Below are 72,089 nucleotides of genomic sequence, written 5' to 3' on the forward strand. Positions count from 1 at the left end.
TTAGGCCAATGGGAGGGCATCTGGCCGATGACAAGGTAATTCACGATATCTGCGAACCAATGTGCAGGAGTCTGGGAGACGTGCATCAGTTGTTCATCAGGGAATGTCTCAGCAATTGGCACAGCATCTTCATTGAAGTCCACAGTTAGGCTAGATAAGTGGTCTGCTACCACATTCTCAGAACCCTTCTTATTCCGAATCTCAATGTCAAATTCTTGCAACAACGGGATCCACCAGATGAGACAAGATTTAGCATCTTTCTTGGACAGCAGATACTTTAAAGCAGTATGATCCAAGTAAACCAATACTTTAAACCCGAGCAAATAAGATCTAAACTTGTCTTGAGCAAAAACGACAGCTAACAACTCCTTTTCAGTGGTAGAGTAGTTCAGCTGTGCGTCATTCAAGGTCTTGTTGGCATAGTAGATGACATGAGGAAACTTCTTCACTCTTTGCCCCAACACGGCTCCCACAGCATAATCAAAAGCATCACACATTATCTCAAATGGCACAGTCCAATTAGGTGGCTGAATGATTGGTGTGGAAGTTAAGGTCTTCTTTAGGCTTTCAAAGGCTGCATGGCACTCTTCATTGAAATAAAAGGCAGCATCTTTTGCAAGCAAGTTGCATAGAGGTCTTGCTATCTTACTGAAGTCCTTGATGAATCTTCTGTAGAACCTTGCAAATCTCTTTCACTGTCCGCGGGGGCAGAAGGTCGGAGATTAGATCTACTTTGGCTTTGTCAACCTCAATACCTTTGTGAGAAACAACATGCCCCAAAACAATCCCTTGTTTTACCATAAACTGGCATTTTTCCCAATTTAGAACCAAGTTCTTCTCCTTACATCGTACCAACACCAAGGAAAGATGTTGCAGGCACTCCTCAAATGAAGATCCAAAAACAGAGAAGTCATCCATAAATACCTCAAGGTGACGTTCAACCATATCTGAGAAAATGCTGGTCATACATCGCTGAAAAGTAGCAGGTGTATTGCACAAACCAAAAGGCATACGGCAATAGGCAAACGTACTGAAAGGACAAGTAAAAGTGGTCTTCTTTTGATCTATTGGGTCCACTGGAACTTGATTGTAGCCAGAGTAGCCATCAAGGAAATAGTAATAACCATGGCCAGCTAGAATCTCCACCATCTGATCTATGAAAGGCAAAGGAACGTGGTCTTTCCTTGTGGCAGAATTCAGCTATCTATAGTCGATGCACACCCGCCATCCCAACTGAACACGAGTTGGGACCAACTCATTCTCCTTATTCTTGGTTACTATAATTCCAGCCTTCTTAGGCACCACATGAATAGGACTCACCCATTTACTGTCAGAGATTGGGTATATGATACCTGCATTCAGAAGCTTGATTACCTCAGCTCGAACTACCTCTTGCATGGCTGGGTTCAACCATCTATGTGGCTCACGAGAGGGTTTAGCATTTTCTTCCAGGTGAATCTTATGCATCACCACTGCAAGGCTGATGCGTTTTATGTCTCCAATTGACCACCCTATGGCTTCTTTATGTTCTTTCAACACATCTAGCCATTTCTGTTCTTGAGCCTCATTTAGGTCAGCAGCAATGATCACCAGTAGAGATTTAGACGGGTCAAGATATTTGTACTTCAGAGTGTTCGGTAGAGGCTTTGGTTCCCGCTTGGCAGGCTCAGCTGCTGATGGACATGGATCAGGGGATGATGTCTCAATGGTTTCCCTAGTGTTAGTTTCTATCTCAGGAGTTGAGTCTAACAAGGCATCAGCTTGCTCAAGTAATGTTTCCAGGTCCATGTCGCCTCCAAATGCAGTGAGGCACGTTCCCAACTGGTCTTCAACACTTGGTTCGTTGACAATCTCTTCTATTGCAGATGCACTTCTGGCCCCTTCATAATCAAATGGCTACCTGCTGATATAAAAAATATTCAGCTCCATTGTCATGTTCCCAAAAGATAATTTCATGACTCCAGTCCTACAGTTGATTAGGGCATTAGCCATAGCTAAAAAGCAACGCCCTAGTATTACTGGAATCTGAATCTCCACATTTACAACTGGTTCTATGTCTAAGATGATGAAGTCCACAGGGTAGTAGAACTTATCAACTTTGATCAGAACATCTTCAATGATTCCTGTTGGGACTTTCATAGATCTGTCGGCCACCTGAAGTGTCGCTGAAGTGGGTTTCAGCTCTCTTAATCCCAACTGAGCATATACTAAATATGGCAAGAGATTCACACTGGCCCCCAAATCCAAGAGATCTCTTTCAACCTTGGTATCACCTATCATGCACACAATTGTCGGACAACCAGGTTCCTTATACTTGACAGGAATCTTGCACTGCAGAATAGAGCTGACCTGCTCAGTTAGAAAAGCTTTCTTGGGAATAGTTGTCCTTCTCTTGATGGTCACTAAATCCTTTAGAAATTTGGCATACGAAGGTACTTGCTGAATGGCATCGAGGAATGGAATGTTGATCTACACACGTTTAAACACTTCTAAAATATCATCGAACTTTGAGCCTTTCGTGGGAGCCTTAAGTCTTTCTAGAAACGGAGCTTTGGGAACAAACTTCTGGGGACTCTCCTTAGCAATTGGAATGATAACGTTTGTTCCAAGGTCTCTTTCAGGCTTTTCGTAATTTTTCCTCATATTTAACCGCCTCAGTGGCTTCTTCAGGCATAGCCACTTGATTATCCACTCGCCTTCCTGACCTCAAAGTTGTGATGGCTTGCACATGCTCCTGCCCATGAGAAGGGGGGGATGTACTCCCAATAACAAATTGCCCTTTTGGGTTGGGCACTGGTTGACTTGGGACTCCTCTCTTTCTCTTTCCCCCACTTGATTGGCTAATTGGCCAATTTGCCCTTCCATCTTAGCAATAGCTTGATGTGTGAACTGCTTAAGCTCTTGTAGATTTTGGCTATGGCTCATAGTGGCATTCTTAAGCTCTTGTATATTATGGTTAAACCCTTGTATAGTCTGACTGTTGTTCATGGTGGCATTCTTAAGCTCTTGAATATTTTGGCTACTTGCCTGTATGAATGATTTGACTGTATCTTCAAATGATGACTGTGGTTCCGGTTGTGGCACTTGAGTGGTAGACTGAAAAGCAAGAGGTTAGGCTTGGTGAGATGACCGGAACTGATTCTGAGCCTGTGAAGGGAATTCAAAAGGATATTGATTATGAGCTTGATTAGAGGTTCCTCCTTGATTTTGTGGTTGATTTTGCTTCCAAGAGAAATTGGGATGGTTGCGCCATCCTGGATTGTAAGTCTCAGCAAAAGGTCCACTTGTTGGTTTCCTATAATCATTGAAGGCATTGACCTGCTCCGGCGGATATTCAGCCACTGTTTATAGAGATGGACAGTTTTGAGTAAAGTGCATCGGGCTGGCACATAAAGAATATACGTCAGCTTGGTAAATATTTGCTGCAGTTACTGGCTTGTTTAGAGCAATGGCTTCAACTGTACGCATGATATCCTTGAGTTGCCCCCTAATATCTTCATTTCCTTCACCTCATAGAGTCCTTCCTTCTTGGTGGTAGTGGAACATTTACCCTGACGACTTGAAAAATCCCACCGTTGTGAATTATCGGACAGTTCATCCTGAATCTTATGGGTTTCTTCCCCTGTAAGATTCAAGAAAACGCCACCATTCATGGACTCCATCATGTAACGCTCCGGTTGAGTTAACCCATTGTAGAAAAATTGAATGAGCCTCCAAGTCTCAAAACCATGGAGCAAACACTTCATAGTCAGCTCTTTAAACCTCTCTCAGTTATCACAGAATTTTTCGTCCTCCTCCTAGCTGAAAATGTTGATTTTTCGACGAAATTCACTAATCATTGAGATTGGGAAGAATTTGTTGTAGAACTTGGTCAGTAGAATTTCCCAGGAGGTGATGGACTCAGGCAGGTTGGAATGTAATCAGGCCTTCACCTTACCATTTTGGAAAAAAGGAAATAGCCTTAGACGCACCGACTCATCTGAGAAATTTTGACGCCAATAATTGTGAGTTTTGCTGACATATGTGGAGTGAACGCCGGGATAAGTTGGAGCTTTCTTGACATTTGTTGAGGTAACGCTGGGATAAGTTGGAGCAAAACGCTGTTAGAAGATTCATCAAAAAAAAAAACGCAGTTAGAAGTATTGGGATAACATTTCTGGGTTGATGGAATCTTAGTTAAACGTCCCCACCCTCCTGAAATTTCAAAACTACCTGATTTTGTTCTGATTACGTTCTATGAGAAATTGAATCTCAATCTCCTGAAATTTCTCAATCGATCTCCTGAAACATGCTGTGTACAAAGACTATTCTCTCTATATATACCAAATGTATCACCGATAATGATTAAGCAATAAGGCTGCAAAATTATCTTAACTTTCAAATTCTTTCACATATAATACACATCAGAAGCCAAGATTAACGCTACCTCAATCACAAGCCAAGATCAAAGTTCTTGATCAGTCGTCTCGCGTAGCCGCCACCTTAATCTATCTCATTCTTCAGATTTCAAACTAATACCAGTTGCCAACGTCGACTTAAGAAGACAATCTGTAAGCAATTTTTTTCACAGTTTCTTACTCATGATTTATGTCTTTCTTCCTTGATTTTATCTTTACTGATGAAAGAAGTGCGGAACCATACAAATGGGGCTCTTTCTCGAGCTTCTTTCCTTGATTTAGGGAAGTAGAGGATTCAATAAAGAAGATGGCTCTTTCTGTCTCTAATGAATTCTTGTAGTACTGAACTTCCTATTTTATGTTTTATTTGAATATGCATATCAGATAAAGCGATAGACTTTCAGAAATAGCTTAGCTAGGTGGCTGATAGGCGTGTTGATTGTGCTTCCTCGAGACTGATTGCTGCTTTAGTTGAGAAATAGTCCTATCTATATGAACTACTGGGAAGATCACGTGGTTCAAACTTCACCACAAATTGTCATTGGCAATTTGTGTATTTGAAAGACTTGAAGAGACACACTTGAAATAAACCATTTGGAATAAACCTTTGCCATTAATATTCGTACCCTCAACATGTTCTGTGAATCATATATATAAAAAAAAAAAAAAAAGAATAAAAAAGAAAAGAAAGTTAGTGGGTATTTATACCTCAAGTTTTTTGGGACACTTTTATTTTAATTTTTTGCTTTGTTGTTTTGTTCTGACTACAAGTGTTATTTTTGTTGCTTTGTTTTGCAAAGCACACACGAATTCAAACTTCAGCTAGAACAATAATGATAAAAAAATGTCCATGGAAGTTTTTATACTAATTTGTTTTTAAGTTTATAATTAAATAATAAAAAATGTTTATGTAAGTTTTTTATATTTAAATATATGTTATTTGTTATGAAATATTTATTTATACGTGTATTAACGGTGGCAAAGCTAAAATTTTAAATGGGGGAGTCTAGAATTTTTTTTTTTTTTTTTTATGAATAAATAAAAACAGTTCAACAAAAATTAATTAAAAACGATGGCATGTTTTTCAAATTTGTATTTGTAAAAAACTATGATCAAATGTTTGACAAGGTTTTTTTTATAGATATGCTTTTTAAATGTTGTTTAGAATTTGATTGTAGTTCAATTGAATCATTATTCTTCATAATCTCAAGCAACTACAATTATATATTTTATATAATTAAAAATATGAAACAAAAATGATATGTTTATAAACAATTAAATAGAAAAATAATTATAAAAAAATGAAGCAATCTAAACAAAAATAAAATAAAATAATTTTAATAGAAAAATTTTAATTTTAATCCATATAAAAGTATATTACATACCTGAAGGCTAAATTCTGTTCAGAAATTATTTTGAACGGATTGAATGCTTTCAGTCGGAAGAAATACCTAATAACAGTAGTGTTTATTTTTCAAGCCACAACTCACAAGATCTGAAGAGTGAAGGCCAAAGCTATAGAAAAACAAACGTATTTTATGATTTGACATTCAATCTATGACACCATTGACACGCATAGTCACGCACTGGCACACGGCTCCATACAGCTTTGAGAATCCGAATAACAATTTTTTTTTAGACTTCAAGCGGTAGCTGTAGTCTGTGCCCCACTCCACTGCTTGTTACTTGTTTGTTATGGTTAATTAGATCTCAGTCCAAGGTCTTTAAGCTACAGTAAATTACTTTTTACATTAATTTTTTTTTTTTAAGTGACTACTTTTTACTTTTGATTTTAGAGAAATAATCCTTACACATTTTCTTCACAACACCCTCACAACAGGCTGATGTGTAAAGGTGTTTTTCTTTTATTTTATTTTTTTCTATTTTCATTTTGTTTTGGTTGAAAACCGGTTGGAGGGAAAATTAAATTTCATTTTCCCTCCAACGCAGCCCCTCTCTCTCTCTCTCTGTGGCCGGATCTGCCTCCTCCGTCCGTCGTCCCGGTCATCCCCTTCATGGTGCCGTTTCACCGAAGTTTTGCCTCCTCCGTTAGGAACCGCCGCCCCCCTCTCTCTCTCTCTCTCTCTCCCCCGTCGCTCCGGTGCCGATCGTCCTTGTCCCCGTCCCTCTCGGCGGCTTCTCTCTCGGCGGTCAACCACCCTCCTTCACTGGAGTTCTGCCTCCGGCGGATTTGGCGGCCAGATTTGAGTTCTCCTCCTCCGTCGAAACTGCCGCCCTCTCTCAACCTCTTTTCCCCTCGCTCACAGCCGGTTGTCCCCGTCCCTCTCAGCAGCTTCTCTCTCGGCGGTCGGCCACCCACCATTGGGCATCCTTCACCGGCGTTCCGTCTCCGGCCGGTTTTGTCTTCGGCAACGCTAAAGAAAAAGGTTTTCTCTCTCTCTCTGGCTGGATCTGTTGGTACAAACATGGGTTTGGTTTGTTGCTTCACACAGGTGGAGGCAACCAACCCATAATGGTACACCATGCTTTGTTGGTAGGATTATCCTTTGATAAATTTATCATGTCAGAAATTTGAAACAAACAGACCCCATTTTCACGTCTATTTATGAACTAAAAATCAATTCCATGTAACTTCTTGAACTTTGAAAAATCAATTCCAGACCCCATTTGTTGTATGAAATACGGCTCTCGCATGGGACTAAAAGCCTAAAAGACATTTTGGACATGCTCCCATGTTTCACTATTTGTAGCCTTACTGCAATTAAACATCACTATGTCATTGAAGGGATCATTCACTTTTAATAATCTATCACAGTTCGGGTTATTTGAGTATTAACATAGCAACACACTGGTATGAGAGACAAGCAATTTTCATTTATTCTTTCAACCAGTCATTCGTTGTTTCCTATATCAACTTGAACTTACATGAATGATAATTGGTGATTTAATATAAATTAAGCTCATTGCTCATACAGTTGCTGATTTATTAATCATATGGAGGTGTTAGCAGTGTTGCCGTTTGGGGATATCATGTATTTCAAATTAGTTTAAATTGTTTGCAGTAGGGTTGTCTTGCTTCTTGGTAGATAATCCATCATTTTTAACTAGTCATTCAGTTAATTAAATTTCAGTTTCTTCGAAATTGACACTCAGTTAGCTTCAAAAAAAAATATTAATAAATCTTTCTCTGCTTAAAGCATACATATACAGATGGGGACAATGTACCTCATTAAACGAGATCAAATTCGTGAAATCCTGACGACATCTAGTATCATTTTTTTTTTTGAAACATGTAGAGAATTATTATTTACATGAATTCAGAGTTTTTCATTGCTTGATTGTGAGAGCACTATTAGTTTTTCATCTGCTTTGTTGTTTTGAGTGTATAGCTTAACAGTTTTGCCTTTATTTTGTTGAGGTTGTAGTTTTGGTTTCATGTTGGAACCGAGATTCTGGTGTTTACCAGAGAGTTGTATTGACTTTGTTTGGTTAATATAGCTTTAATTCATTCAAAAAAAAAAAAAATCCTTCTGCTGGATCATTTTTCTCATGCTTGCTGTTTAGTTGTTTCTTTTGTAGTTTTGTTTGGTTGTTTGCCTAGAGACAATCTCTGGTTGTAAGGTGTTCCGTTTGAGGTTGTTTCCCTTTGTATGTAAGTTGATTCTTTTGTCAATATATAGATCTACTTGTTCTTTCAAAAAAAAAAATGTTTTAACATTTTCATCAATAGGTTCTAGAACAATATGGGTAATTAAAGTAATTGTCTATGAAATTAAATTGTGAGAAATAACTTTAATAATGGCTCACTTTTTTGGGGATTTTGTCCTTGCTTGTCTATATTATGTTCCTAATATATGCATGTAGTGTGTGGACCTTTATCTTCATCAATCATCTAGCTTGTATTATCTGTAGCTCATAGGAATACACTAGAATCGTTAGTGCAACACCAAAGACCCATGATTACAATTATAAAGAGGGTGGAATATTTAATTGGAAAATTAGCCAAATTTGGAGCCACGCATGAGAGTATTACTAGGGCCACAACTTTTTAGACACCCATAAATGGATAGTTGCCTTTTGTTATTTGTGCCAAAATTAGGGAGTAAAGTACCAAAATTTAAAGTTTAATGAAAGGATTGCAAACAATGAGTAGTCATATGAGGTGATAAAATATAATTTTACCTAATTGTTAATATGAAAAAGACTAATATAATATGCCCGAAAGGTTTAATTAATTCATTATGAGATTACATTTTTTGGTTATTCAAATATTTTTTTTAGGATCATACATATATGAACCTGGAATGGATTGTGATTTTTTTTGTTAGTAGTTTATGACATTTATTCTTATGTTTTCATGCAGGAAGCTGGGGATTTTGATTTTTTTTTATTAGTAGTTTATGACATTTATTCTTATGTTTTCATGCAGGAAGCTAGGGATTGTGATTTTTTTTAGTGGGTTGATAACCAGATGACTTTTTATGAGAAGAGATTGGAGGAACATACGAGAGACATGAAAGGATGCTAGAAGTTGATGCTAGAATGAAAGGATGGAAACAAAAAGGTTAAAAATGTACTGCAACATGTATTGGTTTCTAAACTTTTAATGGTCTGTAATTTTGGGAAAGCATCTTAATTACTTGACTAGGGCATGCACTAGCTTTACTAACTGTAGCTAGTGCATCTTAAACTGGAGCATGTAACGCAAATTGACATATTGTCTTCACTGTAAAAGAACAGACAAAAGCAGTTATGTGAGAAGCAATTGATCACATTCACATAATACTTTACGAGAACTGGTCTTCCATACCAGGAAGGGAACATGGTTCGAGATAAACACCATGATTATAAATGGAATGCCTATTAATTTCAGTGCCATTTATAAGACCACTTGGCTCTTACTAACAATTGGGAATTGAAGTTCTAATCTAAACTGTGCTTAGACAGACACATGGGCTGAGAGAGTGATGTGGATAAAGGACAAAGACAACCATTGTGCAAAAGTTATTGAAAAAGGGAAATGATCTATACACAAAAGCCTCACAACTCTCGCACAACAGTCTTACGTGGCAAGAATATTTTATTGTTTTTTTTTGTTTTTTGGTTCATGCGGCTAGAAAACACTGGAGAGGGGGAAAATCAAATTTCCCCGCACCACTGCCACTGCCCAGTCCCTATCTCTCTCTCAAATTTCTGTCCGTACAGCTCGCCCATCGCCCGTCGCCGGTCGCCCGTCGTCCGTCGTCCGTGTCTTCCCCCTCCGGCAGGCAGATCCTCTCCAGCTCTCTCTCTCTCTTCGGCGTATTTCCTCTCTCCGGCGCTTCCCACTCCGCCAGAGACGGTCGTCCGTCGTCTTCCCCCTCCGGCAGATCCTCTCCAGCTCTCTCTCTCTCCGGCGCTTCCCGCTCCGCCAGATTCGGTCGTCCGTCGTCTTCCCCCTCCGGCAGATCCTCTCCAGCTCTCTCTCTCTCTCTCCGGCGGTTTTCCTCTCTTCGCCGTTCTCTCTCGGCGTCCGGCGTCCTCTGTCGTCCGGCAGATCTCGTCCCAGTCCAGCTCTGTCTCCGGCAGATCTTCTCTCCGGCGGGCAGGTATTTTTTTTTCTTCTTCTTTTTTGCTGCTACATTCTGTTTGTGCTGCTTTAAAGTTTTGGGATGTGATTGTGATTTTAGCTTATCTTGTTATGCTCTCAGTCCTTATTGATTGTGACTACCAAGAAGATTGTTCTGAGGTTGCAGTGCTAAGTTAGAGATTGCATTTGTTCTTTGCCTTGTTTCTTGCTTTTTGCTGATGCTTGGCTGTTGACTTGTATTTGCAGAGGTGCAAGCATTTTGAAATTGGTGGAGATAGGAAGGGTCCTTACAACCCAAGCTTGCTGGAGTGGATTTGGAAGCAGAGAAAAAGTAGCATGTTGGGAAGACAGTCAAAAGATAGCCTCGCAGTGATCTTGTTGTGGGGCATGTGCAGAATCCGTGAATTTTGAAATTTATTACAACCAATGTTATCATTCAGCATTTTTTTTTTTTTTTTTTGGGGTACCACGGGGGCATGAGCTCAATTACATACAAATGGTTTGGTGAATATGTTGCAGTTTATAGGTGCTTTATATTCATTTGTGAGTATAGTAGGAAATTATGTAAATCCTTTTGAGAAAGTACTTGTAAAAACGTTCACATGTGAATTCCTATAAAAGAAACTATAGTTTTACAGTATATTGTTGATATTGAGAACACACCATTAGAATGGCACACTATATCTGTTTTGGTGCATTTCCATGTGAACTAGGTTTCGGTGAGGATAAAAGGCTACATTTATGCTTGCAGACTAGTTAGTTTTCACAATTGAAGTTGCAAAAGTCTCCATTGGTTCTTTCTTTCTTGTTTGCTTTAGCTTATTTCATCAGAAATTATTTTACAATCTAAAATTGTTTACTTTTTTATCCATTTAATTGAATATGGGATTTTGTTTTTTGGATTCGAAATGGCCAGACCAGTCCATCATGTTTCAGTAGGTGTGGAGCAGGCCACCAATCATTTTTTGCTAGGATCCAACATGCCAATCAAACATGTAAAAAGTTACATTTGCGCTTATACATGTTACGTGTTACAGTGCGCCAGACTATTCTGATTAGTTTGTTCTGGTGTGATTTACAAGTGGTTATCTGAAGCTGATAGAAATTGTGCTGCACAAAATCCTGAACTTGATGATAATGGTATTCTCCATCTGAGAGCAGTTCTTGGAACTTGTCTGAACATGGTTGCTAATTTGACTAAGGATTGCATTGATGGCACCCATCTACTGGAGAATAAGAGATTAGCATCACGCAAACTACTTCAAATGAAACTTGTTTTCTGTGTTGAATAAACTATAACATTTGCCAAGCTGGCTCATGAAATTCAATGTCTTGAATTTTTTTTTTCAAAAGAAATCTTGTAGCCCTGACTGGACAAGGTAAGTTGAATAAAAAGTCAAATAAAGAAAGGAAAGGCAAGAATGGTGAGAGAGATGAGAGGCAGGATACCCGTAATCTTGCCCCAACCATATGGCGGTGATAAAGGGGAGAGGCCTGCAATTATTATTTCATAAGAAAAATTTGCAAGTTTGATTGATAAAAACTGCAAATTCAAGCGAAGACCGACTATGCTTTCATCAGATATCTGCCTACCCAATAACTCATCGGTATACAATGAATCACTAACACCAACTCACACCCTTAAAATGCTTCCAATCAACTCCTATGAAGCAATTAGATAGCTTACATAATTTCCTACTATACTCACAAATGAATATAAAGCACCTATAAACTGCAACATATTCACCAAACCATTTGTATGTAATTGAGCTCATGCCCCCGTGGTACCCCAAAAAAAAAAAAAAAATGCTGAATGATAACATTGGTTGTAATAAATTTCAAAATTCACGGATTCTGCACATGCCCCACAACAAGATCACTGCGAGGCTATCTTTTGACTGTCTTCCCAACATGCTACTTTTTCTCTGCTTCCAAATCCACTCCAGCAAGCTTGGGTTGTAAGGACCCTTCCTATCTCCACCAATTTCAAAATGCTTGCACCTCTGCAAATACAGGTCAACAGCCAAGCATCAGCAAAAAGCAAGAAACAAGGCAAAGAACAAATGCAATCTCTAACTTAGCACTGCAACCTCAGAACAATCTTCTTGGTAGTCACAATCAATAAGGACTGAGAGCATAACAAGATAAGCTAAAATCACAATCACATCCTAAAACTTTAAAGCAGCACAAACAGAATGTAGCAGCAAAAAAGAAGAAAAAAAAAAATACCTGCCCGACGGAGAGAAGATCTGCCGGAGACAGAGCTGGACTGGGACGAGATCTGCCGGACGACAGAGGACGCCGGACGCCGAGAGAGAACGGCGAAGAGAAGGGCGGACGCCGGACGCCGAGAGAGAACGGCGAAGAGAGGAAAACCGCCGGAGAGAGAGAGAGAGAGCTGGAGAGGATCTGTCGGAGGGGGAAGACGACGGACGACCGAATCTGGCGGAGCGGGAAGCGCCGGAGGGAGAGAGAGAGAGCTGGAGAGGATCTGCCGGAGGGGGAAGACGACGGACGACCGTCTCTGGCGGAGTGGGAAGCGCCGGAGAGAGGAAATACGCCGGAGAGAGAGAGAGAGAGCTGGAGAGGATCTGCCTGCCGGAGGGGGAAGACACGGACGACGGGCGACCGGCGACGGGCGATGGGCGAGCTGTACGAACAGAAATTTGAGAGAGAGATAGGGACTGGGCAGTGGCAGTGGTGCGGGGAAATTTGATTTTCCCCCTCTCCAGTGTTTTCTAGCCGCATGAACCAAAAAACAAAAAAAACAATAAAATATTCTTGCCACGTATGACTGTTGTGCGAGAGTTGTGAGGCTTTTGTGTATAGATCATTTCCCATTGAAAATGTCTTTCAAATCATGTACAATAATTTCTTAGCACAGATGTGGGTCAAAAGTTAATGGATCAAACATACGCTGAAATGCCTTTTAGGTACATCAAGCATCTTTAGTGGGAAATTTTCACGTGAACCAGTTGGAAGCCTTAATGAACTCCATAGAAGTTGTTTCTAATCATCCACAAAAGGCCCTCAATAAATGGGCAAGTCAGAAAAATGTCATAAGCATAACAAAAAAAAATCCTATTATTGGACACTACGGGAATCACACACCAAAGTATATTATGTTGAAAAATGTCAAGTAGGCAGAGCACCAATATCACTTCAACACACTGCATCAGAGAAGTACATGCATCAAAACATGTAAAAACCCATAAACATATTCTTCTAGAAGGCAATTGAAATCATTCTAAAACACCTAGCCTATATTTAGTTTAGGGGATGGTAAAGTATAGTAATGAAGCACAACAGCAGGAGTAAAATCTACAACACAATGATTATGGGATATAAAAATGAACTTAACCACAAGAACAAACAGTAGATGGTCATACATTACAAGCTATTATGTGATCCAAAATTACATTTGATGTTCCCTTAAAAGGGGATGATCATACATTACAAGCTCATATATATATAGATATATATATATATATATATATATACTGGGACATCTGAAGATATACAACCTCAAAATACACTCTACATGTGAAGGGAGATCGAATACCATCCAAAATATCACTCCTATATAAGAACCACAAAAAAATAAAAGAATTGAGTCAATCTTTTCCAGTACATCCAGGAGTCCATTCGAAAGCCAACTCCATTACAAATTTACAACTCCCACACAAAATATCCCTTTTACCTCTGCAAGAAAACATATACATACTATAAAACAGGACTATTATATTGGTCTCAAGAAAACACAACCAAAACAAAACTACAACACAAACAAAAGTGAAAAAATTAACCATTTTCATGGTCATCTTGATGGGTTAAAGCATCGTCAAATTCTCCCCCGTCATCCAATCATGAACTTGAAAAGTCCATTTAGGAAAGTGCTATATTAAAAAGTACTATAAGTTAATTGCATGAGAAAATGTAAGAATGTGTTAATAATAAGTTGATGCCAATAACAATAAAATTCCATTACACATTAGAGAATTGTAGAAAAAGTAAGACTAGACATGAATAATAAAACAAGAATAGTGAGAGCGAGGCTCTCTTACTCTTGCTTAAAGATGATGGATTCTAATTTACAGGAAATTAATTCCCTGTCTCATGTGGTATAATCAAAATTTAGACAATTATAGCCAAATTTATTATAAAAATCTACTTGCATAATTACCGTCCTCTTATGGTTAATTGTTCCAACCATTCCATTTTATTAATGGTCCTTTGATGGGACCACAAAATTTTCATTCAGATGACTGATCTTTTCATCTCAATGACAAGAACAGTACTGGACCGAGTAAAATATACTTGGCTTCATGTGTTGAGGTGTGGACTAATTAGTATTTGATATTCACTTTTTTAAGGGTTAAAGACAAAAGAAACCTATGTTCAATTGGAGAACAATTTGGAGGATGAATATAACTTTTTAAAGGGTTTACAAAACAGAGGCAAAACAGCTAAACCAACTAGCAAACCAAAGCTAGACACACAGTAGCTTCTCTAAAACTTTTCTGAGCTAATGATAATTGAGAGTGAAAGTAAAAAATCAAAAATTAAAATTACATATAAACATGTTGCAGTAAAGTTAAGTTTCTGTCTAATATGTGGACTCTGGTGGTGCACTAATGCTATCTATATATTTATTCAAGTTCCTATAGTTCTTGACTTGTTCTTAAGCATGAAAAGGTATAGTAGCAAGTTCCCATGTTTGTTCAAGTTCTTGACTTGTTCTTAAGCATGAAAAGATACACCCAAAAGAGACAACCGAGCTACCAAAATAGAGTTTGGAAAATGGTTTTGTTATGCCAAAATGGAGAGAGAGAGAGAGAGAGAGAGAGAGAGAGAGAGAGAGAGAGAGAGAGAGAGAGAGAGAGAGAGAGAGAGAGAGAGAGAGAGAGAGAGAGAGAGAGAGAGACCTTTATTTTAGCGTTGCCTGAGACGAAACGTCGGTGAAGGATGCCCGGTGGTGGGTGGCTGACAAACGAGAGGGACGGGGACGACGGGCTATGAGCGAGTGGGAGAGAGGTTGAGAGAGGGCGGCGGTTTTGACGGAGGAGGAGAACTCCGGTGAAGCGGCGCCGGCAAGGGGATGACCGGACGACGGAGGACGAGGCAGCACTGTACGGAGACAGATCTGGCCTCCAAATCCGCTAGAGGCAAAACGCCAGTGAAGGAGGGTGGCCGACCGCCGAGAGAGAAGCCGCCGAGAGGGACGGGGACAGGGACGACCGGCACCGGAGCGAGCGGGGGAGAGAGAGAGAGGGGGGCGGCGGTTCCTAACGAAGGAGGCAAAACTCCGGTGAAGCGGCGTCAGGAAGGGGATGACCGGGACGACGGACGGAGGAGGCAGATCCGGCCAGAGAGAGAGAGAGAGAGAGGAGCGTTCCAGAGAGAGAAAGAGAGGGGCTACGTTGGAGGGGAAATGAAATTTAATTTCCCCTCCAACCTGTTTTCAACCAAAACAAATGAAAAGAGAGAAAAATAAAATAAAAGAAAAACACCTTTACACGTCAGCCAGTTGTGCGGGTGTTGTGAAGAAAATGTGTAAGGATCATTTCTCTTGATTTTATGATTTAAGCCTCCAAAAGGACGCCACTGCTTTTTAGACTTATCACATCTGATGATTTTTTGATCCAATCCGTCCTTGTCCAGTTGTCCTTGTAGCTGCAATCTCAAGTTTGTAGAGTTGTAGACTTGACTGCTGAGTGATGAGTCTTGACTTTTTAATTTGTAGACTTCATTTGACGGTGCGTTTTGATCCTTTTGGAGACAAGGAAAAAAAATGTTGCCTTGTCACTTGTCAGCTTGTCCTCCACCTTCATCCGGACCCTTCTTCAACCTCTCGACTCTGTATTTTTTTTTTTTGCCTTACAGAAATGAAAAACGTTTGAGTTAAGGCAGACAAAACCAAAAAAAAAAAAAAAACCACGGCAATAGGTGGGCAAGTTTGCCCTTGATGAATTGTTAAGGGGGGGCATTCCAGGGGCATCAACACTACCGGCAAAATTTTCAGGAGGACCAGGATTACGTTTCTGTGTTTTACTTCCTTATTTCACACTTCTACTGTTCATGTGTTTAGAAGTTTCAGCGATATTAGGGATTAAGACCCAGGAAGACGACCATGACGTGGACACTTCCAAGTCTTTTATCAAAACGTTGTGTTTAAGTAAATTATAAACACTGCGTTTATTTGAGCAAAAAGGCTCAGATGGCTTCTTAGGTGCGCGTGTAGTAGATTCTTCAGAGTTACAAAACTGCGTCATTTTTTTAGGATTTTAAACTTTAGCCGTTTATTAGAGTATTGAGTAACTTGAGTTAAGTTGCTCAGTTACGTGTTGATTTTTTTGTTTCTTTCTTTTTTTTTTCTTTTTTTTTTTCTTTTTTTTTTTTTAATGAGAGTTGAGTTAAAAAAACGCATGTAGTTTGTTGATTTGATTTTTTTATTTTTTATTTATTTATTAGTCTAATTTTTTTTAAGGGTATTTATTAGTCTGATTAGTGCCGACACATGCATATATAAGAATTTAAAACGTAAATTATGTGTTTTTTATTTTGCTTTTTTTTTTTTTTTTTTCTAAGCAAACATAAGGGAAAAAGGGAAAGTGAAAAAACATAAACTAAGATGCAATTTGACTTTTACAAAATTTGAAACAAGCTCAGTTCAAGAATATACCAGTTCGGCAGTCCAACTGTAATTTTAGAATTGCCATCTATGAGATTCAGTCAACCAAAATTTTCTTTTTCAAACCGTTAAATAATTCAAATAAAGTGTTTAGAGCGGGAAAAAAAAAATGACTAAAATAGTGCAAAAAGGCAATACTTTTTCTGACTATTTATATTTGTTGAAAATTCCAGGCATGTAATCAAATTTCTAAAATAATTAATTTTTAAATTTATTATTAAATAATAAAAATGTCTACATAAGCTTTTATATTTATATAGTTCAACCAAATTAATTGCTTGTGAATGTGTGTATATGTATATGTATATTTATATAGTTCACCCATTTTTGTTCAACTTTACTTTTTAATTTTGACCCTCTGAACTAAAATTCTGGCTCTGCTACTGTCAGGGGCATAGAAAAAAATTAAACTAAGGGTAAGGAGATTTTTTAGGAAGTGAGGAGGGGCATTTGAACCCTCTCGACCCCCCTCCCTCCGCCCTTGTGTATAATATATAGTTAAATTATTTTTAAAAGTGTATAAAGTCTATAATTATAGTTATTTGAGAAAAACAATAATGATTTCATTGAGTTCCAATTAAATTTTAAATGAGCTCGTGTCATAGTAGATTTAACAAATATGAAATATGAAAACTCGTCAAGGAAAATTGAATAAATTAACATTAAGCGTGACAAAATAAATTGTAAGTTATTACCACTAGGCCTCAAGTTATATCCTTGTTATATTTTTATTGCGCTTCTTAACTTAAAATAAAGCCCATTCCTTAATATTAATCTCATATTTCAGCATAATCATTGAAGTCATACACAATAGTCTATCATGTGGGTAATGTTGAGTATCTTTAATAATATCATTATCATATTTCTTTTATCTAAACTCTTTGTTTCTCACTTTAGATAAATCATTTTTGTATAACTTTTAAATGCTAGTTAATTAGTTCTTATGCATTTGATGTAGTTAAGAGATGAACAAGAGTTGGATGACAGAGAATAGATGGTCGGAAGAGTATGTTAGAGGGGTTAATGAGTTTTTGGAGTTCGCATTTAACAACAGGGCTATTAATGGTACGATTCGTTGCCCATGTACGAGGTGTGCCAATGGCACCTCGTGGGTACAGGGTATGGTATATGCACATTTGATAAATTATGGGATTTGTCAGGGTTACACTTGTTGGTATGCTCATGGGGAACAACTTGGAGCTACTTCTAGTCAGGCTACTAACACCCTTATTCATTGGGAGCCACTACATGACGGTTCTAGCGGGATGCGTGACATGTTACAAGAGGTTTTTCCCACTCATTATCTCGGACAAGATCCTGGTTTGAGTCAATGCCCTATATCAGAAATGGGTGATGAAACTGAAGGTGTATACGAAGATCGACAAGGTGCCAGTGAGGGGACTCAAAAGTTTTATAATTTTCTGAATGATGCCAACAAGCCATTATATGAAGGGTGCACTGAATATACTAAGTTTTCCGCTATTGTAGACTTGTATAATTTAAAATGTATGGGTGGATGGTCTAATAAGTCTTTTACATGGTTGCTTGAAATATTGAATAAAATGCTTCAATCGGATTCCTCGTTACCAAAGAATACATATGAGGTTAAAAAGTACAGGAGGGAGTTAGGGCTTGGATATGAGAAGATTCCGGTTTGTGTTAATGGTTGCATGTTGTTTTGGAAGGACAACGAGAATGCGGAAAACTGTAAAGTGTGTGGAAAGTCAAAGTGGAAGCAGAATAAAGATGGGGTTGAGTCATCACAAAAATTGAAGAGAAAACCAAAGAAGGTATTGCGGTGGTTTCCTTTGAAATCAAGATTGCAAAGGCTATTCATGTCATCGAAAACCGCTTTACATATGAAGTGGCATGCTGAGAAGCGCACGGATGACGGTATATTATGGCATCCGGCTAATGCCTTAGCTTGGAAGGCATTTGATTCAAAGTACCCGGATTTTGCTTCTGACTCGCGCAATGTTAGGCTTGGGTTAGCGACAGATGGATTTAATCCGTTCAGCAACATGAGCTCTAGTTACAGTACTTGGCTGGTTATATTGGTACCGTACAATTTTCCTCCTTGGATGTGCATGAAACAATCATCGTTAATGTTGTCATTGCTTATTCCAGGTCGAAAATCACCCTCTTTCAAAATAGATGTGTACCTAGAGCCTCTAATATTAGAGTTGAAGGAATTATGGGATGTTGGAGAACCAACCTATGATGTATCCTCTAATCAGACATTTACGATGCATGCTGCTTTGATGTGGACGATAAATGATTTTCCTGCGTATGGTGATGTGTCTGGGTGGAGTACAAAAGGACGTTTTGCATGTCCATGTTGTATGGGTAATACAAAGTCTGAGTGATTAAAATATGGGAATAAATTTTGCTATATGGGACATAGACGATTCTTGCCAATGGATCATAGGTGGAGAAAGGAAGCAAGGTCGTTTGATGGTACCCAAGAATTAGATCATCCGCCTCCTATGCCAACTGGTGATGAAATATGGAGACAAGTTCAGGGTATTGACAGTGTCATTGAGGCTATTAGGAAAAGACCGAATATTGTTCAAGTGGATTATGGTAAGCAATTGGTATGGAAGAAGCAAAATATTTTATTCACATTACCTTATTGGAAAAATAATATGTTGCGTCACAATCTTGATGTGATGCACATAGAAAAAAATGTGGTCGACAATATTATTGGCACGTTATTGAACATGGAAAACAAAACGAAGGATAACTTAAAAGCACGTCTTGACTTAAACAAATGGGTTTGAGACCTGAACTTCACCCAGTTCCCAGAGCTGCAAACAAGACATATTTGTCGGCAGGTTGTTTTACAATGACTAAGAAGGAGAAAAAGGACTTCTTGAAGGTTATACAAAATGTAAAAGTGCCTGATGGATATGCTTCAAACATTTCGCGTTGTGCCAAAGTTGAAGAATGTAGTCTTGTGGGTTTGAAGAGTCATGATAGTCACATTCTAATGCAACACCTTATGCCAATTGCTTTACGTGGATCCTTAACGAAAAAGGTTGTGGAACCTTTGATTGCGTTGTCTGGCTTTTTTAGAGAGATTTGTTCCAAAACGCTACGATTAGAAGATTTGGATCGACTTGAGTCTCGAATCCCTTACATATTATGCCAATTGGAAAGGATCTTCCCACCCGGATTTTTCACAGTAATGGTGCACCTCCTCGTACACTTGGCTACTGAATGTAAGCTAGGTGGACCTGATCACTATCGATGGATGTATCCGTTTCAGACGTATTGTGCTTTTATTTGACATGATACTTATATACTTCATAGAATATAGGTGCTTACGTAGCTATAAGGGTTACATACGCAATAAAGCTGCACCTGAAGGTTCTATTGCTGAAGGGTATGTAGCTGAGGAATTACTGACTTTTTGTTCGCGCTATTTGGAATCCTCGCAAACGGTATTCAATAGACCACACAGAAACCCTGAAGATGCTAGAGGAGAGGTCAAGAGTGTTAGTCTTGATGAAAAATTGTGGGTTCAGGCACATCGATATATACTCTTCAACTCTGATGATTTCATTCCATTTCGCACGTGAGTTGTTTTTTTTTATTTGTACACTTTAAAGAATCTTTAAATGATGACGATGTAATTGTAACATGACTTTGTGGCGCTTCCCACAAATATAGGATGCATAAGGAGGAGCTAAGGACAAGAAATCGTAGGGATCGCCGACCGGCAAATGAACTAGATAAGTTGCACAGAGATCAATTTTGTGATTGGTTCCGGGGCTTTGTAAGTGTTATTTTAAATTCAATAATATAACACACTTGATTTTCATTTTTAAGCATTTCTCTTGTTTTACTCATCGTTACGAACAATGTCCAAATATCAGGTTGAGAACATGGATGACTCACGAAGAAATGAACTTGATGATAAAATTAAATCTCATTCCATAGGTCCTGTAAAGCTAGCCCTAAAATTTAAGCGATATGTAACGAATGGCATGATGTTTCGCATTAGAGATTCTGAAAATGGTAAATCAACACAAAATAGCGGAGTTTGTGTATCCACTGAAGATGACACCCCATACTACGGCCAATTAACACACATAATTGAGGTGCAGTATTATGATGGATCTCGATATGTACTCTTCAAGTGTGATTGGGCAAACATTGCTCTGGGTAGGGGTTACAAGAATGATGAATATGGCTTTATCCTTGTGAATTTTTCGCGTCTAATACACACTGGGAAGCGGATTACTGATGATCCATTTGTATTGGCTTCCCAAGTTTCCCAAGTATATTATGTAGCTGATGAAAGAATCCCGAACTAGGTTGTTGCTATGACTACAAAACCAAGAGACGTATTTGACGTTGGTCAAGGCCGTGTGAATGACGATGATGTGGATAACTATTGTGACACTGAGCCTTTCAATTTCATCATTGAAGCAGCACTTGAGGATGCTATTGATAATCTCGTATGGGCTCGAAATGACATAGAAGGAATAACACTTAATACCCCTGAGGAATTGAGAGAGGAAATTCATCATGGTGAAAGTCAGCATGACCCTATGTAGTCGTAGTTATGTATTTTATTTTGAAATGTGAGTATGTCCATGTAGGTGTGTGGATTTAAGTGTTTTCATGATTGCTGATGCATTTATATGTTTATTACGTACTTTGATGTCATTAGTCTGATATGATGTTACTTTGTATAGGCATATGGCCCCGAAGACACGATTGAGGACTACCCGATCTACACAGCCTGTTGAGGTCCCTACACAACATGCTTCCATAGGTGAGGGGCCTTCACTTGAAGGAGCCACTAGCAATGGTGATTTAGGAGATTTTCTCCTTAGCGAGGATCTAGAGCAGTCAGTCTGCACGCATATGGAGGTAGACACCGACGGTATGTGTAACAAATGGTTGTATTTTTTTTAATAATTCAAAATATATTTTACAAACTCTAACATTATATTTCTCTTCTACATATACTGCAGGCAGCAAGAGAAAGCGGGGTGTTACCTGCATGGCAGACATATGGAATCGACAAGATGATGAACAAGTACAGTCCCTTTGGAATAATCATTAAATGAATATTTTTAAAATTTTTACAAATTTTTTCTTCTTGGAGTATTCTTTAGTCTTTATTGCACATGACCAAACCCAACTCTCAATCAAAATCCCAATACTCATCTCCCAAACCAAACCCACCAAAACCCAGAACCCCATATCCCCAAAAACCTCAAGATCGAATACCACAATCTCATCAAACGAAAGATCCATTTTTCTATCAACACACCGTTACTCTTATTCAAACACAATTCAACAACTTCTCGGCCACCAAATAGAAACTGAACTAGGCCAAAAACAAAACATCAAAATCAGAGAGAGAGAGAGAGCTTACGAAGCAGTCATCGTCGAAGCCGAACCAGAGATGGAGAACGTACGGTACCTTTTAGCCGGAGATCCGGAGATGGAGCTGGACATACCGGTGTCAGTGGTAGCTGGTGGACGACGGTGGCGGGCTCGTGTGTGGGTGGCGGTTGGTGGGGTTAAGGGAGGAGATGGAGAGAGGGAGGGAAATATTGGGGGCAAAAACTTTTGGGAAAAGAAAATGGCTGAAGCATTTTAACAAACGCTGGATTTGAATTTGAATTTTTTTCCTTTTTATTTTTTATTTTTATTTTTAATGAGGGCTGACGTGGCATGGTTCCACGTCAGCTGTGATAGACGAGTGAGGGACTTTTGAGCACCTGATAGAATTACTCCTTTAAATGTTCCAGTGCCTTCTGGAACTAAATCAAGGTTTGTTGTATAAAGAAGAACCATCTCAAAGTAGGACTCAAGGGCCAGCCTCCAATAATTGAGGTAAGTCTACTTGTAGCTTGTTTTTAATGTGTTAAAACTCATCTGATTTGCTATTTGTTTCTTTTTGATATGCTACATTGATGATACTTAAATGGGCAATGACAAAGTTACTGCCGAATCTTGCAATCATGCTAGAAGCTCAACAAGTGATCAAGAAATAAGAATTTGATATTGCTCGAGGCTCCAATACTTACAGGCGATTGTGGAGACCTTTTCCTTGTATAACTGAAGCAAATATGGAGATTTGCAGTTATATGGTCCCAAAACACATGGGAAAACACCAACTCCTTTGTTCACTATAGGTTTTCAGGCTTGGAGCTTGGCATTGGGGGCTAGAGTTTTTTAGTTGATTTCATTTTGTCCAAGCTAGAATTTGTGGTTGTACTACAAATGGATAAATACTTTAAACTTGGTGTTGTAGTATGTTGGTGGGTTTTGCACTTGTTTGTAAGTTTCTTGTAGTTTGTAGTTAGGAAAAAGATTCTTACACAAATTGTACAGGAGTTTAGAGACATGGGGTGGGACCCATGTGGTGGACCCACCACATGGGTCCCACCCCATGTCTCTACAAAGGTGCATAACAGTTGCACAATTATTGTGCACCAATCAAGTCTCTTGTAGTTAACGGTAGTGTTGGTTTGTTGATTTTTTTTGAGTTTATAGTAAACTTAATTTCTGTTGGTGTTTGTAATAGGTATTAGGTGTTGTACCATGCACACAAATCTGCGGATCTAGAAATTCATTTCAGACAATTGAACCTTCTCAAATTGTTTCTTTTTAAGAACCAAAAATATTTGTGCCAAAATAACAGATGCCAAGAAGAACAAAAGGCCTTGGACACGTAATGGATCTTGAAGTACGATTTCCGCATCCCCCTGACCAAATCCACCCACATTAGGATTACTCGTTAATGGTTGATCAAGTTTGATAGATTCGCCCTCTGAAACAAGAAGTTCCGGTCCTGGGGGGATAATATCAACCACTTGACGTCCATCCGATGCATCCACTATGTTTATTTCGTATCCTCCTTTTTCTTTTCGTATAATTTTGCTTACTATACCCGCTGTTGTAGCATTATAAACATTATTGTTACTTTTGCTACCGTCGGGATAAATCTGACCCCTTCCCCTGTTCCCGCCTACGTATATGGGATATTTTAAGAAGTGAACATCTTTCTTAGTAGCGGGGTCTGGGGAAAGAATAGGAAAGGTGACTTCGCTATATTTCTGACCAGGAACAGGACCTATCAGAAGAATATTTTTTTTATTAGGGCGATAGTTCTGAAAAGACAGATTGCCTATCTTTTCTTTAATCTCGGGCGAAATACGATCGGGGGGGGGGGCTAATTCAAACCCCTCGGGTAAAATAAGAACAGCCCCCACATTCAAAGTCCCCTTTTTTCTATTAGCAAGAACTTGTTTCAGTTGCATATCATAAGGAATTCGAACAACTGCTTCAAATACAGTATCAGGAAGTACCGCTTGTGGAACCTCGATATCCATGGGTTTATTAGCTAAATGGCAATTGGCACATACAATACGGCCAGTCGCTTCTCGTGGATTTTCATAACCCTGCTGTGCAAAAACGGGATATGCATTTGAAATAGGTGCCCTAGCTATTATATATATTATGAGCGATATGGAAATGTATCGAGTAATCTCTTCCTTTATCCAAGAAAAAAGGGTATTTATAGTTTGCATGGTTTAATCATTGGTATCGAAAATTTATACAATAAAATTAGGTAGGTTCCTAGTCTAGTATAGTTCCCTATCTATGATTCTGCTATCTATGTTATCTTCATGTATAAGAATTACATTATTTTGAAAGGTTGTGTTGTTTCAATTGATATTATCTTCATGTATAAGAACTACATTATTTTCAAAGTTAACAAGTGTTTGTTAAAATGAACAAATGGATATACATTTTAATTTTATCTTATTTTCATCAAACGCACGAGCGAACGGGATTTCATGTTCCTGACAAATCCACTATATAGACATTTATGTTTGACGAACAATAAGTAGATGGCTGAGCAAACCAATTTGATCTTTCCAACCTTAAAGCTGCAAATACTCAAACAAATAGATAAATATTTTTCAACTTTCTCGCAAAATTTACTTGCTGCATATGCAACAATTCCAATTGAAAAGCTCTAAAAAAAAGATGTGCATTGCCATCTATCCAACAAGCTACCACGATAAAGTGAAGATATGTGTTCGTCACATTGGTAAAATGAAAACCCCCCCACACACACAACACATGAGATAACAAAAATTCATTGGAATTCATAATAAACAGATGAAAATCCATTGGAATTCATTACAATAAGACAAGAACCAAGTTCACAAGCATAATGTTTCCAAGCTTACAAGAAAATGTTAAAAATAAGTGGAAAACGCCGAATCTAGAAACAACAATTAGAACGCTTCATCTGAAAAAGAGTTGGCACCTACAACTCTATTATAGGCTTTAGATCTACCTACTCCAAGAAAAATGAATCTTGAAATTACCTAACAGTTAGTTTGCCACTCCTTTCTCTGAATACTTCTAAGTTGCTACATCACTCATTTAGTTGCTCACAAGTATAACACATCATAAGAGAATATCGTTCCATGTATTCCAATAATAATATCACCTGAAACATGAAAGATTTAGGCAATAGAAACAATGGAATATCAACTTTGCAAGTAATGCTTAAAAACCTAACACTTATAGGAAGTAAAGGAGATCTCCTAATAAATAAGTTAATTAGTGGATACCACAAAGATTAATATTCAACTTGCATGTACGTAGATTTAATTTTACTGTATGAATCTTCCATTGCCAAAATGACTTGATTCTATCTCATATCTATTAAAGGGACGGGTGGAGAAAAGCTTAACTATGATTGTCCTTTCAGTGAATACTTTTTCCCCGTGAATGTTTGAAACTTTGGCTCTTCCATCTTCTACGGCAGCTCTTGATTGCTGTTCTTTGGGGCAACCTAACATTACAAAAACCAATTAGTTTTTGCACCAGTTATGCAAAAAAAGAATAATAAAAAAAGTAAAAATTGAGGGAGCTTTATTACAAGACAAGAAAGACATCCTTTTGGTGCTTCCTTTTTAGGTTTGTTTGCATTTGAACCAAACACAAGCCTTCCAGAGGGTTGATGTGAGGCAGGATTTGTTGGCTTAGAATAATTGGTTCCATTTTGACCCTTTGGTTGGTCGTGCTTAAGCATGGGAGAAGAAGCTGATGCAACTGATTGTGTCAAGGGCTTTCCATCCAAACGTCTCCAGAACCAGTGAATGGGCTGATCTTTCCAACCTACAAATGAACATTGAGGTAAGATACGAGAGAAGAGTAACACGTGCGCACACAGAGAACAAGGCTGTTGCCAAGGTAGATATGAAAACGGCAAATTGACTAACATAGCTTTGGGGTTGGAGATATCTAAGAAGTCTTTGGTGTGGGGGCTGCAGCTTCATATATGTTCCCTTTGCAAGGCTGGTATTCTTCACTTGCACTACATCTCCCTTTTGTAGGAGCATGTTTTCCATCATCTAGCAGGGAAAAAAACAAAAGGCAGCACTAAATAAGAGCCAAAACATCTGGAGAACCACAACAATTTTAGAAGATCAAAGAGAGAAAAGCATATTTACCATGGTAAATATATCAGTCCCTCGTTAGCAACAAATTCTAGTACTCCACAACGACTAACTCGTCCAGCAGAAGGATTTCTTAGTTCAAATAACATAGGGTACTCTATGTCTAAAGATGTTGGACCATAAAAAATCCAAATGTCTTAGTTGATGTTTTCAGGAATAAAAACCGACATCGGTAAAAGCAAATCTGACATGCATCATCATTAGGAAACAGAAAAGGACAGGTTAAAAATAGATAAATTACTGACTTACCAAGGCGATCAAGAGCTAAGGGAGGAATAATAACTGGAAGCAAAAAGAAACCTCATAAGTAATACTTCAGCTTTAAGAATATCAAGAATTAAGAGAAAATAAACATATAAACAGAGGATATTATCACAGAATTGGTCTAGCAGTAAGCTTACTTTTATCACCCTTTTCCAAATGTGCCTGCAAAGATTCAGAGAAATAATAAATTTGGATAATAAAAAATCAACAGCCTAACAAAAGAGTAAATACTAAACCAACTCATGTATACAATATGAAAACTGAAAAATGAAATTGACTTCTAAAATAAACAGCAAGTGTGTGCACAAAGTGTTAAAAAAATGAACAATGTAGAAAATAAACAACACAAGAATTTTTGTTAACGAAGTGGAAACTCAAGATGAGAAAACCACTCCGGGGCAGCCAAACCCAGGATATCCACTATTCAGAAGACAAGACTATATACAAGATAGTAGCACTCACATACCCCTGATGCAGTGGTCCTACCTTGCTCTCTAACGTGTAACCCAACACGAACGCCTCCTAACCAGATCTCCTACCTGAAGGGGTCTTCAATGGAATCCTTTACCTTAGGGCCAACCCCTAAGATAGACTACAGTTATAGCACAGCAACAGCACACTTGCAATGGCTTGAGAGAGAACGAATCAGCTCAATAACCTCACAAATAACTCTCTAAACTCTAGTGGAATTCAATACCGAATTCTTGCAGTTCTCAATGCCCAGGGGCCTCTATTTATAGGCTGAGGGTCCAAATGGGCGACTGCCTTGATAAAGCTGGACGCCGTCCGGACGGTGGACATGGGCCGTCCAGACGGACAATTGTGCGACTAGAATTCTGAGATTTTTGCTGAAAATCTTTCCTGTTTGAGAGCCGCGTCTGGACGGTGAGGCACTGTCGTCCGGACGGTCGCACGTCCGCTGCAAGTAATTTCCTAAGGTTTCGCACGTCTGGACGGTTGATCTTCTACACGCAATTTCCATATCTATTGAACGCGAGTCCGGACCATGGCAGACTGGTGTCTGGACGGTTGAATTTGAATTGCGATTCTTGCCTTATGTGCGAGCGCATCCGGACGGGAATCCACGTCGTCCGGACGGTTTCAGCAATCTTCCCTTATATGAACTTGGAAAGAAATCTGAAGCTTCGATCATTGAGAGTCGTCCGGACGGGCTGCTAAGACGTCCGAACGGATACAAGCTGGAACAGAAGCTTCTCGATGCGGATGAGTGTCCGGACGGATGATGCTTTGGTCTGTCGGGCGTCCAGACGGTATGGCACAATAGTTCAGACAGATGGAACTATGGACAGATGAGCATCCAGACAGGATGACACGTCGTCCTGACAGCTGGCAGGGAACCAAAATCTCTGACTTGTAAACAGTGCAGAATCATCTGAAGCACTTGTGAATAGTGGAATCCCTGTGAAATACATCTTTACATACAAGTGATTTTGTACAATCAGAATGAGGCCAATCACAAACTAACAAAAACTAATTATGTGTATAAACCAGTATCTTCCTCTATGTAATGAGTTATTATAAATATCAACTTATTCAATAATGCAAATTGGTAAGCTTACAAATCTAACAACCAATTTCAAGAGATTCTTATAATCAAAGTATTGGGATAATTAGTTAGAGTCTAACAGAGATGATTCTAACATTTCCAATTTAACCAATAGAATTGCTCATAGTAAAAGTAAATGAAATTTAGCAATGGCAACTATCAAACCTTATCAATGAAGGAGACAGGGTAACATTGATAAATCTGTTCAAAGATTGAATTACCGCGGTCTTCATAAGCCTTTAACCATCAAAACAAACAATCCGATGAGTGATCAAAAGCTGAGCAGGGAGCAACATATAAAATTGAAAAGTTTGATATAGAGAACATATAGGCTCATTAATTGCTACTCACCAACTGATGCTATCACACAAATAAACCATCGCTGAAATCTTACTTATTCCACAAGACATGCAATGGGCCACTATTTTTTAGTCCATACATTCATGCTAATCGATTGAATTGACCAAGGTTAAAACCAATACAGAAGAGAAATCAAATACTCCATAGAATTGGGTTCCCACAATTTTTTAAGACTTATATTGTTTTTAAAGATAATAATTCAGCAAATGCAAACAACAAAGAATACAACCATGGGTTATTAACATGCCATGATTAATGCGCTTGAGAAGTTTCAACATAAAAAACCATTATCTTTCAGCCATAACAAACCCAGAAATTTCAAACAGAAAAAAATGCTCAACAACCATCACCCCCAATTCAGCCCACACTCTCCGTTCTCTAATAATTACATACATCAATCACAACTATTCAAAGTTAAACCACAATTGAAAACCCCAATTTTCACAAAGCTTGACAAGAAAATAAAGCAAAAAACCCTAAATAAGGTGTTTGAGGGATTAGGGATTCAGACCCCCCAAATCTAGATCTTAGTTTCAAACCCAACTAGGTTGAGAATAATGGAACTGAGATTCTAGTTTCAAACTAAATAAACCAACAATACAGGGAAATCTACAGCATTAGAGTAGAGTATCCAACAAAAAAGCAGACTTTCTTAGACTAAAATTCTGAATTGATAATCCAGAGGCTAACCCAGCTTAACACATCAACCCAACATTTACCAACATCTACCAACATCAAAGTGAGGAAGTGAAGTGCATGTGTCAGAACTTAAGAGAGAGGAAAGGGGGAGAAAGAGTTTACCTTGAATTTTTTTTTTCCTGCAGTTAGGCTACTTGTGTGTGATTTGCAGAGAGAGAACGACGAGCTCCGGGCTTTGGTTCTGCAACGAGAGAGAGAGAGAGAGAGAGAGAGAGAGAGTGACCGTAGAGTCGGAGATCTGCAGTTGTTGGCTCTGGAGCTCCTCCTCGTTGGAGATCCGCAGTGCTCGTGGGTAGCACTCGATTTGCTAGGTCCGAGAGAGAGAGAGAGAGGGGGAAGAGGCACGGTGTCTGTCGGTGGGTGGTGGTCGGTTGGTCTGTCGGTGGGGAGGGGATGGTGGAGAGGGGGAGTGATGTGATTGTTTTGTGTACAAAAATATATCAATAATAAAATTATTACTCGTAACAGTACGAATCCTTGTAGTCAAGAAATTACCTCTAAAGAATAATATAATCCATTTTCGGTTGGCACGAACCATCCACCTGACTACGAAGATGCGGTATGACTCGTCTTCCCTGGGTATGGATTAGCTACGTCTTTAATAGGATAAACACAACCAATGGAAAAGTATAACCCATCTTCAGTTAGTACGAACTATCTACCTAAATTACACAAAACTAAGGTGTAGTACAATATGTCTTCCCTAGGCATGGCCTATCTAATCCTCTTGATCATATATCAATTAAAACCGTTGTATAACAATCATTCACATAATCATATAAAATATGAAGTGTAACGACCCGCTTTTTACAAAAAAACGTAAGTAATTATATCTGGATAATTAAGTGTCATTAACCATTCAGAGATGATAAATCTGGCAGCGGAAAATACGAATATCTTTTTTTTTTCAAACATTAGGGACAATTCCCTTACAATACATTTAGAGCTTTAACTGACACCCTCTAGAAATACATTAAAAGTCTTTACACTATTTACAAAGAAACATGTGTCACATATGATACTAAAGCATACATGGAACTTAATAAATACAAGTAAATGTCTAAACATGTTACACGCAAATAGTACAAACATTTATGAGTACAAAGTACTAAAATCCTAACTACACAGCTTTAAATCTCTTAAGCTAGCAGTTAATCCAATCCATAATCTTCAGAACCTGCGCAAACATCTATGAAAAGGTGGTTACCGCCACAATCCCATAGTTCCATAAGTGAGCTAACTGTCATTCAACAACATCATGATTTATGCGTTATTTAAGGAATAGAGATATGACATAATGATGTAGTGATAGTTTTCATGCAAAGTTTAACAATTTAATATAGTCATTGCACTCCTCTCTTATAAGGGCCGTCCCCCAGGTCAACGTCTTTCTCGAGGCCGTCCCCTCTACATTACATTTTGATTAACTTATTTTCGCACTAGTAGAGTACGTTCCACGTCACTCTACTAGCACTTTGAAAGCCGTCCCAATCAATATGAATTATTGTGTTTTCGGTTTCAGGCACATTTCCCATCCTGAACCATTGGGAGACGTCGCGCCCAATATTAATAAGTTGATTATTAACAGTATGCAATAATTAGTCATACGCATCCAATTAAAATAAAACATAAACACAACGCTACTGAAATCCAGTACTACCCTCAGTAAGTAATTTATACTTACAGCCCTTTTATCCAGTCTCAGTTCATCATCTGCAACAAATACATATAAATGTGCATACAAGGTCAATATCATTACTTCTAGGAACTCATGCCTAAACATGAACTCCAAAGTCACATACATAAATAAAAGCAATCATCATGACTAGAATTCAATATGTTAATTTTCAAACATTAATACCATAATCCATATTTCCATAAAAATACTAAAACTCCAAACAAGACCTAATCATTTCTAGGGAACATCAACCCAATCACCAAACCAATTAACAAAACATCTATTCTAAAACATATTAACTCCAACAATTATTTCAACCAATATATATTTGAGAAATCACAGTAAAACAGCACACTGAATTTCCATAATCAATTTCATACCAAAGTAAACTAATATATTTAACATGTTCTTAATTTAGTTATTGAGACTACATAATTAATATAATCTTTATTAATTCCCTTTTTCTGCATAATTCCCAGAACTCATATATCCAAAACATCACTCAATATAGTAAATCATATTTCTAGATTCTCAAGTTAAATAATATGTACTAGTTTAAACAAATCAACTTAAACTCTAGAGAAATTATACTTGAAATAGGAACATATTCCAACACTAGCTTAATCACCAATTCTCAAGACTAATAGCCATAAAAGCACCCCCTTGTAATATTTTCGGTCATCAACTCTAAAAGCACTTTAATGATATGAACCAAAACCAATAACGATCCTAAATCAGCCTACAATATCTAGGCATCACCATAACCCATATCAAAACACTATACCGTCCTTACCAAATAACACCAAATCTAAACCCGCAAGTACATGGCTAACACAAGGGACATAACCGAAATCTCCCCATATATAATTCACCAAAAATCGATACATTGCAAGCACAGCCTATACCAATTCAAGGAACAACCTACACAGAAAATACCAAACCCACAATCATGGTTCAATCTTCGACACATCCCCATGGCTACACAGTCCAACAACCGGCCAAACACTACCCACTCAAAAATCATCCACTCAATTATTTTCCCAATCGGCTACTCCAAATAAAGCATCTCAAAAATAACACCCCATCATCAAACAATAAAATCCCTTAATCAATCCATAGGAAACCCCCAAAATCATCAAACCCTAGATACCTTGCATAGCCGAAACACAACCATAGAGAACAACTCTAAACCATTCGGCCATCAACACCCCAAAACAGAAAATCATAAATCAAAATACCCAAGCTAAAACAACACTTAGCTCATATTCACCCACAGAAAATATATCACACATATAATCACGGCTCAGCCGATCCAACGACAAATAGGAAATAATTAGTCAACCATGAATTATCAAATTTAATCAATAAATTAACCTTATTTATAGAACAACTCACATTAAGGATTCTCACAGAAAATCCACCGGGAAGAACCTATTGAAATCACCGGAAATCCACCAAGAATTAGACCTCTGCTCGAATTGGTGATGACCACCGGAAATCCAGCTTTTAGCTCACCGGAATCGCCACTAGAACCGTCGGAAAAGCCGCCAGAAAACGCACAGGAAGAACCGGGTCTTCCTCTCGGGTCTGACGGGTCACCGGGTCGGGTTTTGGGTCAGAGGCTTCAGGTCTTCGTGGATCGGCCGGAAAGTCGCCTTAGCTCGCCGGATCGGCGTCTGGCCGCCGGACATGGAGGATCGGACCTCCGGGAGGATCGGGTCGCACGGGTTCTCCCGGATCTTTTGGGTTTCCGCGTCCTAGGCACCACCGGAGTCGACCCACCGGTAGCATCGGCCGGAAATCGAGTCGCCGGCGTCCCCTGTTTTCCAGGTCCGATTTCCATCTCTGTTTCGCTCTCTCCCGATCTCTGACTCTCCCTCTGTTCGGTCTCTCTCTCTCTCACGGATCCACCGGGTCCTCTCTTCCCCGCCACTCTCTCTCTCTCGGTTCTCATCTCAGTCTCACTCTCTCTCCCTCTCGCTGTCTCTGTTTTCGAGCAAAAGAACAGAGAAGAAACAAAGAAGGAAGAAAGAAGAATAGAAGAAAAAGAAGAGAAAAGAAGAAGTGTGGTCCGGTTATAATAAAAGAGAGATATTATTTTTCTGTAATCATTGTCTTAGTAAAATATCAGATATTTTATGCATAACTTAACAGTTAAGTTTTCTTAAAATATCCCTTATTAAAATATCTCTTATAAAAATATCTCTTACAAAAATATCTCTTATAAAAATATCTCTCTAGATATTTTATCTGCTGATATTTTTAAATTGATCTTTACCAATATGTATAATTCATCAAAATTACAATCTAAGTTCATTTTGTGTCTAGTTCGTTCCATCGGTAATATTATTATCTCAATAATATTTTAACATCATAAATTATAAACCAAATATATATTGCACAGTAATATTACACGCAGTGAATATTACACCTTAATATTATTTATCAATATTATTTTGCCAATTAGTCTATTTTATTCAGTCAGTCTATTTTATTCAGTCTTAAATTCTCATTTAAGACATTTATTTAATTACTTAAAAAATCTGGGGCGCTACATGAAGGATTGAGTCCAATCAATATAAAAGATTTTCTAAGATAAGATAAGAAATTCATAATGATTGAATATAAATATTAAGATAAATTCTCACAGATATACAACCATCATGCAATAGAAAATTCCAAATTAAAATACAATTAAATCATTGTTACTTGGAAAGGGCTACATCAACACCCTATTACGAATTTAGCCGCTCATCGTGGTGCTGGGATGGTCTCCTGCCATGTTCTTCTCCTCTTCAACTTGTCAAGCCTCTAAGAAGAATTTTCTGTCTAAAGCTAATCACACATTCTCTTGAAGCTGAGGGGTCTATTTATAGGGAGCAAACAAGCCCTAGAAGCCCTTGGAATTCCAGAAAAATAGTCTATTGAGTCTTCTTGTTAAATTAGGAAGCAATCATTGTACAAATCAGAATAGGAATCGTCCAGATTTGTGGTCATGTATTGTGGGGAGATTTTGACATATTAAACTTCTGAATTAGAAAAAAGCTATTTCTGACATATTTGTTGAATTTTTTTATTAGTATCCCAACGCCACCAATTTCATTGCAATCTGAGATCTAAACAAAAAGTTATGATCTAAACACTGAGACATATGAAGAATCCAAATTTGAATCCAATCCGATTTTGACTCTTAGTGGAGAAATTCTGATTTAATCATTCCCTTGATTTGATTAAACTTAACCACATCATATAAGTCTTCTATTATGATTGGTTAAGCTTACCAATATCTTCTAGGTCTTCTCAAAGTGTGCTTTAAGCCCCAAATTAAAGGAATTAATTGTATTTTTATTTAAAACCTAAACACAATAAAACAACACAAAATCAAACAAACAACAATGCTAAGAAATTAACATATGTAAGTTAAGGGGCTTGAATGTAAAACATTTGACGCTTATCAGGGAGATTTGAGAAATGAGGGAAAATTTTGGAAACTGAAATGTCTCTCTTTTTTCAACATTTTCTTCTTTTTAATAAAAAAAATGGTAAATATAAAATAAATCCCTGAGTTTTTGAGAAAATCCTGAAAAACTCGTTTTTTTTTTTCCAATATTAAATCCTTTAGTTTTTCGCTAATTTGAAGCAGGTCCCTCCATGAGTTTTCCGTCCATTTTTCTAAGCTCTGTTAGTGCCACGTCAGCATTTTCACCACCTCATCTTAAAATATTATTTTTTATTATATTATATTATTTTTTAATTAATTTTTTTTATTCTTTATTCTTAAAAAGGCAGCCACCCCCTTAGGGATGACCTTCAGGCCACCCCCAGGGATTGGAGGGGTGGCTTTCGGGCCACCCCTATACCCATTTGGGGATGGCCTGAAAGCCACCCGGAAGCCCTGGGGGTGGCCGGGAGTGGTTGCCCATGTAGCGCCCCAGATTTTAAGTAATTAAATAAAATGTCTTAAATTAGAATTTAAGACCGAATAAAATAGACAAGTCTAGAATTGACATTCGATTCATAAGACTTGACGCTCGAACGGCTTAATATTGTTGGAAACAATATTCACATCGATCAAATAATAAAATATGTGGCTTTAAACACGATATTATTAATCCCCGATAAATAATAAGGAATATATGGATATTTATGAAAATAAATATTCCTTGGTCTTATTATTTATAAACTGTAATTTTATAAATGAAGAATAATATTATTATACTCTAATAATATTATGGGACTAATTAATAGACAGAATGAATTAATCAGTGAATTAATTGATGCGATAATATTATCAAATAATATTAATGTGTAATATTTACTGTATGTAATATTATTATTATTATTATTATTATTATATATATATATATATATATATATATATATATATATATATATATATATATATATATATATATATATATATATATATGTTTGCAATGTATATATTGATGGTGTTATAATATTATTGAGATAATAATATTATCGATGAAACGAACTAGACACAAAACGGACTCAGATTGTAATCTTGATAAATTATACATAATAGTAAAGACCAACGTAAAAATATCTAGAGGGATATTTTTATGAGAGATATTTTTAGAAGATATTTTTATAGAAGATATTTTTATATTTTAATAAAAGATATTTTATAAAAACTTAGCTATTAAGTTTTGTACAAAATATAAGTGGATATTTAACTAAAACTTAATGATTAAGTTAATACAAATATCTCATCTTATATTTTTATAAAAACCGAATTACTCTCTCTCCAATTCCCACGCTCAGTTCTTCCTCCCTCTTTATTATTTTCTTCTTTTTCCTCTTTACTTCTTTCTTCTTTCTCCTTCTTGTTCTTTGTTCTTCCTTCTTCTTGCTCAAACCGAAGGCAGCGGGAGAGGGCGATGCCGAGAGATTGAGAGGGAGAGAGAGACTTGAGAAATGGAGAGAGAGATGTCGAGAGAGAGACAGAGAAGGACCAAGAGATCGGGAGAGGAAGCCGAGCCCAGTAGCTCGGACCGGTGGACCCGTGAGCCCAGGGAGCTCAGATCCTCCGTGATCGGCGGCTGGGATTGAAATCCGGCGCTGGAAGAGCTTCGGCGGAACCCAGGGGTTTGAATCCGCAACCCGTCAAACCCGAGAAAGAAAACCTGCGACCCGCAAGCTAAATTCGACGGATCCGGGAGAATCCGTGTGACCCGATCCTTCCGGAGGTCCGATCCTCCATGTCCGACGGTTCCAACGGCGGTTTCTGGTGAGCCGTGACCTATGTGCAGCAACCCAGACGAAGACCCGAAGGCCCGTGACCCAAAACCCAACCCGGTGACCCGTCAGACCGAGAGGAAGACTCGGTTCTTCATTTGCATTTTCTGGCGGCTTTTCCGGCGGAATCGGTGGCTTTCTCCGGTGGATTTTGTCACCGTTGTTTCTTGAAGCAGCTGGTGGAGCTTTGAGGATGGAGTCTGAAGGTGGAAGCTTGAAGAGGAATCGAGATTGAAGAGAGAAGGCGTGGAAGGGTTAGATGAGTTCAGAAGATAAGGGAGTACGTGGCAGCAAGAGAGTGGGCTCAGGGAAGGTGCGTGCCAGCTGGAGTCGTCCCTTCCCAAGCCCAAACGGTGGCGTTTTGGTGTCTTGCGTTTTATGTTATTATTATTGTCGTTTTATACTTTCAGTAAGGGCTAGTCGTTTAGTTCAATTCCTTATGTGTTTTGTAATACCTAATGGACAGTATATAAGTCCAGCAGGTAATAGACTGAGGCAGCTTTTTGGTTAACAGAGGTTATGTTTGGAGGCTCTGGCATCCTCGAATTTGCCAATTTATCTTATTATTCAGTAACAATTCCGTCTCAGAATTCATTGCATTTCATTTTCTCCCCTTCAATCCGCTCATCACTCCCCAAAAACCCCTAAAACCCCAAAAAACCTGTTACAAATTGGTATCAGCAGCCTCTTTTTCCCCTGCGCATGAAAACCCGTTCCATGACTATGGCTGAAGAAAATGCCCCAGTGTCTCGTGCAGAATTTACGGGCATAGTCCAGACCTTACAAACCCAGATGGATCGGCTAGAGGCCTTGATCTTGAAGCAATCGGAAGCTGGGGGGTCCAAATCCCCGGTGCACACCTATGACTACATTCCCCAACCATTTGGGGGGGGCGAAAATTTTTTTCCCGGAGGACCGAGCGGCGGTGAGGGTTTCTTGAAACCCAAATCGGTTCGTTTGGATTTCCCGCGTTTTGATGGTGACGACGCCGAAACGTGGTGTTGCCGGGCTGAACAATTCTTTGATTACTACAACACACCAGATGAACATCGCCTCTCACTTTCTTCTTTTCATATGGACGGCAGAGCTCTCATCTGGTTTCGTGAGCTCCGTTCTAGCAACTCGATTCATGGGTGGGGAGATTTTGTCCGGGCTTTACAGATCCGCTTTGGCAGAGGGTCTTATGATGACCCTATGGAGACACTGTCTAAGTTAAAGCGGGATGGCACCCTCGAGGATTACAAAAACCAGTTTGACACACTGGCCTTGAAGGTGCAGCACCTCCCGGAATTTCACAAACTTAGCTGCTTCTTGGGCGGTCTTCGGGATGAGATCCGGCTTCCTGTTCGGATGTTGAATCCTAGAACCCTGGTGGATGCTTATTCTCTTGCCCGAATGCAAGAGGAATGCGTGATGACTACTAGAAGGTACCCCCGTTCTTCTTTCCATTCCTCCCACTTCCATCAAACCACCCAGGGCCTTAGTGCACAGTTACCGGCTGGTTTCACTAAAAACCCTCTATACCCACATTCCTCTAGGCCTACTGCCCCAAACACTTATTCCCAGCCTTTCACCCAGCCTACGGGAGGGAGTCTAACGGGTAAGGACGGGTCTAAACCTAGCCAAGCTTTGGTTCCGGTCGAGAAGATATCCCAGGCCCAAATGGAAGAACGCCGGCGTAAAGGGCTCTGTTATTCTTGTGATTCAAAATGGTCAAGGGGACACGTCTGTGCAGTTCCCAAACTCTTTCTCCTTGAACTTACGGATGAACCCCCACCTCACCCAGACAAGCCTGCGGGCCCTGTGGAGGAGGATTCGGGAGATTTTTTTCTAGATGAATTCCCGGAAATTTCCCTCAATGCCATCACTGGCACCCCCCATCCGAAGACTATGCGATTGGTTGGATTCCTCAACTTACACCCTATTGTCATTTTAATTGACTCGGGTAGTACCCATAACTTTATTCACACCACTGTCGCGGCTACACTGGGTATTTAGCCTCTGGTGCAGGACCCTCTGAGGGTGAAAATTGCTAACGGCGCGGAGATTCCTAGCCCCGGTTGCTGTAGGGCGGTGGAGTTCAAAATCCAGGGCTTTAGTTTTCGTACTGACTTCTTCATTCTGCCCCTAGCTGGCTGTGATGCTGTTTTGGGAGTTCAGTGGCTTCGCACCTTGGGGCCAATCATCTGGGATTTTTTACAGCTAAAGATGGAATTCCAGCATGCTGGGGACTCTTGCATTTTGTTGGGCTTGAAACAAGGGCCACACTTGAGCTTGGAGGGGAGTGACTCCTTTCGGTTGCCCAAACAGGAACAAAAGGGTCTGGTTTTACACCTCCTCAGTTGCCCTGCTCACTGTCTCTCCTTCCAGGGACAGCAGTCCTTACCCACCCACCAAGACCTCCCGCCTCCTGTAACCGCCCTCCTTCGGACTTTTGAGGATGTTTTCAAGGAACCTACTGCCCTCCCTCCAAGGAGACTTCAGGATCATTCTATTACTCTCCAACCTGGGGCTCAACCGGTGTCTGTCCGTCCCTACCGCTACCCATTTTACCAAAAGGCGGAAATTGAGAAGATTGTCAAGGAACTGCTACACACGGGTGTGATCCGACCCAGCCATAGCCCCTTCTCCTCCCCGGTTTTGCTAGTTCGGAAGGCTGATGGCACTTGGCGCATGTGTATGGATTATAGAGCTCTAAATAGGGTCACTATTAAGGATAAGTTTCCTATCCCAGTCGTTGATGAACTGTTAGACGAGCTGTGGGGCTCCAGATTTTTTTCTAAACTCGACCTACGGTCCGGGTACCATCAAATTAGGGTAGTTGATGAGGACATCCCTAAAACTGCCTTCCGTACTCATGAAGGCCACTATGAATTCTTGGTCATGCCATTTGGGTTGACCAATGCCCCCTCCACTTTTCAGAGCCTCATGAACCATGTCTTTCAACCTTACTTACGAAAATTCATCCTAGTCTTCTTCGATGATATTTTAGTTTATAGTAAGGACTTGGAAACCCATCTTACTCATCTATCCCTCACACTTGAAACCCTGCGGCAGAATTCCTTGTTTGCAAAGTTGTCTAAGTGTAAATTTGCTTGTTTGGAGGTCGAGTATTTGGGACACATAGTCTCGGCTCAAGGTGTTTGTGCTGACCCGAGCAAGATTAAAGCCATGGTTGATTGGCCTTTCCCTAAAACCCTAAAGGCTTTGCGGGGATTTCTAGGGTTAACGGGTTATTATCGTAAGTTTATAAAAGGCTATGGTTCTATTGCTGCGCCTCTCACTCAGATGCTTCGCAAAAATTCTTTTGCATGGACAGCTGCAGCTCAGGCTGCTTTTGAGGATTTGAAACAAGCTGTGACACAAGCCCCGGTGCTTGCCCTCCCCAATTTCTCCAAACCATTCATCATTGAATGTGATGCTAGTGGCGTGGGAATCGGTGCTGTCCTCATGCAAGACAACCGCCCTATTGCCTTCCTCAGTCAGGCCCTCAAAGGCAAGGCACTACACATGTCCACTTACGAGAAAGAGCTCTTTGCTCTGGTGACCGCTGTCCATAAATGGAGACCCTACCTCTTGGGTCAGTCTTTTGTCATTCGGACAGACCAACAAAGCCTTAAGTTCTTGTTAGAACAGAAGGTTGGTACTCCGTTCCAACAACGATGGCTAACAAAACTCCTCGGCTACAATTTCTTAGTGGAATACAAGAAAGGAGTTGACAATAAGGTGGCGGATGCTCTCTCTCGACGACACTCCGAGGCTGAGGATATTTCCTTGTCCCTCTTATCCCTTCCGGTCCTTGGTTGGGTGGATGACTTAAAGGCCCAGTATCTAGTTGATCCTAAGCTCCAACTGTTACTCACTCAATGGCATTCTCATGAGCTCAACACCCAGAAATATTCTCTCCGAGATGGGATTCTTCTGTATAAAAACAGAATTGTATTGGGTGATTCCCCGCACCTTAAGGACCAGGTTTTGCTCTATGTCCATAGTGATCCCATGGCTGGACATGCGGGGTATGAGAAAACCCTACAACGGGCTAAACGGGACTTCTATTGGCAGGGTATGCGACGAGACATCAAGGCCTTCATCCGGCAGTGTGACACATGCCAGATGAACAAACATGATAATACCTACCCTGCGGGCGTGCTGCAGCCCCTTCCCATTCCCTCTCGGGTCTGGACAGATATTTCTATGGACTTTGTGGAGGGCCTGCCCTTATCCCAAGGATATTCGGTCATCCTTGTTGTCGTGGATCGTTTGTCTAAATATGCCCATTTCATGGCATTATCTCACCCCTACTCCGCGGCTAGGGTGGCTCAAATTTTTGTTGCTAACGTCTTTAAGCTACATGGAATGCCCAATTCCATCGTCTCGGACAGAGACACTACCTTCACCAGCACATTCTGGAGTGAACTCTTCCGGCTACAGGGCACTTCCTTGAAGCTCAGCACCAGTTACCATCCTCAGACGGACGGTCAGACTGAGATTGTCAACAAGGCCCTCGAGAACTACCTACGCTGTTTTGCCCAAGACAGCCCTAAACACTGGTCTTATTGGTTACCCTGGGCCGAGTATTCCTACAATACTTCGTGGAACTCTTCTACAAAGCTAACCCCTTTCGAAGTGGTATACGGGGTTCCACCCCCTAGACTCCTAACCTACATCCCGGGCACCACCCGGGTACAGGCAGTGGATGAGGTCCTCCGCAACAGGGAGCAAATCCTCTCCATTCTCAACCACAATCTCAAACAAGCTCAACAACGCATGAAAAAATATGCAGACATCCGACGTACAGAAAGACAATTTGAACTGGGTCAGATGGTTTACTGATGGAAACCAAGGAGCTGGACATGCTGATCATACACATGGGAATGGGGCTGAAGTTGTGCAAGACCCTTTGTCACTTCCTAGTGGCCCAATTACAAGACTTAGAGCCAAACGTTTCAAGGAAGCACTAAATGGGCTAATCCAAGAGAATTGGGCTGATTCTAAAAAGACCAAGATGGGCTCAAATAATAATCAAGGCTTAGTCCATGTCATCAAAGCAGTTGAAGAGGATAATTAGCATGCAAAAACGTGACCAGCTTGGTTTGACCATTAAAGGGTGTGAACTCGTTGAGTTTCAAGGATATTAAATAGGGGAATGAACTTGGTCTTGGCTGGTTATGAATTTAGTCATTTAGTTATTTTGGTTGCCTCTAGAAGTCCAAAGAGACCTAAAAATATTGGGACTTGTTTATGTTGGCACTTGTGTTGCTTTTAAAGCTATAATTAAGACTTTTCCTATTCTTGGAGGGTTGTTCCAAGTATATATATGGGCATAACGAATTTTGTAAGGGATATAGAATTTTGTTTTCAGAAAATTATTATTGTGAGGTCTTGTGTTCCTCTTTGTTCTTGAAAGAACTTTTTGAGCTTATCAAGTTAATCTTGTGGCGTTCAAACAACCAAACTTATCACCTTGATTCTTGAAGAGATTCAGATTCTTGGTGTGGCGTTTCAATCCTTCGTAGTCTTGGTTTCTCATCTAGTTAGGTGACGGGTCAAGCCTCAACAATTCTTGTCTACACGATCTTGGGGTTTCAAACCATCATTGCTATCGGGTTTCATCACATTTGTTGGTGGAGTTCATATCATTTACCTCCGTCTCCAACCATACCGGCAAACATCCGTGGCCCACCGCAGATCGCTCAAACTGGCTCCCAGGTTTTATGGCCCCTTCACCATTGTACGGAAGGTCGGCGCTGTGGCTTATGAACTCAATCTGCCCAAAGAGTCCCGCATCCACCCCGTTTTCCATGTCTCTTAGTTAAAACTGAAATTGGGGTCCACTGTAGCCCCCGTGCCGAAACTACCCCCAATCGACTCCAATGGTGTTTTCCGACCGGAACCCGTCGAGGTGCTCGACCGTCGTTCGCGGCCCCGTCACAATCGCCCGCTCACCGAACTCCTCATCCGCTGGGAGGGCCAAACGGCCGATGATGCGACTTGGGAGGAGTTTCAGGCTCTGAAGAACGCCTACCCCCACCTTGTGGGCAAGGTGTTTTAATCGGGGGGGTAGTGTCACCGTTGTTCCTTGAAGCAGCTGGTGGAGCTTTGAGGATGGAGTCTGAAGGTGGAAGCTTGAAGAGGAATCGAGATTGAAGAGAGAAGGCGTGGAAGGGTTAGATGAGTTCAGAAGATAAGGGAGTACGTGGCAGCAAGAGAGTGGGCTCAGGGAAGGTGCGTGCCAGCTGGAGTCGTCCCTTCCCAAGCCCAAACGGTGGCGTTTTGGTGTCTTGCGTTTTATGTTATTATTGTTGTCGTTTTATACTTTCAGTAAGGGCTAGTCGTTTAGTTCAATTCCTTATGTGTTTTGTAATACCTAATGGACAGTATATAAGTCCAGCAGGTAATAGACTGAGGCAGCTTTTTGGTTAACAGAGGTTATGTTTGGAGGCTCTGGCATCCTCGAATTTGCCAATTTATCTTATTATTCAGTAACAATTCCGTCTCAGAATTCATTGCATTTCATTTTCTCCCCTTCAATCCGCTCATCACTCCCCAAAAACCCCTAAAACCCCAAAAAACCTGTTACAGATTTGCTATGAAAAATCCTTGGGGTAATTTCTAACAACCTATGATGATTAATTTTGTGGATTGGTTTAGTTATTAAGGAATTAGGGTTTGATGATTTTTGGGCATTTTTAGAACTGAAATTGAATCTCTGTTTTTGATCAAATGCTCCATGTTTTTGTGCTAGCGGAATAGTGGTGATTTTAGGATGGATCCCCTGTTTTGATTTAGGGTTTATGCGTGTGTGGTGTTCGGTGGCTGTAAATTCCAGTGATGTGTGTGTTTTGGGACCGGCTGTGAGTTAGTGTTGGCTGATTTAGAGTGTGTGGATTGTGGGCAGTGTATGTAGTTGTTAGACTTATGATATTTCCTGTTGATGATTTACTTTGCTATGTTTTCTGCCCTTGACTGGCTGCTGAGGTTGAGTAGTTGGGATCCTCTGTGTTGAGTGTTGAGAAATCTCAGTGGGTGTGCTAAACTGTGAAGGATTTTCTGTGTTGTGGATTTTAGTTGGATAGGTGTTTTGTTCTCCTGTTTTGTGCTGGCCGGCTGGTGTAAAGATTTTTGTGTATGTCCTAAAATGTTATCTGTTTTGGGATGATTTGGCCAAGTGTGTGTGGGCTAAATTGGGGTGTTGGCTGGATTGTTGGCTGATTGGATATATAGACATATTATGGTGAGATGGGTGTTCAATTGGATTATTTGCTGCCTTGGTAATGGGAGATTTAATGAGTTGGCGGATTAAATGGATAAGTGAAGAGTTTGCTGATTTTCTGATTATAAGTTTTGTTAATGAATTTAGCTATATTGAAGATGGGACAGATGGTATTGATAGGATGATTTTGGTAGATTTATTGTGATTAGCTGTGTATGAGCTGATTTGGAGTTGTTGGAAACGTTTAGTGTTCTTGCCGGCTATGTAGGGTATTGAGCAGTAATTTGTGATTTTCTTGTGTATGTGTTTTGGTTGTTCTTGGTGGAATCGATCTAGAACAAAAATTGGATTCCCTGTTTTTGGTGTTAGCTGTGAGGTGGATTCGATTATATGGAAGTGGTAATTGATAATTGATTTTATATGATTCGATTTCTTTAATTAAAGCTTGGTTATATAATCTAAGGAGAATATATGAATATTGTTATAGAATGGTTATATGATTTAAATATGAAAACATGTTCATATGTTGAGTTCTCTTTAATTATAATTATGTTCAAATATCTTTTCTGGTTGGTTGTGTATTATGGTTAAAAGCTTTTGAAGTTGACAATGTGGTAATAATACCTTACTAAAAATATGCATGGGTTTCTTTATGACTAATTGATCTATGCTTTGGAAATGAAGTATAATATTTTAGCTGTGTTCTTTGTTATGATAGGAATATAGATTATAGTATTAATGTTTGGAAATTACCATGTTGAATTCTAGTCATGATGATTGCTTCTATGTATGTGTATATGTATAAAAATGGAATTCATGTTTAGGCAAGAGTTTCTAGAAAGAAACGATATTGACCTTGTATGCACATGTATATGTATTTGCTTCAGATGATGAACTGTGACTGCACGAAAGGGCTGTAAGTATAAATTACTTACTGAGGGTAGTACTGGATTTCAATAATGTTGTGTTTATGTTTTATTTTAATTGGATGCGTGTGATTGATCATTGCATACATTTAATAATTAACCTATTAATATTGGTTGCTACCGTCTTCCAAAGGTTCAGGATGGGAATAGTGCCTGGAACCGAAAACCCAATAATTCATATTGATTGCTACTGTCTTTCAAAGTGCTAGTGGAGTGACGTGGGACGTACTCTGCTAGGGCAGAAACCATGCTAATAAAATGTAATGTAGAGGGTACAGCCTCGAGATATACGCTGACCGGGGGTACGGCCCTTATATGAGTGGAGTGTCATGACTATATTAAACTGTTAAACTTTGCATGAAAACTATCACTACATCATTATGTCATATCTCTGTTCCTTAAATAATGCATAAATCATGATGTTGTTGAATGACAGTTAGCTCACTTATGGAACTATGGGATTGTGGCGGTAACCACCTTTTCATAGATGTTTGCACAGGTTCTGAAGATTATGGATTGGATTAATTGCTAGCTTAAGAGATTTAAAGTTGTGTAGTTAGGATTTTAGTACTTTGTACTTCATAAATGTTTGTACTATTTGCGTGTAACATGTTTAGACATTTACTTGTATTTATTAAGTTCCTTGTATGCTTTAGTGTCATATGTGACACATGTTTCTTTGTATATAGTGTAAAGACTTTTAATGTATTTCTAGAGGATGTCAGTTAAAGCTCTAAATGTATTGTAAGGGAATTGTCCCTAATGTTTGAAAAAAAAAAAGATATTCGTATTTTCCGCTGCCAGATTTATCATCTCTGAATGGTTAATGACACGTAATTATCTAGATATAATTACTTACGTTTTTTTTGTAAAAAGCGGGTCGTTACAGCGCAGCTACCTCAGCCCAGTGCCATGAGGCCACCCCCAAATGGGTATAGGGGTGGCCTTAAAGCCACCCCAGCCAAAGAACCTGATAGGTAAGATTCTCTAGATTGATGAGTGGTACTGATTTAAGCATGAAAAGCCAGGAAATCCAGGGAACATACAAGAAGTTAACTCCTATAGGGTGCAAGAACTCTGCCTTCACCAAGTGGAAGTGAAAGAAGGACCTGCGAATGTAGAGCAGAGAGAGTGTTATGAGCACCAAAAGTGCGAGACACCAAAGCAAAACAAAAGCTGTTGAAGTGAGGGGAGCTTTAAGGCATTTGTAGGCTCAATTGTAATCTTCCATAGCAAAGCTTTGGCGCCGAGAGTGAGGCTTATTTTGAAGTAGCCTGCATGAAGCCTTGTCAAGATGGATGATTGTGATGATGGCAGCATGGCAATGTCGACAATGGAAGCATCAACTACAACCTGAATTTGTGATTTCAATTCTGCGTCTCCCATTAGTAGTGTAATAGTAGAGAAGTGAGTGGGTTTGGGTATAAGATTATATGCATTTCATGATTCCGATACCGGCAGTTGAATTAGACAAAAATTTGACAACAAAAGAAGAAAGCGAAAAGCCATAATAAGCTTTGCAGTCACAGCTTTACTGCACATACTTTGTTTTTTTTTTTGTAAGTGCAAGTTTTATTATAAACAGCGTAAGGCGACCCTAGTACACACAGAGCATACAAGAAGCAACAGCCTCAACACCGACCCGACCCAAGCACAACCCACAAAAAACCCAACCCCTAAGTTCCTAAAGCTCCTAAAGCTCACAACCCTCAATCTAATCCAACCGCCTATGTTCCCCATCAAGTGCAGAGAGGCAGGCCCCAGTTTTCACCTCTTGCTCCTTATTCCTGTACCCCATCGAAGAGCAAAACATAGACCACTCTAATGGAGAGCGAAATTGGGGACCACCCGCAGAGTTGAGAGGACGAGCTCGACTAGAACAACCCCTTCCTGAGACACCACAATCTGCTAGAGGAAGAGAGGACGAGCTCGACTTGATAAACCCCTGCCTGAGAAAGCTCATATCTTCTTGTTCTCCTTGACCCACTACTGACTTCGGCTTCCTCTCTTTGCGCTTGTACTAAATTAGAGCCTTGGACATGGGTTTCTTCTAGAGATGAGATTGGAAGAACCCCCCCTTTCGACGAGCCCATCTCAAGCGAAACATGAGGACCCAAAGTAGACCCAAAGGATGCAATCGGAAATACCGTGGAAGGCGTCTCTGGTGCCGGAAAACGAGAACAAGTCGCAGAAAGACCGGCTACAGGACCCGAATACCCAAGGATTACCGAAGGGGTAGACGCCTCACACAGGGTAACTAAAGAAAGGCTTGGAGGGGCAGACGTCAACCCTGGCTGAGGAAAGTCCCCATCGACGACCGACGAATCCACACCCACTGAAGCTTCTGAATGTTGTGCACATATGTTATGGACCTCCGTAACGGGGGATGAATGATGGTGATTTGGATGGGGAGTGCGTATGATATGGTGTGATAATAGGGTATTCGAAGTACCCTGAGCCTTCTTATATTAGGATTATTCGAGAAACCCTAAAAAACTCCCAAGCAACTACAAGAGTTGTCTAATAAATTTCTTCTTGATATTATTCATTTTTCAATACCCTATTTATAGGGTTACAAAGCTTGAATTACAGAAACAATAAATAAATAAATATTACATAAATATTACTAAACCTAATGGAATAAATAATTCCCTTATTTCCTTCCTAATAAAAACCTAACATAATGGGATATACTTCCCTTAATCTAGGGATTCTTGCTTTATGAGCAAGACTCCTTATTTTCCTAGTTAATCTATTATTCTTCTAAATACGACTAATACCATAAAATATTAATAAACTTATTATTCTCTTAAAGAGGGGCATAAATATAATTCCCAAAATGCCCTTGTCACATACCCTAGGTACGTAACAACATACTTATATGCGGGATTTTGGTATTTAAATCTGGACTTGGACCTAGAGGAGTTACCATGGCGAATTCCATCTCCTATTGGATCAATGTATTACTGTTGGTATTTTATATCAAGTTCTCTTCTTCATGTGTAAAAATCTGGACAGTTTTCTCAAAGGAGGCCTTGCACAATATGCTCACTTTTGTGAGACTTGCTATTCCTTCAGCTGTAATGGTTTGGTAATTTCTATTTCTTAACATCACAAACGAATAATTTCACATTTCCTTCTATCTTCCTCACTATCTTTGTTACATGGGAATGTATAAGAAAAATGCTATTATTCTTTTCTCAATCACTATGATGAGGTATGTAATACAAATTTTCAGCTTTAGAGATCCTAATGCTGTTTGCTAGGATCTTTTTCCATGATTTGAACAGCTTGGAAATGTGGTCATCTGAATTGATGGTTCTCCTATCTGGTCTTTTTCCTAATCCAAAGCTAGAAAATTCCTTGCTTTCTATTAGGTTAGTTCTTAACTTTAATGATCTTTGTACCATGGATATACTAAATCCGTTTGATGATTGTGAGTTCCTTCTTACTCTTCTTCATTATTCTATTTGAACTCACCCTACATTTTATGTTTACACTTCCTCATTTTTATGTTTGACAGTCTTAATACAGTTGCAACAGTTTGGATGATCCCGTTTGGACTCAGTTTGGAACCTTCCATTCAATCTCTTGAAAGCTTCATTTTCATTTATCAAAAATTATAATCAGTATAGATCAATGCACAACAACAATTACGAGCAGGTAACAGTCAATTACAAACAAGGGCATCGGGGAGAGAGTCCATTCTGTGAGAACCAAAATCGAGTAGGTAACAGACAATTACCAAAATATGCTTGGGGTAGCTCTTGTGGCACTGCTCGAATGCCACACAGTTCAGGAAGAGATATCTCATGCTGGGAATCTCAACCACACCGCATTCGAAATTTATAGCCAAGAAGCTCTCCGCCTTGCCCGGTCGGACACTAATCTCTGAACTGCGGAGCTTCAAGATGTAGGGAATAGATTGGATCAAGTCCATGTAGAAATACGGTAATCTCCACTTCAAGGGTGCGAGAGGTTCGTTGGCCTTGAGCGAGAGCTCTTCCAAGAGAGAAACAAAGGGTAATGGTCTAGGGCCACCCCCGGCCCTAGGGGGTGGCTGCTGCAGCCCCAAACCCATTCTTTCCTTTTTTTTTTTTTTTTTTTTCCAAAATAAAAAATTTTAAAAAAACTTTTAATTAAAAAATAATATAATATAATAAAAAAATAATATTTTAAGATGAGGTGGTGAAAATGCTGATGTAGCACTAACAAAGCTTAAAAATATGAACGGAATACTCACGGAAGGACCTGTTTCAAATTTGCGAAAAACTAAAGGATTCAATATTGAAAAAAAAAATGAGGGGTTTTTTCAGGATTTTCGTGAAACCCCAAAGATTTATTTTATATTTAACCATAAAAAAAAAAAAAGCATAAGACTCTGCCACGTGGGACAAGAGTCGGACTCTTGATGCACATATAGAACAACACTTTGCATTACCTATCGTAAGAATTCGAGTAATGCTACATATAACCCTATGCCATTTTTTTGTTCTCAAAATTGATATAATTTTTAAAATTATTATTGGATCAAAATTCAGTAGTGATTTATCAGAAATTCAATAGTAATTTTAAACGCCACATCAATTTTAAGAAAAATAAAATAAAAATAAAGGTGTTATGTAACATTACAAGTAAGAATCCATTCTTGGCTTTAAATAAAGAGAAAGTTCATTTCGTAGACGGGCATATGACCGTCCTACGACCTTGCTGATGTGGCATCGTTCCATGTCAGCGAATTGAGATAAATTTGGAAAAAATAAATAAAGAAAGAAAGAAAGAGGGAAAACGAAAAAAGAATCTGAAAGCATTTGAGATTAGAAGATGGAAAACGAAAAAAAAAAAAAAAAATCTGAAAACATTTGTTGAGATTCAGAATCCTAAACTCTCTCATTCTTCTCCCTCTTTTTTGTTTTCCCTAGGCTCCATTTAGATTCAAAATCCCTAACTTCCGTTCTTCCTCCGTTCTCCACTGTCAAGAAGTTACCACCATTCGTTTTCCATTGTCAACGACCATGGTCCATCAAATACCAGGTTTTTGGGTTTTGCTTCTGGGTTTTCAGTCGACAATAACCTTGACCGTCCACCGTCTTTCGTTCTCAGGCCTTTTGGTTTGTGGGTTTTCACAATCAACAACCATTGTAAGCTTAAAAGATCAAAAATCAAAATTGTATTGAATCCAAACCCAATTCCCAATTCCCAAAATCCATAATCCAAAATTCTATTTGTTCAAAAGGTGCAGTCTATATTCCCTTTGAACGATAGAGATTCTTGTGACGACCCAAATTTTTTTTTTTTGAAAACATAAAATGAGTCATCACAGTGGCATGACTACATGTCGCTCAACCAACATACGGTATACATTTCATAACATGTACCTAATAATCAGAGTTACATCTACGCAACGGATAACACATAATAACATTATCAACATAGTGGAAGGTACATCTATAAACAACAGTTAATCACAATAAAAGAGCCATTAATATGTCTATCTGTTTGAGGCTTCTACGTAACTATTAAATACATACCAAAAGATTGTCTCATAAATACAAGTGTCACAGGCGACACAAGCCATAAACAAAAGTCTACCAAAAGGCGGACAACCCATGGTCCAACCATTATAACTGTCGCGTCGGGCTTCAGTCATAACATGCCAAGTACTATGCTACGACGTTAGTCATTAGATCCACTGAACCTCCAGTCAAAACATCAAAGTCTGTACAGTTGTAGGGTTAACCACATCCGTACAGGTGAAAGTATGAGTTCACCACCTCACTACAGAGTAAACAATGCATGCCAAATCATTAGATCAACAATATTTATTCTCAAATCATTAGATCCACATAACAACACATCATTAAGTACAAGTCACACCATTCGTCACACACATATATTATTACGGTTCATACTAACAATATTCCACGCATACTATAAACAATATTCAACACTTCAATGCTAGGCTTTCCGTCAACACCGCCCATAAAGCTACGACCTGCAAGGCACACATCTCACGTGTGCTAGCACTTCAATGCTAGGCTTACCACACATCTCACAAGTGCTAGCACTTCAATGCTAGGCTTACTGTCGACACTGCCCGTAAAGCTACGACCCGCAGGGCATACATCTCAAGAGTGATAGCACTTCAATGCTAGGCTTACCACACATCTCACAAGTGCTAGCACTTCAATGCTAGGCTTACCACACATCTCAGCCAAGAGCTACTACCCTCTAACCTACCACTGTGCCAGATACAACACTGGACTTACCATCTATCAACTACAAGTTCTCATTATACCAAATTACCTCATCATAACCCTATTGTTACACATGTATGTCCAACTAATTTTCCTTCTAGAACTCAATCATCAATAAATATCTTCATCAAAATTCCATAACCATATACAACCAAGATTCATCAACATCCATTTATCCATACAATTTACAATCCAATATATCCCAACTCAATCATAAACAATTTTATCAATGATTCCATAATCATATTCAACCAAGATTCATCAACATCAATTTATCCATAACATCTACAATCCAATATATATCCCAACTCAATCACAAACCATTTTATCAACAAATTCCATAATCATAAACAACCAAGATTCATCAACATCCATTTATCCATACAATTTACAATTCAACTTCTCACAAACTCCTTCACATATATTTTCATGCATATCTCTACATTATCTTATTATCACAATACGAATCTCATGCATTCTTCAATATCAATTCATCAACATATATCATATTCACAACATAAACCTCATGCAATACTCAACATCAATTCAACGTCGTGTCATCATTCGCAATACAAATCTCATGCGTCCTTCAACATCAATTCATCAACATATTTTCACATTATAGTTCATAATTACATATACCAAATCATCATCATAGAGTTAACATCAAATTAAACTAAACATATTTTTCACTTGGCTGCATTGGACTCATGACTCCAGCTTCCACTAGATTCTAGTCACTCGAACTCTACATTGGAAAACCAATCGAAGTCTCCAATCCAGACACTATCCTGCAAACACTTATGATGTTAGACTTCGTTATGGAACTCTACACTCTATGATACATAGACTACTCGTGTGATCACACGTCGCATTACCCGCATCTAATGCTAGCTAAATATCATAAACTATTATTAGGTTATCATTTATGTTTAGATTCATATTTTATTCCTCTTATCATCTGAGTTACGCCTACTATTTTATTAGTCTAGTTATTGTTATTAAGTCACATTATCATAGTTAATCATTTTTATAGCTTCTAGTTTATTTACCAAGTTAACCATGTATATTTCGTCCGCTCATACATATACATATATAAAATGCTTATTAAACTAATCCTAACTTGACAATGTACTTAAACACTTTAATGTTCATGAATAACTGCATTGGCTATTTAATTATTACACTAAATGGATTTATATCCTAGTTATGTATTTCAATAACCTTACTAATTCATGATTGATCTTTAATACCATAAGGTTATTTTGAGACATATCAAAACCCTATGACTTTATCACCTTAAATCATCTCATTTAGTACTTCCCCTTTGCATAGTAAAATCAACCAATTTCTTAAATGAATCTGCCCTCATTTCTCCCGCTAGTATATCATAATAATAATCACCAATAATCTATTAACAAACTACATAATACTCCATCCCTAAATACCCAATTGGCCATAATAACAAAACATCCAAATATACTGTTGTGCAAATATTTACTTAAATAAATAGGCAAATACTTGTACGTTTTACTCGCAAGTGCACAAGATCAAAACAATAGTATAGCAGGCAAATACGAGATCATTCCCACGAGGATTGGTATAAATTGTATTTAAAGAGAAATTCTTAAAAGCGATATGTTGAATAAGACAGGATAAAAGATTGAATTAAAAATACTATGAAGAAAAGGTAGGACTTCGATATCCACCGCTAATCATACTCAAATAAGATTCGCAATATGCACAATACTACAATCATAACATGATGCTTAATGCTTACCAGCCACAAGGGAATGGTATCTTCTCCTAAAGCTATTGATTTCCCTAAACAATGAGTTAGGCATGGTATCTACTCTAACTCTTTTCTTCCTTGAAGGATTTTGCATGGTATCTACTAAGTTGTTCTTCAAGAAAGCATAAATCTATGGAAATCGGTAAACACACTCAGATTGGAATATGGTATCTATTCCAATTGTCTTTATGTTGATTAATCCAAGAACCTATGTCGGGGTTCTTCCGTTACTCTATTATGCCCAGGACTCGGTCATCCAAATTGACATAAATAACAAATCCATACCACAAGAATATGCTAGCTAAACATAAACATGTGAGGAATTCAAGAAACTAGAATTAATCAAGTTAAGCATCAATATATAAATTGTAGCAAGGCAAATTGAAAAACTTAAAAATACATGATTAGGGCTTCAATCGAGCCCTAACTAAAGTATTAGTTACACATAATTTGGATGGAAATCATCCTCATAAGAAATTAATAAAGGAAAAGAAAGAAAATAAAAACTATAAAAAACCTCCTTCTTGATGTAGCCTTTGATTCTTCCTCCAAGTTTGTGTGTCTTTCTTCAAAGGCTAGAGGCCTATTTATAGGGATTAGTGAAGCTTTAGAAGCTCTAGAATTCCTATTACAATTCTAAGTAGGTTTTCTAGTCCAAAAAGAATAATTACAAGTCTTCTCTTTTTCTGAAATTTCTATCCAAGTAGGAAAAGGATTACAAAATTCGTACAGATTTGTGGTCTTTTATTGCGGGGCAATTTTGGCATGGAAAACGTCCGAATTAGGAAAACCTATTTCTGACATATTTGTTGCCTTTATTATTAGCTTTCCAACACCACCAATTTTGTTGCAATCTGATACTGGAGCCGAAAGTTATGATTAAATTACTGAGACGTGCTCATTCTGGATTCTTTCCAAAGATAACGAATTTTTGCCAACTTCTTTTTCCTTAAATTCAAAATTGATTTGGAGTTTGAATCTATCCAAAAGTGAGTTTGCTGACTTCATTATAATCTTAGAATTTGATCGGTTTTTCTTCTAAAACCTGTAAAATACAAGAAAACACAAAACATCAAATTATAACAAAACTAAGAGCTTAACATATGTAAATTAAGGGGCTTGAATGTGTAATTCAGCACTTATCATATACACTTTAAAAACTCAATTTGTAGAAAATCATAAACTCATACATGGCTAAAACACCTATCTCATATACACCCAAATTCTTCTACCACACGGCCCTTCAACCCCAACAATTAAGCACCAATAAAGACCATTAGAAACACCACAAATCAATCGAGTAATCATTCGGCTATTCACCTAAAATCAAACTTCAAAGATCCATTCGAATTTGCAACTAAAAACCCTTTGGCGATTCGGACACCAACCAACCCAACAATCACCAAAACAGAAAATCCATGCCAAATTGCAGCCACCGAAAATCAACCCAAGAGATCTAGACATAAATCATGCATAATCACAAGAATTTATTCCCAAAATCAAATACCCAAAATAATCCAAACAATGGAAAAATCCAGAATTTCTAACCCAAAGAGGACCCATTCGGTTATCCCCCACTAAAGCCCCAAAAATCAACCTAAATCAAACTCAAATATATTCCTAACAATTATACATTATTTTCATGCTATTTAGGAAATGGGTAATTCGAAAATACAAGGAAAGGTTTAGGGATTTTACCTCACAAACACCCCATGGCCGAAGACCCATTTTTCTTCTCATGGCCGGATCTCTCCATCTCAGTGTGAACCTCTCTTAGTTCGTCTCTTCTCTTTTCTCAATCGTCATTTCTCGGCAGTTCTCTCCTGCAGCTCTTCTCTCTCTCTCTCTCTCTCTCTCTCTCTCTCTCTCTCTCTCTCTCTCTCTCTCTCTCTCTCTCTCTCTCTCTCTCTCTCTCTCTCTCTCTTACGGTCTCACTGTGTCTCGGGTGTGTGTGTTCGTGCGTGGAGAGAACGAAGAGAGGAGAGGAAGAGAAGGAGAAAATGAGAGGGGGAGTGGGCTGGGATGCACGGAGCAAGGGGGCTGTGTGCGGGAAGAGAAGGAGAAGGGAGGAAGAGGAAAAGAGAAGAAAAGAAGAAAAGAGAAGGATAAGAGAGAACGTGCGGCCGGGAGGAAGAAAAGGAAGAAAGAGAGATATGCGTGTGAGGGGGAGAGAGATTCGGGTGGTCCAAAAGAGAGGGGAAAAAGGAAGAGAAAAGGAAAAAGAAAGGGACGAAAGAGAAGAAGTGGGACACTTGTCCCATTGTGAGTGGTTGGGAAGAGATAGGGTAATCTTCTCCTAGCAAATCCGGTAGTGACACATGGTTTCCTTTTATTTAAATGCTCAGACTTCTATAAATTACACTAGGACCCTACAATATCAAGATCCTATCTTTTAACAATGAATCTATAACCTCACATTTAATTTAACCACATTCTACCCATACATATAATTATTTATTACTCTAGGACCTATAGTTATTATTATTTATTATTTCCTAAAGACCCATTAGTAAAATTTTATTACTTTATCTTAGACTCATTTTATTTACATAATATAAATGTTATTACCTAAAATATAATTATTAGTCTCATCTATTTAATAAATATAGTTTATCAAATGGTAAATCCCCTATTTATTTTCTTGGTCATTACAATTCTCATCCCCCAACCCCAATTCCTAATCCACTTCACTTGTGAAAAATTAAATGGACTTCTAATTTTAACAAGTGTGTGTGAACAGTGTGCAACAAAATATTAAATGTGGAAATTAAAGGAGACAAATATTTTGTTAACGAAGTGGAAACTCAATTAAGAGAAAAACCATTCTAGGGCAGCCAAACCCAGGATATCCACTATTCAGAAGACAAGACTAGATACAAAGTAGTAACACTCACATACCCCTGATGCAATGGTCCTACCTTGTTCTCTAACGTGTAACCCAACATGAACCTCCCAACCAGGTCTCCTACCTGAAGGGGTCTTCAATGGAATCCTTTACATTAGGGCCAACCCCCAAGATAGACTTCACAGCTGATCAAATCACACACTGGCAAAGCTAGAGAGCTAGCAGATCTTCAATATCTCCCTAAACACCCTCTCTAAGCTGTAGAGAATTCACCGCCGAATTCTATGTTGAAAGTATGCCTTGATCCTCTTATTTATAGGCTTAGGAAGCTCTAAATTGGGTAAAAAATGGATTCTGTGGCACGCGCATCCGGATGGGAGCCTTGGCCGTCCGGACGGGTAACTTTTTCCTTGTCCGAAAAGTAATTCTAGAATTTTCGCAGGGCCGTCCGGACGCAAGATGTTTCCGTCCAGACGGGCCATCCGGATGTTCAATTCACATCATTTTTTGTTAGCTTTCCAGCGACGCCAATTTCATCCCAATCCGATATTTGAGAAAAAAGTTATGATCAAAATACCGGAGGTCGTACGGATGGCTTGACCGAGCGTCCGGACGATCAACTGCAATCGCCTTTCCAAAATAGCACTGAAAGCTTCCATAACAAGGCCGCGTCCAGACGGTGTTGCCCTAGCATCCGGACGATTGCACTTCGGCTGTACGTAATTACCATAATAAGGCTTGGAGCATCCGGACCCTGAAGGCTGATATCCGGACGGTTGAACTGGTGCACGCAATTTCCATATTTGAAGCTTGATCGTCCGGACCATGAAGACTAACGTCTGGACGGTTGAACTTTGTATGCACGTCTTGCCTTATAGAGGACATCGTCCGGACGGTTTTAGCCGTCTTTCCATAACTGTGTCTTGAGTCAGAAACCCTAATGCTTGTCAAACACTGAATGGTGTCCGGACGGTATAGCCATGTTGTCCGGACGGATGCACTGGAACATTGGGATGTTCTCGAACTCTGAAGAGCGTCCGGACGATTTGCCATTAAGTCCGGACGGATGCAATCTTGAACTGTTTGAAGCTTCTAGACACCGATGGGCGTCCGGACGGAAAGATCCCGTCGTCCGGAAGGATGTTGCTGACTGATGAGCGTCCGGACGGAATACCATGTCGTCCGGACGGTTGACAGGGAACCAAAATAAACTTCCTTGAAAACTTCACAGAATCTTCTTGAAGAACATAGCTGAAGAGTAGATTCTGGATAAAGCAGCATCCCTGTGATAGCAGCAACATTACATAGAAGTGATTTTGTCCAACAGAATGCAGCCAACACAAAAACTAACAAACTCCCCCTTTGGTCATTCTGGGACAAAAATCACTTGACCGGTTAAAAATACAATCCCGGTCCAAATCAAAAATTACTCCCCCTTTTTGTCACAAAGGGACAAAGGGTAAAATAGTGTAATGAGAAAAACCACACAACAATTACTTCCCCTCAATGTCTCAAAAGTAAAAGGGTAAACAGAGTAATAATATCCATAGACAAAAAACTTTCTAAAATCCAAAACAATAGGAAAATAGAGAGAAATGAACAGAAATCCTCCAAGAACCAAATCCTGCTGATCCACTGAAATCAAGTAACAGAGAGAAATCTGTAAAAGCTGAATTTGTACTACTTCGGCTTCTAGCTCCGGAAGCCGTGAACCATGGACTGAAAAACCTTCAGTCGCTTGATTTTTCAAAGCCTGAAACTGGTTATCCGCAGATTGACATCCTCTAAGAAACTGGTCTGCAAGATAACTGAGGAGATTCACCACTGAACCTCTGACTGATGCAGATTTGAGGGAATGCTACAGAAGGCTCTGCATGAGCTAGGGGAAAAAGCTCATCTTAAATTCTGAGACCCTTGGAAATTTTGAACACATGACCTCAAATATTTCCAAAGGATGCATCTGTCAAACACTATGCTGGGAGCCGCTGGATGTCGTATTCATGAACCAAAACCAATCAGAAATATCTCCAAAAATACCATTAGATCCTGTTAGTTCCAAAAATAATGTGGTATTTAAGATGGCTATCAAATGGATGCCAAAGAATTACAAAAACAAAGATCGCAATCCAAATGACCCAGATATATCAATATCAACCCAACACACAGACATAATAAGATTTTCATGCACACTGTCTCAAGAAAATATCCCAACAAATATTCCAATATTCTAAAAGTACAAAAACATAAAAGAATAACGGAAGACACAATGAAGATCATGGGATGAGAAGAGATGTGCAAAAAATGCCAAAATCTCGGTAGAAATCCACGGGAAAAACACACATGACTTGATAAAAATGCAAAGATGTGTGTACGACAGAGAAAGAGAGGCAAGTCTTAAGACTGCGCTCGTCTGGACATAAGAATGGGTTCGTCCAGATGCTTCACACTGAAAATCTGAAACTGGAGAAAAATTTGTAGAAAAATATTTTTTCCTAAAGTTAGCTTTAGAACACGCATGTATAATCAACTGATAAAACATTCAAATAGCATTGCAAAATTATGCAAAGATATAACTGAGAGTTAAGTATTCAATACGCACAAATTTCCTTGCAGATAGAAATTTTAAATAGATTACTCAACTCATGCAATGCGTGTGTGTGTGTGTGTGAAGACTTTTCCCTAAGGTATGACTTTCACAGATATGACAAGAAGCTACTAGATTTCCTAGACAAGAGAGAAAATCAGTGAAAGATTAGTCAAAAGTCAAACCTTATAGCTTACTAGGGCCTAGCCACCCTCATCTGATACACTCCCCCTAAGATGCAGCATCCAATTGTTTTACTTGTACCATGAAGGACAAGGTAAATATTTTACTTGCACCATGAAGGACAAGGCATATTTTAGCACATAAGCATAGAATATACATATATCGTGTAGAATTCATAAAAGTCACTGCTTGATTCTTTTGATGCTGCAACCTAGAGAGAATGCCAGAATTTTTAGGTTCTAGGTTCAACAAGCATTTGGTCAATTTGACCATCTTATCAAACACCTCTTCTCTTATCAAAAATTTCTAAAAGCAAAAAGTCAGAGAAGGAAAAGATGTACCTTAGGGGAGTCTTAGATAGTGCACATTTTCATTGCATGAGAAAAGTAACTATCTATCATTAAGATGCAACAGGAAAACTTAGCAGATATCATGCATAAACTCTCAATCATATATAAGCATATTTAATCAGTGCACAATGAATTGAGATATCAGGCAAAAACACATGCAATATCTGAAAAAGCTATCAAAAGAAAGTGTTAGTTTTTGTGTTGGCTGCATTCTGTTGACAAAATCATTTCTATGTAATGTTGCTATTTTCATCAGGGAAGTTGCCTTATCCAGAGTCTACTCTTCAGCCATGTCCTTCAAGAAGATTCTGTGAAGTTTGGAAGCAAGTTTATTTCGGTTCCTTGCTAGCCATCCGAACGACGTGGTATTCCATTCGGATACTCATCAATCAGCAACATCCATCCAGAAGACAAGATCTTTTCCGTCCAGACATCCATCAGTGTCTAGAAGCTCATCAGAGTTCGAGAAGATCCCAGTATTCTAGTGCATCTGTCCGGATGACGTGGTTATACCATTCGGACGCCATTCAGGGTTTGACAAGCATTAGAGTTTCTGCCTCAAGACACAGTTATGGGAAGACGACTGCTACCGTTTGGACGATATGTGATCCCGTTCGGATGATGTTTTCTATAAGGCAAGATGTGCACCAGTTCAACCGTCCGGACATCAGTCTTTAGGGTCCAGACGCTTCAAGCCTTATTATGGTAATTACGTGCAGCCGAGATGCTGTAAACAAGGATTCCACTATTCAGAGTGAAGTCAGAAGAAATTCAAGTTCCCTGTCAGCCGTCCGGATGATTGTACCATCCAGTCCAGACGCCTACTGTTCTTCCTTCTTCCGTCCGGACGATGTGCCATCCCGTCCGGACATAGTCAGAGTCAAGCATCATCTATCCGGACAATGTGATTCTTCCGTCCGGACACCTACACTGTATCGAGAAGTTTCTGTGCCAGCTTACTTCCGTCCGGATGTTTCAGCAGCACGTCTGGACGCCTATCAGTTCTCAAACGGTTCACTGATTCTTTCCAAGTTCCAAGAAAGGGAAGATCAACCAACCATCCGGACGATGTGGTATACCGTCCGGACGCGTATCTCTGCAAGGCAAGAATCGCAGTTCAAAATGAACCGTCCAGACATCTGACAGCTGTGGTCTGGACGCTGGTGCATCGTATATGGTAACTGACGATTTGACTTCAACCGTCCGGACGTCTCCCCCTTATGGTCCGGACGCACACGCATCAGATATGGAAATTGCGTGTTGAAGTTTAGCCGTCCGGACGCTCCTGCCCCTTGGTCCAGACGCGCGAAGCCTGTTATGGAAATTACTTGCAGCGGACGTGCATCCGTCCAGACGATCGAGCCATCCCGTCCGGACGATGTTCTTATACAGGAAAGATTTCTCAGCGGAATTTTCTGAAAACCCTGTTGTACAGTTGTCCGTCCGGACGGTCATGGTCTACTGTCCGGACGGCTCACAGGCTTATTTTTCCTGACGCCCATTCTGATCCCCAGACTATAAATAGGGGTCCTTGGGCACTTAGAGCTGCAAGAATTCGAAGTGAATTCCTCTAGAGCTCAGAGAAGTTAGAAATTCCTCTGAAGCCATTCATAGAATTCGGTGGTGAATTCTCTACAGCTTAGAGACGTGATCTTTCCTCTAAAGCCTTGCCAAGGGTGTGAATTCCATTAGAGCTCAAAGAAGTCATCAATCCCTCTGAAGCAGTTTTACAAGTGTGCTGTGCTGTAAACCGAAGTCTATCTTAGAGGTCGGCTCTAAGGTAAGGAGTTCCATTGAAGACCCCTTTAGGTAGGTGAACCTGGTTGGGAAGCGTTTGTGTTGGGTTACACGTCAGAGATCAAGGTACGACCACTGCATCGGTACATGTGAGTTTTACTGTCTTGTATCTAGCTATGTCTTCTGAATAGTGGAATTCTTGGGTTTGGCTGCCCCGGAGTTCTTTTCCTCTTAACTGAGTTTCTACTTCGTCAACAAAAATCTCTGTGTCATTTACTTTCCGCTGTGCTTTAATTTTTGTTGACACTTATGCACACACTTTACTTTTAGAAGTCCATTTCAATTTTTCAGAAAGAAATAAATTTTCCCATCTTCTCCCCAATTTTTTTTTATTATTAAAAAAAATGCAATATGGAAATGACATCATATGCAAAGCACGATCAAACCTGTGAAAGCTTGATGATGACAATACAGAAAAACAATCGCTCGACCTGCTTTTTCTGTCTTCCCCAACAAGTACCTGCAATGCTCTCTCACGAGAAATAGGGGGCAAAACAAACTGGTTCCTAGATTGCATAGTAAGCACACAAATATAACAAGTAAAAGTGCAAGCAATCAAACCTGATGCCTTAGGATTAGGAACCAAATCCTAGGCATGAACACCTCCTCCTGCTAGGAGTGTCCATTCCCCCTCATGGGGTGAATGGTCTCATTCTTCCTGACCCATACCTGCTTCACCCATGGAGATGGTTTGCGGGTCATGTCCATGTTGGCCATACTCCTTAGCATGCCTTGTATTAGGCTCAGCAACCCTTCATAGCCATGGTTGCTAGTGGGCTTCTGCGGCTTTCTCTTGTAGCTCCTTGATTTGTTCTTCTTTGTTTTGCCATTCTGATAAGCAGGAACAAACTGCTGCTGATGCCATGAAGCCTGAAGTGCCGTAGGAAGTAAAGTGCCTGATGTAGCTCTTGTTGGCAGCTCTTTCTGAACCTTCAAATCTGAGCCTGGAGCTGTGGACAATTGTGTCGGATGTGACCGGTGATGCCGCTGTGATGACAGGTGAGCAAGTTTCTTTTGTTTGAATGCTTCTTGATAGTCTCTGCAGAATTATAGTTAGCATTCTTACAAATAACATTGCCCTTACCTTTTATATATCTCCTATGCAGAGGGACATATTTTGATGAGGAAGAATCATCAACTTCTCTTTTTCCTCATAGCATCCTGCTTAATCCAAGGCCTGTGGGATTTCAACAAATAACAATTTGGCCTAATATGACCAATTTTCCCACAATTATGACAAGTAGGAACAAACTTACCTCGTGTTCCTGATTCCTTGGACTTGGGCATCACACAATTATTCAAGCAAGAATTATCCAAACAAGCAGTGTCTACTATCACAGACTTAATAATAATGGAATCTAATTCAGAATCGGAAGCATGTGAAGTAGAAGCACTCAAATCATCAACAATTAAACCAGGCTTGTTAGGAATATCTGAATGAATACAAAACATGCTCTTTAAATTATCACTAGCGAATCTTTTCAAGAGATCTTCAGATTCTTTTAATTTATTCTCAAGTTTATCAATAATGTCAAATAGCATGGTATTCTCAGATTTCAAAGAGTCAATCACAGAATGTGATTCAGACACCTGAACAATCAAAGACTCTTTTTCTTGCTTCACCTTTTTGAGCTCTTTTGGAGAAATAAGTTTATTGAATTTTGCAAAAACTTTAGAGAGCTCAATATCATAATTTTCTTCAGATGACTGAGAGAAATCCATGATAAAAGGTGTAATAAAAAAATAGAAGTCTCAAAGAGATGAGGATCACACTCAGGAAATAAATCCTTTCAACGAAGTGTGCCCGCTCTGATACCAATTGAAAAATTAAATGGACTTCTAATTTTAACAAGTGTGTGTGAACATTGTGCAACAAAATATTAAATTCAGAAATTAAATGAGACAAATATTTTGTTAACGAAGTGGAAACTCAATTAAGAGAAAAACCACTCCGGGACAACTAAACCCAGGATATCCACTATTCAGAAGACAAGACTAGATACAAAGTAGTAACACTCACATACCCCTAATGCAGTGGTCGTACCTTGTTCTCTAACGTGTAACCCAATACGAACGCCTCCCAACTAGGTCTCCTACCTAAAGGGGTCTTCAATGGAATCCTTTACCTTAGGGCCAACCCCCAAGATAGACTTCACAGCTGATCAAATCACACACTGGCAAAGCTAGGGAGCTAGCAGATCTTCAATATCTCCCTAAACACCCTCTCTAAGCTGTAGAGAGAATATACCACCGAATTCTATGTTGAAAGCATGCCTTGACCCTCTTATTTATAGGCTTAGGAAGCTCTAAATTGGGTAAAAAATGGATTCTGTGGCACGCGCGTCCGGACGGGAGCCTTGGCCGTCCGGACGGGCAACCTTATCCTTGTCTGAAAAGTAATTTTAGAATTTTCAAAGGGCCATCCAGACGCAAGATGTTTCCGTCCGGACGGGGGCCATCCAGATGCTGCTACTAGCCATCCAGATGTTCAATTTACATAATTTTTCGTTAGCTTTCCAACGACTCCAATTTTGTCCCAGTCTGATATTTGAGTAAAAAGTTATGATCAAAATATCGGATGGCATCCGGACAGTCAACTGCAACTGCCTTTCCGAAATAGCACTGAAAGCTTCCATAACAAGGCCGCGTCCGGACGGTGTTGCCCTAGCGTCCGGACAGTTGTACTTCGGCTGTACGTAATTACCATAATAAGGCTTGGAGCGTCCGGACCCTGAAGGCTGATGTTTGGACGGTTGAACTGGTGCACGCAATTTTCATATTTGAAGCTTGATCGTCTGGACCATGAAGACTGACGTCCGGACGGTTGAACTTTGTATGCACATCTTGCCTTATAAAGGACATCGTCCAGACGGGATCACACATCGTCCGGATGGTTTCAGCCGTCTTCCCATAACTGTGTCTTGAGTCAGAAACCCTAATGCTTGTCAAACACTGAATGGCGTCCAGACGGATGCGCTAGAACACTGGAATCTTCTCGAACTCTGAAGAGCATCCAGACGATTTGCCATTACGTCCGGACGGATGCAATCTTGAACTGTTCAAAGCTTTTCTAGACACCGATGGGCATCCGGACGGAAAGATCTCGTCGTCCGGACAGATGTTGCTGACTGATGAGCGTCTAGACGGAATACCACGTCGTCCGGACGGCTGACAGGGAACCGAAAGAAACTTCCTTGAAAACTTCACAGAATCTTCTTGAAGAACATAGCTGAAGAGTAGATTCTGGATAAAGTAGCATCCCTGTGAAAGCAGGAACATTACATAGAAGTGATTTTGTCCAAGAGAATGCAGCCAACACAAAAACTAACAACTTGTTCTCTTTCTTAGCATTCCTTCTCGGCATTATTTGAGCGTGATATTAGCTCATGGCATGTAGAACGGGATTGATGATGTTATGATCAGTTTTATCAATATCGGAGACCGACAACCTAGAAAGATCATGTTTAGCCCTCGCCCACAACTGGTCCAGCGAACCTAGTTTCAACAGTCGGCAAAATCCAAAAAAAAATTGCCTAAAGTTTGCGCCTTTTTCCTGGAGGAGACAACATTTTTCAACACTTTATTTGCTGTTGTTGAACCAACCAAAAATAAAAATTATTTAATGGTTTTTAGTGAGTCTGGAAATGACCCACCAATCTCTGATTTAAGCCTTTAATACTCGCGAGTAGATTGATTAGATTTCATCCTCAGGGAAAAAAAAAATGATGAGATTTCCAAATTATTTGATGCTTTGCTTTGTTCTGTTTTTGCAGAAGTCTTGCTTGTTCTGTATATCTGCATGGGTTCACATATAGGGGTTTCTGTGTACTGTGATTGCAGTTGAGGTCTGGCCGTTTCCATGCTTGAGTGTGTTGGTGTAACTGAGTTTTTCTAAGTTTTGTTATAAAATTTTTCATTCATCGAAAAAGAAATATGTATATGCACCCATCTAACTCCTAGTTCCAAAATTCTTGAATTTTATGAGGTATTTGTGTTGTTACAACTAGAGTGATATTGGGTGATATTGGGTGGGTTGCATTGGGATTTGAAGAAAAAGTTGGTTAGGTCACTTGGACAAAGAGTTGAGTCAGTTTTTGGATTTTCATAAACCTGTACCTGTCACCATAGAATATGAACCAGTAGATATATTGAATTTTCAATGCACATAAAGGGTTTTATGTGCTCTCCTTGTCAATTCTTTTGAAAACAAAATCGTTTTATGTCTATATTTTTCTGGCATGCGTGATTTGGGTGTTGCCATTGATGTTGTGTGTCCAACTGTCCATTGTAAAACTTTCAGAATTATGCCTAAGTGTTAGAAATTTCTCTCTTATTTATTTATTTTTTTTGCATTATTGAGGCCCTTGTGAATAGGACATTGGTTGTCATTACCTTGATCCAGTTTTCAGACAGGAAAGCAGGGGTGGAAAGTAGGCTTTGCATTGGACATGTTAGAGAGTTATCAGGAGATAACTCTCTCAAAGTTATTTTGAATTCAAATGCTACCTCGTCTTCAACAAACCAAGATAAAGATAGGATTAGTTAATCCTAACAGTTTTCCTGATATTACTCTCATTTGTAATTTGAATTTATTAGCTTGTAATCTCTAGTTATCTCATGTAACTAATTATTCTATATATTCAAACCATTCACCATGATTATGGTAAGGCAGAACAACTCAAATTCATTAGAATTCTACATGGTATCAGAGCATTTCTAAGAGACAAATGTCTTTTTTTTCTTTTTTCTTTTTTTTCCCATGGATCCTGCTTCCACTGTCATTATTCCCTCATCATTCCCTCTCACAAACTCACCCGCACCAATCACTGTAATGCCCCGCTTTTACAAAAAACATAAGTGAAATTTTTTGAATTTTCACGTGTCATTACTAACTTATCAGAGTTAATTATTGGCAACGGATTATATATAAATATAACACAGACTTGGGAATTAAATGACACTTTAGAGCTTCTACTAAAATACCTCAAAATAGATATAGTAAGCTAGTCAATATAATTATACAAAACAGTAGTAGTCATGCCTCACAGGGCAAGATAGTCATACAAGCCAAAATATCTACATAACTGTATAATTATAAATATTGTCTGGAGCTAGGCTAATGAACTACAACAGGGTAGTTCCTAAAAAGAAAGGTAGTCTAGCCTCACAAAACCAGTATCAGGAACCATCTAAGAGTCTGGATAGTCCTGATATTCTTCTTCTTCATAACCTGAATTATCACACAATACAGGGAGAAGACAACAGCATAAAATACTAAAGTGAGTCTACTATTTCCCATAATAATATGAGTACTGATTTATTTAATAAATGCAACATAATGCAATGACTTTATAATCACATGTATATGCAAAATATAATCTATGATCGCGAATCATAGACATAAAATGAACATAAACATAATCATAAAGCAATGACAGTTTTAAGTGCAGAGTTTTAGGTATTTCCCTTTTTCCGAGTCTCTGTTGGCCTTGGCACGGTTAGTGTGTTATTTGAAGCCTTGGTTTCCTCACTTTAACTTTTAATTATAATCTTTGGGAGCCTTGGCTCCTGGAAACCTTGGTTTCCCTGGTGACCTTGGTACACCAGTTTTTGTATTTATTATTTTCTTTTTAGGTACTTCCTCATTCACTGAGAACCTTGGAACTCAAGTGAAGCCTCATGTACCCACTGTGGATCTTGATCCAACAGCTTGTTATTAGACAGATTATTGAAAATAATACAACATGCAAAACAACATGCGCAAACAAGTAAATAAAACAGTAATCATAATATTATTAGGAAAAGTCAACCAGCTTCGTCCTCAATAAGTATAGAGATACTTACTAGTTCTGATCCAAAGGTTACGTTCAGAAACTGCATAATCGTAATCATGTGATAATATTAGATTAGCGAAAGGCATTACTAATGCTTTACCTATTTATTAGAGGTTATTCCTCCATTACAACAGCTACAGATTTAAATATAATAAATATAACCTTATACTCATTTTATTTCGATTTAGTTAAATTTTACACCATATCTCAACATTAATACTATAATAGTGCTACTAGAATTATTCTTTCTTCCAACAATATATTTCCTTAAAGAAAACACTTGCTTGAACATATATATATATTTTTACTTATAGCACATAGTGGTCCTTTAAGTTTAAAACAAGAATACACATCTACATAACATACATACCCTCATTTATAAACACACCCTTTTCTTTCAACTAGCTCACTTTTTCATTCCCAAAAGCAACTTACCTAATTTAGACTTAAAACACACAAATTTATTTCTTTCTCTTCTTCCATGTCATGCACACACACACACACACATACTTATTTTAAGCACACACTCATTTCATACAGAAAATTCCAACACATATTTACCTTCACTAGAATATATAAATATATATATATATATATATATATATATATATATATATATATATATCACATGCAATTACCTTTTCCACAATACACATATATACATAATATAGGTTAGCAAACTCACACACACAAACATTCATATATAAGCACATAATCTTTACTTCATCAATGGAAAATAGATCACAACAAAAGGGACCACTTATTCTCTTAGAAGTTTAAAGGAAAAGATACTCACTGAGGCTGTTTTAAAGTGACTTAAATAAGGATGAGAGTTGTTGTCTCCAAACCAGAAAATTCCACAATGGAAGTTCTAATTTTTGGGTGTAAAGCAAAGACAGTTTCTGCTCCAAATTCCTACTGGTTTTGTGATGGATTGAAGGTAATTTCAGACTTAAATCTTGCTTGCTAGGTGCTGGAAAGTAAGGTGAAACAATGAGATTTTCGTGCTCAAATTTGCTGCACTAGAACAGGGAAGAAGACAGCATGTACGTGAGAGGGAGTTTGAGCTGAAATCTTGGTTTTTCTTCATGGAATTCAATCACCCATGCATCCTATATATAGTAATCTTGAATGGCTGAGATTGAACCAGCAAGAAGACACTTCAATGGCCGGATTTGAGCCAAATAATCCTCCAAATCTGCAGCCCAAATCTCCCATTTCTTTTAGAATAGGATTTTCATATCTTAAGTAATAATTACTAGATATCTTATGAAAATCTAGTTGATATTGAACTAAATTGGGTTAACTAGACTAACTAGAAGAGGATATGGTCGTCTGGAACTGAGAACACGATGTGGGTCCAAGAATCAAAGGTTGAAAATTGCTCATTGCTGTTTACACGTAAACTGCGTCCCACTGGATAATGAAGTCGCTCGATCGACTTCGACCTAGAATCGTTCGATCGACCATAAAGTCGCTCGATCGATTCTATTTACCTGCAAATTTTAAGTCGCTCGATCGATCTAATATCCGATCGATCGACTTCGCTCCTAAAGTCGCTCGATCGACTTTAGTTAGTAATTTCTTTACTAGTCCGATTTTCTCTACTTATATATATAAATACAATTCTAGCAATAATTGTTGGACCTTACCTATGCATGCATATGCACATATTTTTATTTATGCATTATTATCCTAAGCGTAGTGTTTTTCCCGGGTATTACAATCACCTAGTATGGGAAAAAGCTATCCTAACATACCTAAAAAGCCAAGATCTTCAAGGCTATATTGATGGCTCCGTCGACCCTCCACCATCAACAGTCACAAGTCAAGTTGAAATTGTTACTACTATCACCCAAAACCCAGCTTGGCTTCATTGGCACATGCGTGATCAGCTTGTGCTCAGCATACTTATTTCCTTACTCACTGAGACTGTAGTTGTGCATGTCGTCAAATGCACCACTGCAAGTGATGGAAACCAAGGAGCTGGACATGCTGATCATACACATGGGAATGGGGCTGAAGTTGTGCAAGACCCTTTGTCACTTCCTAGTGGCCCAATTACAAGACTTAGAGCCAAACGTTTCAAGGAAGCACTAAATGGGCTAATCCAAGAGAATTGGGCTGATTCTAAAAAGACCAAGATGGGCTCAAATAATAATCAAGGCTTAGTCCATGTCATCAAAGCAGTTGAAGAGGATAATTAGCATGCAAAAACGTGACCAGCTTGGTTTGACCATTAAAGGGTGTGAACTCGTTGAGTTTCAAGGATATTAAATAGGGGAATGAACTTGGTCTTGGCTGGTTATGAATTTAGTCATTTAGTTATTTTGGTTGCCTCTAGAAGTCCAAAGAGACCTAAAAATATTGGGACTTGTTTATGTTGGCACTTGTGTTGCTTTTAAAGCTATAATTAAGACTTTTCCTATTCTTGGAGGGTTGTTCCAAGTATATATATGGGCATAACGAATTTTGTAAGGGATATAGAATTTTGTTTTCAGAAAATTATTATTGTGAGGTCTTGTGTTCCTCTTTGTTCTTGAAAGAACTTTTTGAGCTTATCAAGTTAATCTTGTGGCGTTCAAACAACCAAACTTATCACCTTGATTCTTGAAGAGATTCAGATTCTTGGTGTGGCGTTTCAATCCTTCGTAGTCTTGGTTTCTCATCTAGTTAGGTGACGGGTCAAGCCTCAACAATTCTTGTCTACACGATCTTGGGGTTTCAAACCATCATTGCTATCGGGTTTCATCACATTTGTTGGTGGAGTTCATATCATTTACCTCCGTCTCCAACCATACCGGCAAACATCCGTGGCCCACCGCAGATCGCTCAAACTGGCTCCCAGGTTTTATGGCCCCTTCACCATTGTACGGAAGGTCGGCGCTGTGGCTCTTTTATGTACTAATGATCTCGTCGGTACTTTGCCGAGCAATATTGTTTCTCTTTTGCAGAAGTTTGAAGATGTCTTTCCCGAAGAGGTACCTAGTGGCTTACCTCCAATCCGAGGGATTGAACATCAAATTGATTTCATACCCGGTGCATCAATTCCTAACCGACCTGCTTATAGGAGCAATCCTGAGGAGACCAAGGAACTTCAGAGGCAAGTAGGTGAATTATTGGAGAAGGGGTATGTGCGTGAAAGCATGAGTCCTTGTGCGGTCCCGGTGCTATTAGTTCCTAAGAAGGATGGAACATGGAGAATGTGTGTTGACTGCCGGGCCATCAACAACATAACGGTAAAGTATCGTCATCCTATTCCTAGGTTAGATGATATGCTGGATGAATTGCATGGTTCTTGTGTCTTTACAAAAATTGATCTTAAGAGTGGATATCATCAAATTAGGATGAAGGAAGGTGATGAATGGAAAACTGCTTTTAAAACTAAATATGGTTTGTATGAATGGTTAGTGATGCCTTTCGGCTTAACTAATGCGCCAAGCACATTTATGCGTTTGATGAACCATGTTTTGCGTGCATTTATTGGCAGATTTGTAGTTGTGTATTTTGATGATATCCTAATTTATAGCAAAAACTTGGAAGAACATGTGATGCATTTAAAATCTGTTTTGGAAATCTTGAGGAAAGAAAAGTTGTTTGCTAATCTCAAGAAGTGCACCTTTTGCACGGATAAGCTTGTGTTTCTTGGTTTTGTTGTTAGTAAGAGAGGAATTGGGGTGGACGAGGAAAAGGTGAAGGCAATCCAAGAGTGGCCAACGCCTACAACAATCAGCCAAGTGAGGAGTTTCCACGGCTTAGCTAGCTTCTATAGACGGTTTGTGCGTGATTTTAGTAGCTTAGCCGCCCCTCTTACTGAAGTCATCAAGAAAAATGTGCCGTTTAAGTGGGGAAAAGAACAAGAAAATGCATTTAATCTGATCAAAGAAAAGTTAACTAATGCACCTTTGCTTGTTTTACCTAACTTTGCTAAAACTTTTGAAATTGAGTGTGATGCTTCAGGAATAGGTATTGGAGCTGTTTTGATGCAAGGTGGTCATCCAGTTGCTTATTTCAGTGAAAAGTTGAGTGGGGCAGCCCTAAATTACCCCACTTATGATAAGGAAATGTATGCCTTGGTAAGGGCTTTGGAAAATTGGCAGCACTATCTATGGCCAAAGGAATTTGTGATTCACACAGATCATGAATCTTTGAAGCATTTGAAAGGACAGCAAAGGTTGAACAAACGCCATGCCAAGTGGGTGGAATTCATTGAAACATTTCCTTATGTGATCAGATACAAGCAAGGTAAGGAAAATGTGGTGGCTGATGCATTGTCCCGAAGGTATGCTTTACTTTCCATTTTAGATACAAAATTACTTGGCTTTGAATATATTAAGGATTTGTATGCACAAGATTCTGATTTTGCTGATGTGTTCAATGCATGTGAAAAAGTGGCATTTGATAAGTTTTATAGGCAAGATGGATTTTTGTTTCGGGAAAATAAACTGTGTGTGCCTATGTGTTCTTTGCGTGAATTGCTTGTGAGAGAAGCTCATGGTGGTGGTTTGATGGGTCATTTTGGTGTAGCTAAGACTTTAGGAATTTTGCATGATCATTTTTTTTGGCCTCATATGAAACGTGATGTGGAAAGAATCTGTGAGAAGTGTATCACGTGTAAACATGCTAAGTCTAAGTTGAAACCCCATGGTTTGTACACCCCTTTGCCAATACCTAGTGAACCTTGGACTGATATTTCTATGGATTTTGTTTTAGGTTTACCTAGGACTAAGAGGGGGAGAGATTCAATTTTTGTGGTGGTAGATAGATTTTCCAAGATGGCACACTTCATTGCTTGTCATAAAACTGATGATGCATCACATATAGCTGATTTGTTCTTCAAAGAAATTGTTAAGTTACATGGCATGCCTAGGACCATTGTTTCTGATAGGGATGCAAAGTTTTTGAGTTACTTTTGGAAGACTTTGTGGGGAAAGTTGGGAACCAAATTGTTGTTTTCTACTGCTTGTCATCCACAAACGGATGGTCAAACTGAAGTAGTAAATAGAACTTTGTCTTCTTTGTTGCGTGCTATCATTAAAAAGAATTTGAAAACATGGGAAGATTGTTTGCCACATGTTGAATTTGCTTACAATAGAAGTATACATTCTGCAACTAAGTTTTCACCATTTGAAATTGTTTATGGCTTTAACCCATTGTCACCTTTGGATTTAACTCCTTTACCTTTGAGTGAACGTGTGAACTTAGATGGCAAAAAGAAGGCAGAATTTGTAAAGATGATTCATGAAAAGGCACGGCTGAACATTGAAAGGAGGACTCAACAATATGTCCATCAAGCCAACAAGGGACGCAAGAAGGTAGTATTTGAACCAGGAGATTGGGTTTGGTTACACTTAAGGAAGGAACGTTTTCCAGAGAAACGGCGTTCAAAACTCCTACCTCGGGGTGACGGACCATTCCAAGTAGTGGAGCGCATCAATGATAATGCCTACAAGCTTGACTTACCGAGTGAGTATGGTGTTAGTGCAAGCTTTAATGTTGCTGATTTGTCTCCATTTGATGTAGGTGATGATTTGAGGACAAATCCTTCTCAAGAGGGGGAGAATGATGGAAACCAAGGAGCTGGACATGCTGATCATACACATGGGAATGGGGCTGAAGTTGTGCAAGACCCTTTGTCACTTCCTAGTGGCCCAATTACAAGACTTAGAGCCAAACGTTTCAAGGAAGCACTAAATGGGCTAATCCAAGAGAATTGGGCTGATTCTAAAAAGACCAAGATGGGCTCAAATAATAATCAAGGCTTAGTCCATGTCATCAAAGCAGTTGAAGAGGATAATTAGCATGCAAAAACGTGACCAGCTTGGTTTGACCATTAAAGGGTGTGAACTCGTTGAGTTTCAAGGATATTAAATAGGGGAATGAACTTGGTCTTGGCTGGTTATGAATTTAGTCATTTAGTTATTTTGGTTGCCTCTAGAAGTCCAAAGAGACCTAAAAATATTGGGACTTGTTTATGTTGGCACTTGTGTTGCTTTTAAAGCTATAATTAAGACTTTTCCTATTCTTGGAGGGTTGTTCCAAGTATATATATGGGCATAACGAATTTTGTAAGGGATATAGAATTTTGTTTTCAGAAAATTATTATTGTGAGGTCTTGTGTTCCTCTTTGTTCTTGAAAGAACTTTTTGAGCTTATCAAGTTAATCTTGTGGCGTTCAAACAACCAAACTTATCACCTTGATTCTTGAAGAGATTCAGATTCTTGGTGTGGCGTTTCAATCCTTCGTAGTCTTGGTTTCTCATCTAGTTAGGTGACGGGTCAAGCCTCAACAATTCTTGTCTACACGATCTTGGGGTTTCAAAACATCATTGCTATCGGGGTTCATCACATTTGTTG

The 72,089-nt window shown here is 39.0% G+C and overlaps 4 protein-coding genes, 1 long non-coding RNA gene and 1 pseudogene across 5 annotated transcripts; 3 read left to right on the forward strand and 3 right to left on the reverse strand.

Annotated features, from left to right (window-relative positions):
• The first annotated feature begins 9,373 nt into the window (after positions 1–9,373).
• Positions 9,374–10,569, forward strand: LOC133870043 (uncharacterized). Its single transcript, XR_009900631.1, has 2 exons — positions 9,374–9,946; positions 10,174–10,569. It is a non-coding gene; the product is annotated as an uncharacterized LOC133870043 (long non-coding RNA).
• Positions 10,570–11,392: 823 nt separating this feature from the next.
• On the reverse strand, positions 11,393–12,873 carry LOC133871556 (uncharacterized). The gene is made up of 3 exons (XM_062308986.1): positions 12,844–12,873; positions 12,157–12,665; positions 11,393–11,930 (listed from the first exon to the last, which is right to left on the reverse strand). The coding sequence occupies exons 1-3, from the start codon at positions 12,871–12,873 to the stop codon at positions 11,804–11,806; spliced, it is 666 nt and encodes a 221-aa protein (XP_062164970.1). The 3' UTR covers positions 11,393–11,803.
• Positions 12,874–17,583: 4,710 nt separating this feature from the next.
• LOC133871558 (uncharacterized) lies at positions 17,584–18,984 on the forward strand. The gene has a single exon (XM_062308987.1). The coding sequence runs from the start codon at positions 17,584–17,586 to the stop codon at positions 18,982–18,984; it is 1,401 nt and encodes a 466-aa protein (XP_062164971.1).
• Positions 18,985–19,011: 27 nt separating this feature from the next.
• LOC133871559 (uncharacterized) lies at positions 19,012–20,937 on the forward strand. The gene is made up of 5 exons (XM_062308988.1): positions 19,012–19,201; positions 19,453–19,873; positions 19,938–20,195; positions 20,291–20,396; positions 20,497–20,937. Exons 1-5 carry the CDS (start codon positions 19,012–19,014, stop codon positions 20,935–20,937), a joined length of 1,416 nt encoding a protein of 471 aa, XP_062164972.1.
• Positions 20,938–23,199: 2,262 nt separating this feature from the next.
• LOC133871757 (cytochrome f) lies at positions 23,200–24,245 on the reverse strand. The gene has a single exon (XM_062309174.1). The coding sequence runs from the start codon at positions 24,172–24,174 to the stop codon at positions 23,206–23,208; it is 969 nt and encodes a 322-aa protein (XP_062165158.1). The 5' UTR covers positions 24,175–24,245; the 3' UTR covers positions 23,200–23,205.
• Positions 24,246–25,034: 789 nt separating this feature from the next.
• Positions 25,035–31,984, reverse strand: LOC133871560 (uncharacterized; annotated as a pseudogene).
• Between the last annotated feature and the right edge of the window lie 40,105 nt (positions 31,985–72,089).

This window comes from Alnus glutinosa, chromosome 6 (genome assembly GCF_958979055.1).
Source record: "Alnus glutinosa chromosome 6, dhAlnGlut1.1, whole genome shotgun sequence".
NCBI lineage: Eukaryota > Viridiplantae > Streptophyta > Magnoliopsida > Fagales > Betulaceae > Alnus > Alnus glutinosa.

What these genes read in the sequence shown, in the direction of transcription:
- LOC133871556 (XM_062308986.1), bottom strand. Translation starts at nt 12,873, where the DNA reads ATGCTTGATGTACCTAAAAGGCATTTCAGC. An exon ending in TACCTAAAAGGCATTTCAGC is followed by an intron (nt 12,666 to 12,843) that starts GTATGTTTGATC and finishes TCATGCGGCTAG; the next exon opens with AAAACACTGGAGAGGGGGAA. An exon ending in ATCTTCTCTCCGTCGGGCAG is followed by an intron (nt 11,931 to 12,156) that starts GTATTTTTTTTT and finishes CTGTATTTGCAG; the next exon opens with AGGTGCAAGCATTTTGAAAT.
- LOC133871558 (XM_062308987.1), top strand. Translation starts at nt 17,584, where the DNA reads ATGAACAAGAGTTGGATGACAGAGAATAGATGGTCGGAAGAGTATGTT.
- LOC133871559 (XM_062308988.1), top strand. Translation starts at nt 19,012, where the DNA reads ATGGGACATAGACGATTCTTGCCAATGGATCATAGGTGGAGAAAGGAA. An exon ending in TATTGTTCAAGTGGATTATG is followed by an intron (nt 19,202 to 19,452) that starts GTAAGCAATTGG and finishes ATTTGTCGGCAG; the next exon opens with GTTGTTTTACAATGACTAAG. An exon ending in GTGATTGGTTCCGGGGCTTT is followed by an intron (nt 20,397 to 20,496) that starts GTAAGTGTTATT and finishes TCCAAATATCAG; the next exon opens with GTTGAGAACATGGATGACTC.
- LOC133871757 (XM_062309174.1), bottom strand. Translation starts at nt 24,174, where the DNA reads ATGCAAACTATAAATACCCTTTTTTCTTGGATAAAGGAAGAGATTACT.